Source organism: Achroia grisella, unplaced genomic scaffold, assembly GCF_030625045.1.
Source record: "Achroia grisella isolate CSIRO2021 unplaced genomic scaffold, CSIRO_AGI_Agris_v1 utg454, whole genome shotgun sequence".
Lineage (NCBI taxonomy): Eukaryota > Metazoa > Arthropoda > Insecta > Lepidoptera > Pyralidae > Achroia > Achroia grisella.
The window spans coordinates 619057-691145 of record NW_026712865.1 but is presented as its reverse complement, the minus strand read 5'-3'; the positions used below and the strand labels follow the sequence as shown (position 1 = coordinate 691145).

Here is a 72089-nt window from a genome sequence, read left to right as displayed (position 1 = left end):
CCCTATCGTCCAGTGTCGAGTTGGATGCATAAAGAGACCCAAGGAGATCGGCCTTCTCAGAAATTTACCTGAGCAGCTTTGGCAAGAGATCAAAAAAAAAAAAAAGCCCGTGATCCAGATGGAAGGCTGTTACCAATTCTGCTGATGTACTCCGACTTTGCTGTAGCTATAACTCTTTTGAAGGACCTGGTAGCGGAGTTATACTTCCTTTTATGGGCACTGGCATCTGGATCACTCGACTTCACAGCTGCAATCCAGGCACGGAAGCATTCCTGTTCCGGACAACAGGACTGAGATCTACCACCGACAGGTACCTGGGAATTTGGAATATACATCTCCATTCCCTGAAGTACTACATCGGTGACAGGTTCAGCTATTATATCAGGATCGTCCAGTGTGAAGCAAACTCGTCCATGAGTAAGATGCAAAAAAAAAAAAAAAGGTATATGGTCAACAACATCAGGAATTCGCGTAGGCGAGGATACCAGTTGCGTCAAACCATACGCCAAAGCAAAGCCATGAACAGATCTCCCCGCATAGTCGGTGGTACGTGAACCGAGCCATTCAGCGTGATGGGCGTTGAAGTCACCTAGAATCACGACCTCAGCGGAGGGAATCTGTTGGAGCAAAAAAAAAAAAAAATCTGTAGCAATTTGGACGTGTTGTCAATGAGTCGGTCAGTTTCGGTGTTACCGCTATGGGACCTGTATAAGCATGCATAGATGCGGGGGTGGTCATCGCAATCTACACGCAACCATAAAATGGACAGGTCAATACCTTCAAGTGTACCAAGACGGTGACAGCAAGTATTCTCTCTGACATAAGCGCACTGGTTACTGGTGCCACCCTGGGGTAAAAATCTCTTATATTCCGGTGCCATGGTATGTAAGAAAAGGGTGGGTAGGGGAATGCATACCTAGGGATGGACAGACAGCGACAGGGACTTTGTTTTATAATATGTGATTCAAATATTAGATTGCGTATTTTGTTAATCTCATAATTTATCTAGATAATTAAATATTTTGTGGTGTAAATATAATATCTGGTGAATATTCAAATATTATATATCTTTATCTAAATATATATAACTCAAAGGTGACTGACTGACATAGTGATCTATCAACGCACAGCCCAAACCACTGGACGGATCGTGCCAAATTTCATCCGCTAAGAAAGGATTTTGATAAATTCCACCCCTAAGTGGAAAAAATAGGGGATGAAAGTTTATATAAATCTTTTTAGATTTTCGACTGATTGAACTGAAATTAAAGATTGGAGCTACTATAATGAAGACGTTCGCTTAAATAGGACTTTGATAAATTCAACCCCCATGGGGATAAAATAAGGGATGATGCAGGCTGTAAATGTATTAGTTTGAACCTATCAGTACCTATTGGAACGAATAAATTAAGACGAACATAATAATTTTTAGTTCTTTAGGCTACTTTTAATTTAGAAAAATAAAGTTATATTCCACGCGGACGAAGTCGTGGGAGTAGCTAGTTTCTTCTATATAATCATCATAAATCGACATTACAACACCAACAAGATTTCTATAGACCTAAAGTAGTTACTCGAATTTGACGTGGGAATGCCAAGTTCTCTGACCAGCATGGTGCGCATATAGATGGGCGCAGGGGCGGGCCTTAGGGTACATGGTCACAGCCGTACTAAACTGTGGGTGACCGGACAGCTTGTTAGCTAGGTTAAATATAATATTTTCGGATGTCCCCCCGGGTTTTGTTCTCTTTTGACACTCGATTTACATCTGTGATCTGTACAGGTTATGTAGGGAATAGGATACGAGTATTACAATAATATTTATTTTATTGAGCTAGCATTCATAGTTTCCGAGATTTGTAGGTTTCTTTAGGTGACCCGTATTGATTGCTCTCGAGTGTATTTGTAACAATTAATTCACCATAAACTAAAGAAGAAACAAGTGAATAAAATTATGAGTTTTAAGACTTCAATTGAAATATGATGTCACATAATGTAAGACTACCCCTGGGTAGTGAGTGGAGATCCTGATCTCCACTCACAAATCGCATCACTTGACTTGACATGACTCGTACGGTCACGAAGTATACCGCAGTAAACGGATGTTGACAAATCTTCAGAGTGGAGAAGATAAGAAAAAAAGAAAAAGTAAAATAAGTATTTTAGATGTGTGTGATTTGTGGTGTTTTTGTTTCGGTAACAACAGTGTCGGACGTACCCTGGTAGATGAACTAATGTGTGGCTGAACACTTTTGTAGTAATCGAATAAAAGACCGACAGATTTACTGATTGTATTATTAATGTTACAAACGCAGGAAATACAAAATACTATTTCGAGTAGGTACGTAAACCTTACGTGGGTTAAATTGTAAGGATGTTGTAATTTAAGCCTGAGACATATAGTCTATATTCGTAGGTCTTCTTTTATCTGGATCACATTCAGCACAGCCGTCACATTGCTGAAGTGCATGTACTGCGGGGCGATATAATACTATGTTGTCGGTTGAGAGTAGTTGAGACGATCTATATTACAGATGATAGTAGACTGACAATATGTACATGGAAATATTGATCTTATATACTAAATGACAATAGGAAAATGTAAGGTGGGTGACACAGTTTAGACACGGCAGTGCTTACTACACAATGTTGAGTTCGTCTTACTAGACATTATTAAATGCAATTATTATATAGATGTATCTAGGTAACTGTGTCCCAGAGCATGCTGTTGCTCAGTGTGGTGCGGGCACGGTGGCCGCTGATTCACCGGGGCGGTGGCTTGCTGCTTCCACTGAAATCTATTGGTGTCATTGGCTACTAAAACTTCTAGTTTTATAACAGTTATTGGCGTGTGACTCTTGTCCTCTCACTGCTTCCGTGAATGTCCAGGATGGCGACTGTAACTCCTCGAGGATTACAAAGGGATACTCTTTATTGTTCGATACAAAGTCTGTTCTGTTCTGAATTTTATAAACTTCTTGTACGATAAAGAAAATGTGTCTAAATGTATAAATGGATGCGTCGTGAGATGTTACCTGTAAAGTGATGGAATGGCTGCGCTCGTCAATTATAAAGAAATAATTTGTCTGCCCTTAATTATTTTAACTGAAAAAAAAAAATGTAAGTCGAATTTCATACACTGAAAAAAAAAAAAAAAACGCCTAAACCGAGTCATCCCTCTGACTCGGTTTTAGGCTTTTTTTTTTTGTGTTGGAAGTAATACACACATATAGATTTTTTTATTTATTTCTGGTTTCTCTGTCTGTTTGTCTGTTTATACAGGCTAATCTCCGAAGTGGTTGGACTGATTTAAATGAAATTTTGAATGGAGGTAGCTTACATCACAGGTCAACTTTGAATTATGAAAAATTCAAGAGATCGTGGGATAGTTTAAAATTTATACTAAGTTATACAAGCTTAGTACACACCCTACTTAACTAAAGTGATTAGGACAAATAGTGATAACGAGCCGTTATATGTTAATTTCGGTCCACTATTCTCAGACATAATACATACATAGGTACATATTTCGATACATACTAAATTTACATACCTGTGAAAATTTCAACCGCACATTCTGGCTTTTCCAAGTCAAGTATAAAAAAAAAAAATTAGGTATGATTACTGTAATAATAAAAAATAAAATAAATACCTTTAAATTTAGTATTATTTAGTTTAAACATGACAACCAAAGGTTTTAGGGACTGAAACTGTATTCAAATAAAAAATCAATAGATGGCGCTATTTGTTAATTTAATGAACTTATAATGTTTTTTTAACACGCCGAACTCACCCTAAAGAAGACTTGGTTACATCTATGGGTGATGATTCTCTCTCTCTCAGTATGGTTTGCTAGCGCCAATAATAGAATAATGTGATCCATCCCCATTATAATATTCACATAATTACGAGTTCAAGGCAAAATAGGTCTTGCTGTGGCGTCGTCTGGGATAGCGGCCACTTTGTTACCTGGTGACAAAACTGCTCATATTATGTTCAAGATTCCCATAGATTTGGACATGAGTGTACACCCAGTGTGTACACTCATGTCCAACAAATAGTGATAAGGCGACGGTTGTACGCGATTGCTGTTTAATAATTAGTGCCGAGTGCACTGTGGCATCTCGAAAAATATTACAGGCGGTTCATAGAACCCTCAGAAATATTCACAGAACAGTAATCATGCGATTTTGTGGGGATATTACTGTAAATTTTTTTTTAAACAAACGTTGACAATAATATCATGATGAATAAAGGCCAATGAAATGTAAGCACTCTTAATAGACCTCAATCCTTTGTCATCACAGAGTGTGACAGGTTTGATGAGTCATCACACAGATGCACACCAACAGTGGACAAGAGGGCGCGGGCAGCAGGAAACACAAATGCACTTGAACTTTCTGATTTAGTGCTAAAATTTGGCGAAGGAACGCATTCGGAAGAAGTAGGGCAAATGTTTTATCTGATACTAAAATTATAAATGAAAAAATAACTCTATCTGTCTGTCTCGCTTTCGCGCCATAACTACTGAACCGATTTAAATGAAATTTTTACACCATGATAGTGTAGACCCTGAGAAAGGACATAGGCTACTTTTGAATGCGAAAAAAGGATATGGAAAGTTGTATAATAATAATATAATAATAATTAATAATAATAATCTCAGGACAATTCACACAGCGCCATCTAGACCCCATTTAAGCTAAAGCTTGTGTTGTAGCTACTAGATAACAAATACAAATACATATATATTTTTCGTAAATACATATATATTATACATACGATACAAACAGTCATACTCATGAATACAAATGTTTGTGCCGTGCGAGGAATCGAACCCGTGACTATCGGAAGTACGGCGGTGTGCTAGACCACTAGACCACCTAGGCTGTCAGGTAAATGGAAGTATAGTCATTTATAAAGTTAGTTAGTTAGAAGCTTAAAACTTATTTTTAGGCTGTTAATTAAATTTAAGAAAATATGACATTCAAAGTTTGTAAAAATGTTACGGTTTTAAGCGGCTTAAGTTAAATTAGGGATGAAAGTTGGCATGGAATTTCCTCATTTGAAGCTGGCACTATGACAGTTTTTTCCTTGATATTTTGGTTTAGATTATTAGATATTTTTCCTTTATTTAATCTAGGTCACTATTCCACGCGGACGAACTCGTAACTAAAGGGTAAAAGTGCCTGTTAATTAGTATAATATATAATGTGAGACGTGTGGGACGTGTGAGACGTGTGAGACGTGTGAGACGTGTGAGACGTGTGAGTGTGTGAGTGTGCGTGTCTGTATCAGTCGGTCTCGGCCGCATTCAATTACTTCCGCGCTATTAGCGGCCAGTCTAATTGTAAGCGCATCGGGCGACCGGTGGCCAGTGATTCCAATCTATTTTTCGATCAGTGTCGATGCAATTAACGTGCGAGAGTGGGATGATGCTCTTAAATGGTAGTAGCGGGCGCATATAGACGCGGGGCGACGACTCTCCTTGTAGGGGCTGATGCAGGTGCCAAGTGGCAGCGGTGCCGCGCGCTGTTATATAGCGCGCCGAGCGCCAGTCGCCGCCACTACCGCCGCACCCGCTGCCCACTACGCGCCGTGAGCATCCCTTCATACTGAACTAGCACCAATAGTAGAGGTGACGACGTGTTAAACATACGGCTTTGTGTTTCAGGTGTCGTCTGTATCGTATCGAGTGCCGTGTGCGAGTGCTGTGTGTAGTCAGTGACCATGTGCGACGACGATGCGGGTGCGCTTGTCGTGGACAACGGCTCCGGCATGTGCAAGGCCGGCTTCGCGGGCGACGACGCGCCCCGCGCCGTGTTCCCCTCCATCGTAGGCCGTCCCCGCCACCAAGGCGTCATGGTGGGCATGGGTCAGAAAGACTCTTATGTCGGAGACGAAGCACAAAGTAAGAGAGGTATCTTGACATTAAAGTACCCCATCGAGCATGGTATCATCACCAACTGGGACGATATGGAAAAAATTTGGCATCACACCTTCTACAATGAGCTTCGCGTCGCCCCTGAAGAACATCCCATATTACTGACAGAAGCGCCACTGAACCCCAAAGCGAACAGGGAAAAAATGACGCAAATAATGTTCGAAACTTTCAACTGCCCGGCCATGTACGTCGCGATTCAAGCGGTGCTCTCACTGTACGCCTCCGGTCGTACTACTGGTATTGTGTTGGATTCAGGAGATGGTGTTTCTCATACTGTGCCTATTTACGAAGGTTACGCGTTGCCTCATGCTATACTACGATTGGACTTGGCCGGCCGAGATCTTACCGATTATCTTATGAAAATTCTCACCGAGAGAGGATATTCGTTCACCACTACCGCAGAGAGAGAAATCGTCCGGGACATCAAGGAGAAGTTGTGTTACGTCGCCCTGGACTTCGAGCAGGAGATGCAGACTGCGGCCGCCTCCACCTCACTGGAGAAGTCGTACGAGCTGCCCGACGGTCAGGTGATCACAATCGGCAACGAAAGATTCAGATGTCCCGAAGCTCTATTCCAGCCTTCGTTCTTGGGCATGGAGTCGTGTGGCATTCACGAGACCGTCTACAACTCGATTATGAAGTGCGACGTGGACATCCGTAAGGATCTATATGCCAACACTGTCCTGTCGGGTGGCACCACCATGTACCCCGGTATCGCTGATAGGATGCAAAAGGAGATCACGGCCCTCGCGCCCTCCACCATTAAAATCAAAATTATTGCTCCTCCTGAGAGGAAGTACTCGGTATGGATCGGCGGGTCTATCCTGGCGTCGCTGTCCACTTTCCAGCAGATGTGGATTTCCAAACAGGAATATGACGAGTCGGGCCCTGGCATCGTGCACCGCAAGTGCTTCTAGACGTCGGTGACCAGGTCGGCACCGGCTCCAGCGTGGTCGGTCTCCAGCGTGGGAGCGGCCGCCGGCGCCCTAGCCAGCTCGCCTTATTTTCATTTTTATGCAAATTTTGTACTTTCATTTATCAAAATGTATTTATTTTATACTTTTTGTTAGAGACTGCGCGCTCTTGCGTTACCGTGTAAGTGAAGTACTTTAAGGTTATCTCGTGTAATTATAATTTTGTTATTCATTATGTCATTTTATTGTTACAATTGTTGACACATGGCAGCTCGCATATTACGGAATGCACTATTAGCTGTATGCATTTACAAATTAAAATGGCAGGAAACTGTTTCTTAATGCATAACTATGGTAACATATCAACCTACATATATCACAAGTACAAGTTGTTAGCTGTAATACCAGTACAAATCAGTACAACTCCCTTATTTACATACAAATATATAATTAGGAGTATAATGTGCCCAATGAGAGGCGGTACCGGGCATTATAAATCAGTGTTTGAAATAAGGAAATAAAACTTCAGTCCCTTTCAGAAAAACTCCAATGCTCGGTAGTGTTAGTTGAGTGGTTTTAATAAATATGATATTTAAATAATTAAACCGTACAGGTAGTTAGGTGGTGATGAAATGACAATAAATTCAATATTTGTAACAATATGATCAATCGTTCTTTATAATAATACTAGCTACTCGCCCTGGCTTCGCCCGGGTGTACATGTATTATACATATAAACCTACCTCTTGAATCACTCTATCTATTAAAACCGCATCAAAATCCGTTGCGTAGTTTTAAAGATTTTAGCATATAATGGTGATTTAATAGACCTGCATGCGGAATTAATATTAAAAAAAAATATATATATATATATATGGTTTCGTATGAATATTAAAACATTCACAATAGAACTTTTTGACGAGCTCATTTGGAACAGCTTCAATACTAAGTACCCAGGTGGTACATATAGGTGCTGTAGTGTGTGTGTGTCGGGTAACAGTAGCGGTGTCCGTACATGGCGAGGGTGGCGGGATCGATCGGCGAATATAAATAAACACAAGTGCCGATTGACCGATTGTGTTTAATTTAATGCCGATGCAAATGCCAACGTTGCTGTGCAGTACTGTGCACCTACTAACAACAATGTATCACTACCGGCATGCGGCAGCCGGCCTCACCTCACCTCACCTCACCTCACCTCACCTCGTACGTGCTGCGGCGCCGCATACCACATACACACGCTGCCACGCCGCACAGTGGGAACTTTGACTCATTTTCATCTCATAAATCTATAACTTCTGTATTAATAAAGATATGTACATGATTTTTTTTTCTGATAATCTTAAATATATATACTTTTAAATAATGTATGCTTTGTGAGTAAAAAAATATTTTTAATAGTTATAAATAATTTAGGAATACAAAAAATATAGAATTTGTAGACTTACATTTATGTCCTAAGAAGTTTATACAGAAATAAGTAAAAGTATCAGCGTAAAAAACCAAAATTCTTATAAAGGTAGCTTACAAGTCACTCAAGAGCTCCTTTTCTTCATCAAAAAGTACTAAATATTTTTAATTGGAAGGTTTTCTTAAACTTGTTATGTATGGGTCAGAGGTGTATAAAAATGCGTGTAGAACATCTTTGTTAGAGGCTACCCTCGAACATTGTCTTGCATGATGAAGCCTGAACTGTTATAAACAGTTCAGGCTTCATTCGTCTTTGTTCCGTGACTCTTGAGCATCTTCTGAAAGTTGCCCAAAAGGCAAGACAGAAAAGTAACGTATCACACGTTCACATTTCATTTCATAACATAAAACAGTTTTATTAATTCCTCATATATACTAGTAATTTCTGATGTACAATGATAATTTTGGAAAAATCTTGTGGCTGTATTGCCGTCATTAGTGTTGCCACTAACTTGCTTCGGTTTATCTATATTTAATCCAAGTTCTTCTCTGAACCTTCTTTGTACATAAGCCTTCTTTTGCTTTTTTAAATCTTTATTTTCTGTTGTTGTGGCAGACCATTTTTATTGATTTGTATATTGATTGTAAGATAAATGTAAAATAAGTTCCACGAATGCAAAGTTGAAAGGCCATACTCGTATTGATAGGAAGTTTCATCGACAGGTTTATTTTGTAGTTTTTCTAAATTGTTCATCTCTGTGGGTTTTGCACTGCAAATGGTACATACATTTGATTTCTGCTTTAACGTTAGTAATTTCTATACATTACAATAAAAATAAAATAAAATACAATTTTGGCGGATAGTACGATTCTTTAGCTTCACAAATCAACCTGTATGATGGAAACAATAAGTAATTCTTTGCTATCAAACAACTCCTCATATTTTCGTACTGTGCCTTGTACAGATCCAATTTTATGAAAATGCTAAGAGCTTAATGTTTTGAATATGCTGTTATATGTGCCGGTTCATTAAGATTGCTCAATTCATTCTAGTTTTCTGCCGGCAATGCTCGTAAAATATCAATGACGAAACCCTTAAACCCTGTACATATGAGTTCAGTATGAAGTCCACAGGTATCAAGCAAGCCTTGTTTGTCCGTTTCTTTGTCCGAACTGTCTTCGTACGTTTTAGAATATCTTCCTCTTTTCTCTATCGAAGTAGGAGGTTCAGGTTCGCATGTAGTTTTTTCTAGATTTACAGTGAAAATACCATCCTATCTATAGTGTTCACTTATTTGTTATTTATGTCTTCTTGTATGTAAGTTGTTATCGACGTAATATCGGCTCGTTAGCCATAGCTCCACGTCTTTACTCCGCGGCGCTTGCGCAGGGAATCCCTTCCCTCTTGCGCACGGCGGTTCGTGTACGCTCGGCTCGAGACGATAGATAATAAACTGCTAGTGTTTCCACATACACTACATCTCTCTCCTTTTTAAGTTTATTTTCTTTTCAAGCATGAATCAATCCACTCTATTAGGTATTTGTTCCTTGGAGGCATGTGTGCTACGTTACAAAGATGGTGGACTCATTTTGACACTATACTGCCACACATAAGCCGAATGCCTCTAGTGCGATTGGCCTTTCCATCGTAACCAGCAACGTGATTTTTCCTCCTCTTTTGAATATAAATTACATTTATATATTAACTCCAATTTACTCTGTGTTTCACATACTTCACCTTTCTTCTTTTATATTTGTTTTCATATAATCGTTATTCCACTTTGTTATTGTGTAATATTATGTAAGATTAGTATAAAGCACTTCTGAAAAAATGTTGTATGTTTATGACCAGAATATCTCTATCATAGTAGTCACTACTTTATATTTTGTAGGTTTAAGGTAAATACTTATATTTTTTTTTCCATTCTATCTGTCTCATGCAATGTGTTATTTACATGTAGTATTTTTCTTTATCATGTACATTTGAAAACTGATTATCTAAAACATAGTCTGGAATTTCTTCAAAACTATTTATTATTGTCATTCCATAAAATATTGATGGGTCCTGTGGTGGTATACCAGAATACTATTATTATATCAAGAGTTGCATCAACAATTGCAAACGACTTTCCACTATATTCTGTCTACACGTCTGATATCAGTCCATGTAGTATTAATTGGGTATAACTATAACCATTCTTCATCGTACCAAAATTATCTCTCTTATCACCTGCATTAATTCAGTGCTAAAATATTAGGAAAGGTTGTCAGACTAGTCTTTGAGCGTTCGACATATACCACATATATCACCACAGCGACTCTACGTACTCCAGCAATCGTCAATTACATTAGTTATAGAAATTATATTTTCGACCAGAATTAATTTGTGTCCTATGACTTTTGATTTATTATATTTTACTGAATCCGCTCCATTTCACTCCGATAATTAATATGCATTAAAACTGGCAATTTTTATTACTTATATTCAACCGCAATTTAATGCAACATTCTATCAATTTACCTTTAATGAATAGGACACCATTCATCAATACACAATACAATGCTTGATTACCCCGCCAAAGACAATTTAACACAAACTGGACGTTAATACGCAATTTAATGCTTAACGACCCAGCCAACGCAATTTAATGCAACCTGTCCGCCAATACGCAATTTAATGCTTGACGGCACAGTCCAACGCAATTTAATGCAATCTGTCCATCAGTTCGCAATTTAATGCCTGATGGCCCAGCCAACGCAATTTAATGCAACCTGTCCGCCAATACGCAATTTAATGCTTGACGGCACAGTCAAACGCAATTTAATGCAATCTGTCCATCAGTTCGCAATTTAATGCCTGATGGCCCAGCCAACGCAATTTAATGCAATCTGTCCATCAGTTCGCAATTTAATGCCTGATGGCCCAGCCAACGCAATTTAATGCAATCTGTCCATCAGTTCGCAATTTAATGCCTGATGGCCCAGCCAACGCAATTTAATGCAATCTGTCCATCAGTTCGCAATTTAATGCCTGATGGCCCAGCCAACGCAATTTAATGCAATCTGTCCATCAGTTCGCAATTTAATGCCTGATGGCCCAGCCAACGCAATTTAATGCAATCTGTCCATCAGTTCGCAATTTAATGCCTGATGGCCCAGCCAACGCAATTTAATGCAACCTGTCCGTCAATACGCAATTTAATGCTTGACGGCCCAGTCTACCTTACCTCTGTAGCTCCTTTTTTAGAATATCAATGCCATTGTCACCGTCATTATAACTCCATTGAACTTCTTAATTCATCCTCTTTAAGTATTGGTTATTAGTATTATGCTCATTGTTTTTCTTCCTTTGCTAATTTCTTTAAGGTCATCTGAGCCAATAGTCACTTTATAAGCAAATCATGAACTCCTGCAAAACACCAAATTTTATAATTATAGCATAATTAAACGCCACTCTTATCCATTTAATTTTCACAATATATACATTTATGACTACTAATATTAAACATATTTCAGATTTATTTACTCCACAAGAATGTCCAGTAAATAATTCTAATCTAAAGTATAGGAATACTAATAGTATCCTCAGAACTATTTATTTTTTCCAATAATGTATCGTTAGTAATTGTTACTATCATGCATCATGGTTTACATTATTATCTAGTAATAATAATAATAATAATTGTGCAGTCATAATATAACGCACGTCCTTCACAATAATATACCTCGTATATAACGACTTCCTTGATTTAAGTAATTCTTTGTAATCCCTTGAATTTTCCATAAGAATCGATGTAAAATATACCTTTACATTGCGACATTATTATTATTATTTTTTTAATTTGGAAAAACACCTCTTTCTAAGGAATTTTCTTAACCCAAAACCTTTATATAATGTTCCCACCAATGGTATGACTCTAACTCTACTTATCTCTTATCTCATAAAATGTGATTCATGTCAGGACATGTTTCGACGTACTTTTGTTCGTAGAACAATAATTGTTGTTCGATGGAAAGTAATGTAAAGTTTTGTAAACACTGCTGCTCGTCACTATTGTTAAAGATTCAAGTTGAAATGGCTTAGACAGGTTTTTTTACCTTTTTATAACGAAGTTTAGACCAACGTACCTTCAACATAATAAATCTCAGTTCAACTAATAACTTGATATACTACATATTTTTTTTTTTTGATTTGTTTTATCGAGGTTGCACTGTAGTACGTATGTAAAAGTTAAAACACGCTAATTTGTCTAAGCTACCCTGCAATGCGGCCAAAGTATTTAGAGAGCGACCAACACCAGTACTATGACGATAAACAAATACATGTATATATTTTACAACTACTACAATGAAGCAGGTATCTTTTCCTATTAGCTATCTCAAAACTCAAAACCACATTAATACACTTATTTCGCGTATCGCGACACTACACAACTCCAGCCGCAACTGGATTAACTGTCAATTAAAAATGACTCCCCATCGCTCCAACATCCCCGTCACATTCATATAAAACAGCTGTCAGCGCTGTCTGCATGTGGTCACTAAACAAATTCTAACTCCATTCCACAGCTACTAAATGCGGTACATTAATGCAATTATGGCTATTATTCCTATTATTTATTCAAGCTTCTTTAAATAAAGAATATTCATATGCTATTCCATGTTCCCGAAACTTCAAAGAATATAAAAACATTTTTTTTTTTTCCACTCTAATAACCCCTTCACTCATCCGCATAATGCATTAGGCGAGTAGGTACAATAATTCAGAACTTAATAGTAGTTCTATTTCATGTAACCATTATTGTGCAATTTCTAAGTTACTGGTATTTTTAAATTAGAGAGAATCTTAAATATGATTCCATAAAGACATACTCACCACCACTGTACTATACTATAGCTTATTATTAAAAGTTAATCACTGTCATTGCTGTAAAAATAATAGAATAATTCTATATACATAATTAGGTATCCTTTTTCTCGTTACAGTGTTACTGACTATAGAAACCACACACCGCATACAGAAACAGCACTCCTGTGCCTTACATCCGACCATAACTAGCGACACACTAGTCGGCATCTCAACCTCTTGACTACGTTGTTTTTTTGTTTTTCTTCAACAAATTCATTAGACACTAAATTCACCAAACCAAAAGATTGCCTTCTAGGTCGCAAGTGTAGATGCGCGCTTCATTTTAACACAAAGCACAAATTGTTAAAAATATGCCAGACAAGTAAATAGGCACCTTGCACTACACAACATGTATAGTAGACCCCAACATAATATAACAAACTAATAATTAATCTACATTTAAAACTTTCCTATGCAAAACAATTGCAATTCCCACCGGCATCCATTGGAATGCTCACTAATAATTATTATTTATAAATTATATAATCCAAAAGCCAAATCCAATCCAAATAAAAACATTTTAACCACACTACTTCGCGGCTCTGCTCGAATACCAGAATAAAATAGTCTGCAGGTATTCCGAACAACTCATCTGCATCGAAATGTATGGGACATTGTTACCCATACTTCAACACTTGCAATCAATTAAGGCAAATATAAATATTGTCCACCAAGCACTGCTCAAACCGTGTGTGTCACCCCACCTTAGATTTTACTATTGTTGTTTTGTATATAATACCCAACATCAGTACTACATATAATGCAGGTACAATTGCCAGCTCACCATCATTTGTAATAATATCGTATCACCCGACAACATCGTAATATTATCCCGTACAAAATGTAATATTAGATTATCATGTGATCATTACAGTTAGAAAGAGGAACTTTAGACCACTTCCATTTGCAGCAATACTCTAAAAGAAAATAGTGACATTTGAACACTAGTCACCACCTCTGTATAAATACAATAAGGCGGCCCTATTGCCAAAAGTAATTAAAGTGCATCGACACCTAGAAAAGATAAAGCAAAACAAACGTGTCGTCCGCACAGTGCTCTATTATACTTCATACCCACAGGTCTATTGCATCACGTAATATGATGTCCCACTAAACATCTCACCGTCACCGTCCCCTCATGAAACGAACATGCAGCGGCAACTACAATCATTACCGATTTTTTATTTCAACACGGAAATACGGAACGGGGAATGGGATTGTTAAAATAATCCCACTGCTAACAATGTATCACGCCAGAGGGACCTCCACGCGGCTCCCCCCAGAAACCATCGCGACAAATTAACACGAACCCACCACGACGGGCCAACCGATCCTATCCCCCCCGCTCATTCCACCATACTCCATCAGTGCCACGCCAGCGCAGGTAGTACACCATTATCATACATTAAAAATAATAAATCACGGATATACGTAAACATATTACTACAATGATTATTAATACGACTATTCCTACCAGCTAGAGACACTATAGGTATAGCAAGTACAATTTATAATTAGGTATCTACTTACTTGGCGCAAATCGATCGTAAACCGATGTTACCCAGCTATTGTTTTTTCTGTATAGGTCTATATAATTCGCTCCCCGTGCGGCCCCACCATAATCCTTCTAAATTTGTAATTACTCCGTACCCGTAGGTATATGTATATCTTATTAAATGATTTTGTACTTATCTTTATTTATATCCATTTTGCCTCGTCGCCACATATAGTGTTCACTTATTTGTTATTTATGTCTTCTTGTATGTAAGTTGTTATCGACGTAATATCGGCTCGTTAGCCATAGCTCCACGTCTTTACTCCGCGGCGCTTGCGCAGGGAATCCCTTCCCTCTTGCGCACGGCGGTTCGTGTACGCTCGGCTCGAGACGATAGATAATAAACTGCTAGTGTTTCCACATACACTACACTATCAATTGCTATTTTATTTAAAAACTGTTCTTTCTTTCGACCATATTTCGTATAGCGGTGACGAAAATGAGTTATGAAGGACTTCTGAATACTTGCGATAATTTTTGCTATATTCGCATCTGAAGATTCGGTAAAATTATTTCGTAGTTTGAGATAGAATCAACATAATTTGTATCACTTTAAATCAATAAGACACTTAAGTCGCGTCTGGTACACGAGAATTCACTCATTGGGGTGAGATGAGTAATTAACAATTATTTAGTAATAACAAATGCTTATGAAGAACTGTAATATTTCATATGCAAATACATACACTATTTTATACTTAATAATGGTCATATACGTGTGCAAAATTACTTGATAAAAAATATTTATCATTATGCGCTATAGAATAGGTTTGTATGGGAATGGGAACTATTTACTGTGTGAAATAATTGATAAAAGTAAGGCAAAAGATAAAATATATAGTAATAATTGAGCAAAAAGTATTTTTTTGAATATTCAGACAGAGATTCTTAAATAAAGAAAAAAATCTTAATATACGTACTCAGAAAAAACAAATCTCACCATGATATTATACTCGATTTAAATATTTTACGCAGTGAAACTGCAAAAAAAAATGTTATGCCATCAAATTACATTATATTTCCTAATAAATAAAACCAAATTTAGAACTTCGGCAAGCTTCGGCAACTGTCAAATCTCCAAGTGAAAGTCTGAGAAAAGAAAATAGTACATATAACGATATATGGATTTTTAGTTAAATAATATTCGACTAAACTAAATATATTTTTATTTTATAGTAAAGTACACATTCTAAGCATTCTAAAATGGTATCACACTATATGACTTGATATTATTTTGATACTATAAACTTATACCAAACAAATTTAAGTTACAAAATTATTTTTGCATTTTTTTCATTCCTTGACTTTAGAGGCTTTATTCTATGAAGTATGAATAGTCAGAGATTTGAATCATATTTATAATGATAGAGTAACTCTTTGGCTACAATTTGAGGTATTATACAAGCATATCCACGGAGTTTTAGAAAAAGTATTTATGAGATGGCTTTCTTAGGCGAGTTCCCACTGTGCGCCGCGCCGCGCTTACGAACATACAGCCTGACATCTCTTTATTGGTATTGGTTGCGGGCGTAGATACAGATGTTCCTAGTAATTAACTGGTACATTATTAAGACGACCACATTTGTCTAGCGGTTTAGCACGCCGCCATACTTCCGATGGTCGCGGGTTCGACTTCTCGCTGTGTACAGACATTTGTATTCATGAGTATAATTGTTTGTATCGGTGTGGCTGTTTAATGTCCTGAGTTATTATTATTATATTTTACTGTACTTGTTATATTCTGGTCATAATTACTTATTTTATCGCACTTGTGTTTGAGTGTATGCAATTATGTGTTGAAACAGAATGAAACTATAGTTTGGTCGAGCACGGAGGTAGTCTGAAAAAGTCAGCACGTGTAGGATGCAGATTAGGCAGTGAGACTGCAGGACAAGAAGCATTATGTCTAATGCTGTAATGTTATGCAACGTATGAGTGGTATCACGGATGTCACATGATAACGTGATGTCCGCTGTGCTGTTCATGTAGTCTGTATATAGTCAGTCGGCTACAGTGGTTTCAGCTACCATCAGGCGGGCCGTAGCATGTCGACTTGTTTGGCGTTCTACTTACAAAAACAAAATGTTGTGACTTAAATCATTCAGTCAGTCTAATAGGAGGTGAAAGAGTAATAAAACAACGTTGTCGTGGTATCAGTTTTATAATAATAATTTACAAAATTATGTACAATATATGTTTGTATGTGTTCCTCCTCGTGTGCTGCTCTCCTCCTCGGTGCACACACGACACAACACAACACAACACAACACATGCCCACTTACTACTACCCCCCACTTGTACCGTCTGGAGGGTCACACATGGAGTGGTGACGACATATAAAATACATTGTAACTATGTATATATTTACACCCGACCACACTTGACTTGGTTATAACTTATATGCCACACGCAGCGTGGGGAGGCCTCCAGCAAGGTGGACCGACGATCTGGTCAAGATCGCTGGAAGGCGATGGATGCGAGAAGCGCTGGACCGATCGTCGTGGAGGTCTTTGGGGGAGGCCTTTGTCCAGCAGTGGACAACATTTCACTTATAAGGACTGGGATACCTACAGTACACATCACTGAGATGGACTTACTAAAGTTGTTTGCGATGGCAGTGTTCTGTCATCAGGCAGTTTGCTTGCTACAGGGTACGAGGATACGACACCTGTTCATGGTATTTCCAAACCTATACCTTCAAGAAAAGTGCTTATGCCTTATTAAAGGCCGGCAACGCACTTGCAATTCCCTTTCCCCAGTTGTTGCGTGCTCGTGGGCGGCGGTAATCACTTACCATCAGGTGAGCCGCAAGCTCGCTTGTCACGCTATATATAACAAAATGTATACGTACGACCACCCACTGCACAACATGGCAGTCCACCGTCGCGCCCCCCACACTTACTTATTACTTATTGTGAGTTTCACTTTGTTGTGAGTTGTGGATTTGAAATATGTAAAATACAGTCTTACATTCACATTTAGTATTGAAAACTAACATCGCAACAGTTACAACAGTTCGGAGAGACCACTAATACTTACACACGTAACTATTTCCTTTATGACCCGGTGTCCGGATATATGTACTAACAATATCAATTAAGAGACGTGTGAAATCTGAATAAGCTATATTGATATTGAACAGAAATAAAATGTGAATGAATGTTTAAAGGTCACATTCAGGATTTGTGAGGTGTTCAATGAAGTTCACCTTCCATCGGGGAGTGGTTACAAATTTAATTACGAGTCACTATGTACTCGTACAAATAGTTATATTAATAAAATGTATCGTACAGAAAACAATGTATAATAAAGAATCATAGAGGGCAGTGACGATATGTAGTGGTGTACTCCGTCCAACGGAACTTATATATATACATATATAAGGAGTAAACAAACGGGCGTCACTGACCCGTCTGTGGATGACCAAACTCAGCACGAATCAAACACTGTAATGAGTGTACGTTATACTATATGTTGTTAAATGAATACTCATTCATTTAATACTCTCGAGAGTCGAATAAATGTGTCACCATTGTCATTGTTTATGTCATACTGTTGACGGTGAACTATTTATTTACTTTTTATGCGTGCTCTATTGGAACAGAGTATGGCGTCGTACACGAGTACATGAGTGGCAGCTAACGAGTAACATTTAAGTACACGGGGTGAGCTCGGTGACCGCTACACCTAATTCTTACTACGGCTACTAGTACCTACGTCCCGCGGCGGGGGTGGCGACGAGACACACTATCACACAAGTCGTTCGAACACACAACAATGTTTAATTTTTAACAAATTCAATAGAAAGTCATTAGCACTACTACACACAGCGAAGACGGTCAGGTCAGTACGCGGTTCATAAATTCGTTAAACTATCAGCACTAGTCGTGTGGCGCATCAGGTGTGGTTCCGGCTGTTGTAGGCGGGGGCGGCGGGGGGCGAGGCGGGGGGCGAGGCGGCGGCGCCCAGCAGCAGCGTGTGCGGCGGCGCGTCGTCGTCGCTGTCGGCGCACTCGAAGCGGATGTGGCGGCCGTCCCCGCGCCGCCCGCCCCCCCCGCCGCCGCCGCCGCGACCACCGCCTCCGCCTCCGCCTCCGCCTCCGCGTCCGCGTCCCGCCCGCCGCCCGCCGCCAGTCACACCTTGTCCTCGCCCGCGCCCGGCGCCGCCGACCGCACGAACTGCAACACGCGCATCTGTCACTCGGGCTCGTCGCGAGCCCCGCCCGCCGGCCTCCTCGCGGCGTACTCACCGAGACGGTCGTGTTGGTGGTGGAGTTGGCGCGCGGCCGGAACGTCAGCACCCGCCACCGCCGGCGCAGCTGCGCGAGCACCTCGCCGTTGCAGAAGCAGTACAGGACGGCGACGACGAGGCCCTGCAGCGACGTGGTGAGCGCGGACGCGAACTCGTACAGGAGCCACCAGCGGGCGGTATGCGCCGGCCGGAACGGCGTCAGCAGGTACTGCAGGCCCAGCAGCGGCGCCAGCAGGCACGTGGCCCGCAGCGCGTGCAGCGCCGTCGCGGAGGGCCGCGCCGCGCCGCCCGCGCCGCCGCCCACGCCGCCGCCGGCGCGCAGCTTGGTGCACAGCACGCGGACGATGTTGCACAGGAAGCCGAGGTTGAGCAGCACCGCGACGCACACGAGCACGGCCAGCTCGGGCCGCGGCGCGCCCTCGTCCATCCAGCAGAGGCGCTCGTCGGCGGCGAGGCGGCGCGCGGCGTGCACGGCCGCCGACGGCACCGGCAGCAGCCAGCCCGCCGCCAGCAGCGCGCGCACCAGCCGCCGCTCCGACACGAACGCGCTCACCAGCACCGTGTGCAGGTACAGCCCCTCGCACAGCATCCACGTGTAGTTGGTCAGCAGCGCGTACTGCAGCAGCGCGTTGAGCGCGCGGCACCAGGCCGGCGACGCGGCCAGCGTGTCGGGCGCGCGCACCACCAGCCCGTACCACGCCAGCCACATGGCGTTGTTCAGCGCGAACGACGCGAACAAGTTCATGTGCACGGTGATGCGCGCGCACCGCAGGCTCCTGCACACCACACCCGCACACATGAAACAAAATAGACATTTTATCATATTAGTTATAAAATGGAATTGATTTAATTTTGGAAACGTAAATCAAAATACTAAATATTGGTTGGAGTAATGTGTGAGAATTACACTTAAAAATCAGTTCCTAAGGTAAGTCAAGGTCACATGGGTACCAAAACCGATATGTGTATATTATTACAGCTAGTAATAGTCGATACAGCCCTTACTACAATTAATAAATTAATAAATATCAAAGAAACTTCATTCAACTGAACTCCTCGAGATATGTTAACCATTAAGTTTCTATACGCTTTATGCTTATAACCACAAATTCAGAATTATTAGTTTTGCTATATTGCTGGTTGTTATGCTCAGCGGGCCCGCGAAGAGTTATGCAGTAGTGAATGTAATGGAAGGTATCTTACTTGAAGTATGTGAGGATGCCCAGCGAGAGGAGCAGCGCCACCAGCGACACGCTGTAGCCGGCCTCGTACACGGCGATGATGTCGCTCACGTCCTGTCTCCACGTAACGTAAGTTAGTACGATTATAACACCACACCACTGACAACTGAACAAAACGACGCGACAGACAACTACGTTAGCAGACAAATACAGATAAGAAATTAACGGCTGCTGTCGTCAACCAACAGTATATTACATTTTCGTACATTATTCTACCTAAATTTGTTCGTGATCTGTAATCACAAACGCCGCGCGTACATCATTAATACGGCTTTGAACAAATTAAAAAAATTCACCAAAAATCAATCATTTATCAAAATCTGTTAGTTTCAAGCAATGAACATTGTTCTGGGAGCCGGATATGAACCCGCGACCAATTCATGGTCGTCACCTATACACGTGGCACAGACGGTGTCAGTGAGAACAAGTAATGTGTGTACGCACATCTTCGGGCTTGATGCAGGTGGTGTAATTGGACCAGGAGCGGTTGGTCTTCGGGTGCTTCCACCAGGTGCCGTCCTCGGTGCATTCTTTGTACGCGAACACTGTCAACCATCAAGTAATTCAATCATTACGTTTGGACGAGCCGCGTTATGTATGGTGGACATCGGCGCAGATGGCGTACTAACATTCAGGACTGAAGCCGATGACGAAGTCTGGGCAGTGGGCGTAGGCGGTGGTGTTGGCGGCGGTGTGGGGCCAGCACAGCCACGTGTCGAAGGTGCCCTCGCAGTAGGCGCCGGCGGGCGGCTCGCTGCCGTTGTTGAGGGCGGCGCACGCGGCCCCGTCCCGCGCGATCCGCTCCGGGTCCTCCATGGCGGCGCCCCGGCACCACTCGTGCGCTCCGCTTACACCGCCCTTCTCAGCACATCTTCCTACTCGTAGCCTGTAAATGAGATACAGAATAATGTTCATAACTTCATTTAAAACTAGAGTTTAGTGGTAAAAGGTTTAACATAGAATTTGGTCCTGTATGTACAAATGGAATACAGACATCACATCTTTGTAAAAATCCAAAGAATGAAGCAATGTAGAGGAAAGATGTTGTTCGTAGAGACGAAACACAACGTGACATATCTACATTCGCATTTTCCAATTAACAAAAAGTAATAATAAATAATGATCTTATATAGTCAATGATGATAGATACAAGAGTGATTATTGGTTGTTGACGATAATATTTTCGCAGCACTGTAGTGTACTGCTAAGTTACCAATAAATTACCTTAATGCGCAATACTACGTCCACTCTGCACAGCATGAACGAACTTAAAGGTTGTCCCATACCATATAAATGTGTTCACTCTCCTATATAGATTTATTATATAAATTTAAGATTTGGTAAAACTGACGAGAAACAAATAAAATACACAAATACATATACAACAAGTGGAAAAGCAATATAAAACGTCGTTGGTGGGCAGATAACTAGATAGTCCGTGATGCTCAGGCCAGGTACAGAAACACTACTTTAATAATATTTGCTTTGTATGTATGTTAATGCTCCAACTTCAATAGTCATGTTATAAGGACGTAACGTAAGGCTCTTTCATTATAGATGTTCATCGACGTAATAGACAAGGCAAATCCTATTTGGATTCGCATAATGGAGCGTTCTCAGATCGTCAGTGATCCCGTCGGTCAGGTCAACATACTGTTAAACACTAAGTTGTAGCGCGAACTCTTCATTATTTATTATTCATTGTGTTGGAGTATTATTGTCTGGAGAGAAACGAACAGAAATACACCTCGATAATATTATACATATATAGTATTGTAATCATCTATACATATAAATAAAATTGAAGTTTCTGTTTGTAATATATATTGAAATAATCGTTTATTACTACATGCATATTAATATAAATATGGTACATACACCAAAATAACATTTTTTACTATTTATGTCTGTCTGTCTGTATGTTCTGGCTAATCTCTGAAACTGCTAGACCGATTTTGACAGGACTTTTTTTGGCAGGTAGCTGTAATAAGGAGTAATTCAGGCTACTTTTATTTTAGAGAAATAAAATAAAATTCCACGTGGACGAAATCGCGGCTGCAGCTAGTGTAGTATAAAATTGTCATAGAATTTTGAATGAAATAAAATATATAGAGTATTGTATATTTAATTTAATTTCCAAGACATAAAATAGCGGCACGCGATCAAATTAAAAAAGAATCGTTTGAGGATAAGTAATAGGATGGGAGCGTGCAGGAGGAGGTGTGTACGAGCGGTGTACCAGGCGCGCCGTGCGTCGCGTCGCGTCGCTGGTGGCTCGGTGCGGCGGCGGCGGCGGCGGCCGCAGCGCCCGGGGCCTCGAGTTCATTTCCCTAATGCGGCTCGCTTATTAAATCTCTCGCTGTTCATTATTCGCCTTAAATGTAAATATTTAATCCCGCAGTTGGTGCTCCCATTCGACGGATAGCGATGTTATAATTTATTGTTTTATATCACCCTGTATATAACTATCAGATTATCAGATTGTGTACTGACTACTGAGGCAGCTGGCCGACTTTATTATATTATATATACAACTAACAGACCCGGCCACGGCATAAAATAATACTGCGATTATAAATTGAGATGTAAGCTATCCGATCTTTCAAGTCAGATTAAATTCCACACAATGTGCAAATCAAATATGCAATCGGTTCAGTAGTTTAGGAGTCCATCGCGGACAAACAACGTGACACGTAATTTTTATAAACATATACAGTATCCGCGTCCTCACGACCGGTGCTAGTTGACCATTGACCGGAATAAATATTCTAAATCCTTAGAACGATTTGATCACAACCGGTTTACAGAGATAGACTTCGTGAGTACCCTGCGTAAGTAGCCCCGTCTCACCTATTTCTAGTACCTTCTAGTAGGTCCCTTTAGATTATTTGACTGCTCCGTTATTTTATAAAGTTGGTAACTAACAAAATAATTCACTAGAAAATGAGATAGTGATATAAAATTTACATGCAGAAGATGCCGAAAGTGGCCTATATGATGTTTTTATTTGAATACTGATTGTAAGAAATACAACATCCTCCGGGGAAGCTCACCGCCTGCTACTTATCACGCTACGAACAAACCTAAACCAAACAAACACCGGACATTTACATAGCTAACAAGCAACAAGTACAGTTGACATCGGCCGACTGCTACGAAACAAATAACGAGTGCCGTGCGCCGCGCCGGAGTGGCCGAGGATTCAGTGGCGGCCGCTATATAGTAATAAATATAGATTATTTTTAATTAATGAGTTGAATACGTACAATACATACATACAATTGTGACAAGTAAAGGTGTCCCCTCCAGGAGAACTCTTCGACTGCAACAAATCGGGATCGGTGCGTGTGGTTTAAATCAAATCGAATCAAAACATATTTATTCATGTAGGTCTATTACAGACTCTTATGATATGTCAAATATACCGTCAGTACGGAATGATATGGAGTCAAGTCAATTACAAAAATATAAAGTTATTTTTAAACTCAATTAACGAGAATATACATTAGTGATCACCGGCAAATGCAATTGTATTTTTGAAGGACATTTTCAAAAGGAATTATTATGAATGCCCAAATAATTTGTTAATTGTTGTTTGTTCTAGGTTTCAGTTACTGAAAGTAATGAGTCACTGGTATGGTAGCTACGTCGTATGTTTATGACGTACGTACTGAGCGGCCGGTGTCGGCGCCGGCGCCGCTGCTATGGCGACGTAGTGGATACTGCGGTAGTACTGAACTAATAAATAAATGTGTTTGACGGCCACGACGCCGCACATATGGCGCGCACATCACTCTGTTATTACATTATTATGTTTATATCACAGTGATCACAGCAGATAACATAAAGTTCATATTGAATGGACTCAGGACAGGCCGTATATGAACACAATTATCTACCTCACATATACCCAGGTAATGCTGCGGATGTTTACACGCTTCGGTATATTACTACTATGTACATACAATTCTCGTGTCACAATGACTCTGAAACGGCTGGGCCGATTTTTATGAAATATGTGTCATTAAAAAATACATACAACCCTAAATTTTCACCCTTCTACCATCAACTCCTATATTTTTTTAGCGATTTTAATTTAGCCGGCTAGCTACTACTATAAATAACAACAGAAAAATATCCTACTAGTTAACAATTCCCTTCAGTAAATTCTGTTTAATTTATTCAATGTACATATTATTTTACCAAAATTGGCTTCTATATCTAATTTATCGTGAAATTGTGACATCTTTTCTCGTGAGATAATTAGATTATTGTTAATTTTTCGCGTTGGCTGCCGCCCCCGCCGCCCCCGCCCCCCGCCGCTGTACAGGTGACTGATAATACAATTAGTGCGTTCATTAAGAAGCTCTGCTCTTAAAAGTGTCGCCGCCATACATCTACTTCGTACGAATTCATCTACTAACGAAATTCATCACTGTCCGCTCGAATATAATTACATTATAAGCATTCTCTTTGTTGTGACAGCGCAACAATACAATGTCTCAATTGTCTGAAATACCACGAGCAGAAGCAGAAGCAGAAGCAGAAACAATACACCAGATATACAAGAGAAACAAATAAAATTGATGGGCGGGCGGCTTCAGGACAGAGAGTAGTAATACCGCGTGCGAGCGCTCGCAGCGTGACAATGTCCGTCACGTCGTCAACTATGTCATAAACTCGTCACGGCGCGGCGCGGCGCGGCGCGGCGGCGGACCGTTACTTTTATGAGCTACGCGTATATATGACGGGTCATTGGAGCAACCGGGGAGGGACGCGGGACTGTAGGGTCGCAGGGTCGCGTGTAGTACCTCTTAACTCTTGTACGTCCACAATAAATGTTCCAATATTGTTTTGAGGTTGACCCGCGCGGATGGGGTCGTTTTTCTTACCAATTTCAGCCGCCAGTTTACTTTGGTGGGGTAATGACAACGCGTAAGTGGTATCACCAGCGTCACGTGATCACAACGATGTCCGCAGTGCTGTTAATGTATATAAGCGACATCACTTAGTGACTCGTCAGCATTTTTGCAAATTAAAATCAAAATAGCGGCCAGTATAATGATCAAGTTTGTTAACAAATCTTGGAGCACCACGATTTGTACTCTTTTTATAACTGAACTAGGTACGTTTTAATAAACCAACTCGTATATGGCTTTATGGAAATTATTTTATACTTTTGCAATGCTGGCTGTGTACTATGTACGGTAGACAGTTCAGAATGGAGATATTAAAATGACTGAGGGTTAAATAAATAATTTGAAGTTTGCGTTACTCGCTAACAAAATACTGCAAGTTATGTATTAATGTTGCATTAAGGGTAAAGTGTTTGATGCAAGTCTACATGGAAAAACTAATTTAATAATATTTAAAATAGATAAAGTGAAAATTATAATAAATAAATCATATTGGAGTTCTGTTAGCTTATGCTTCAAGTTGATAATAAGTGTCACTGTGTAAGTACATGACGTGGTACTTTTTTGTTATATAGTTGAGGCACGAGTTATATAGTGGTGGCAGCTGCAGTGTAGCGGGCATATGATTATGAGTATATAGTGAGTATGAGTAGTACGGGGAGTGAGTGAGTATGAAGTATGAACACAACACAACAATGACAACGACAACTGTGGCGGCCGAGCATGTCGCCCGCCACAGTTATCCTTTGAGCTCGCAACAAAGAGAGCGAACACTTTAAATATTTCCCTAAAAATGTTCAAAGTAAACTCATTACTGTCGCAGCCACCTCGTGACCCCGCCGCGGGGAAGACGATGGGAGGGGGGGGGGGGGGGGGGGCGAGCAGTACTGACGGCCGTCCAGGTGAGTGAACCAATTACATTGGTAATTAATTCGTCGATATTCATTATGAGCAGGAAGTGAGTGTGCCCCCGGTGACGTCACGTCCGCGCCGCGCCGGACCAGGCCGCCGACGTTGCGCAGCCAATGAGTACATACCTAATGTGAGCAGACGTCCCGTTTTGAATGGGACAGTCCCTTTTTATAAATACGAGTCCCGGTGTCCCCGAAATGAACTCTGGGACGCAAAATCGTCTCGTTTTCGGTAACCGTGGAAATTTTAAGTAGACGAGCCGGCTGTTGGTGGTTGGCAATTAAGGTGAGTATAAAAAAAACGTCACATGTATGACTAAGCAAAATATTTAATTATATTTATCAGGTATATTTTTAATTCTTAACTTTTAAGCTATTTTTTTGAATATATAATCCCATCAAAAACATAAGTGTGAAATGATAGCCGAGTTTAATATTATGATATATGCCTTGATTGTTAACTTCTACGACAAAAGAGGTGAGATCTAAATGGGTGCCAAGTTCAATGGTCTGTCCTGAAATGTATTTATAACAATATATAATATCATTTCTTCTTATAACTTAGGATAATATACTATAGCCTAAGTTCTAACTTGGCCAGTTCTGGTCAGTTCTTTAAACGCGAGCGCCGTCTCAATGTTGTTAACATTGAGACGGCGCTCGCGCTTATGAGGGCGGCTGCCATTCGCTCGGACAGGTTCGCGTCAACGTTTTATCGCACCGCTCCCACACGGCGCCCTATACCGAAATGCCTATTATTTAATAATTATTTATAAAAATAATGATCTTACACTATCGATGTGCGCTAAACATTGAAACAATAATTAATACCAAATCTCAGTTAATAACATAATAAATACGAAATTCGACTATACTCCTAGTTATAAGTACGAGTATATTTTAGACAGAATCTAAATTATAGCAACTAGTGTTTACCGCTCAATGCAATATTTGAAGTTTGCTAGTTATCGACACTGATGTGAAGGGGTTAACGTAAATTGGTAAAGATCGACGTTTTCATACAATATTACTTTCCGTCCAGTACAAGATGAGCTATTTTTGCCAGGGATCAATGTTCATTGCTGGCTATCGACGTTTTCATAGAATTTTAGTATTCGTCCAATATAAGTTGAAATAGAATCAATTAAAGTGAAAAATTATAATAAAATGATAACAATTTACCAATTTTCATTTTTTCCTTTATGTTCACCTAATTACCTATCTGCATGCCAAATTTGAACTTCCTAGGTCATCTGGAAGTGGGTTATAATTTTGATCTATAGTTGATCAGTGATAAAAATGACGATATTTGGACGTTAAAATCTAAATAACCGTTTAAGATATATTTATGAAATTTGGAACACATATTTATCTCACAAGTCTCAATATATGAACCAAATTTGACAGGTTTATGTGAAAGAGTTTTTGAGTTATGAGGGGGTCAAAAGTGGCTCCAAATGGTTCGTGTAAATATACACACGGTGCTACTCGCCAGTTGTCTTACTTGAAACTCGGCTTGACACGCTACCGCGTGTCTAGATTAAAATGAAAAAGAGTTTTTTGCATTGATCGCTATCTGATAATTTACTTAAATAAATTGATGTACAACTTCGGTACATCAGTTTATATAAGTAAATTATCAGATTCACCAACCCCTATTTTTTAATAATGATATTAATTTATATAGCAAAACAATGTTTGCCGGGTCAGCTAGTATAATATATAAAAGGTATAGTATATACTTGCCTGGCGTGTAGTTACTGGTGTGTGTGTAGGTACACTGACGCCGCTCTACTCGTTTATTTGCTTTGGACGTCTGAAACAAAACAGTGGCAACATTATTACATGTTGATAGGCGAACATATAAATCACAATTCATAAACAGCGCGCTATTAAAACTTAAGCCGTATATCAGCGCGGGCGGCGCGGCGGGCGGCCCCAACAAGTGTGACGTCACGCGGCGGGCTCTCCTTCATCTCAGATCACACAGTGTGCTGAAGGGATTTTATGCCGTTCATAATACTACACGCGCTTACGGGAAATATAAATCATAAGTTGCGGCGTGTGCGGCACTTTGATCATATACTCAGGTAAATGAAACGAGTGCACTGCGTGTACACTTCACCCTGGGGCTGGTGGGCTAATTATCTTCTTCTTCGATCGCAGCGACTGTCGTCTGTAACGTTGTGAACATGACGTCATCTGTCAGTAATGAGATTCCACGCTGTCAACTAGCATCGCAACGTAAACAGAACAAGAAATATCTACTACATATGTGGTATTTTAAATGATTTTATATTGCATGACAACTTTAACAGAATAGATCTCTTATAGTGTTTCGTGATGAGCCCACGGGTGTGATGTGATGATACCGTCATTAATATTGAGAGAGTAGTCAATAAAGTTTTAGATAAATAAATTAGTATTATAGAACGTTATGATGGGTTTTTATATAATAAACAAATAAATAAATAATCTCAGGACAATTCACACAGTACCATCTAGTCCTAAGTTAAGCTAGCTAAAGCTTGTGTTATGGGTACTAGACAACTGATACAAATACATAGATAACACCCAAACCGATACAAACAATCACACTCATGAATACATATGTTTGTGCCGCGGCCGTGCGAGGAATCGAACCCGCGACCATCGGAAGTAAGGCGGTGTGCTAAACCGCTAGACCACCGAGGCTGCCATATGTACAATAATAGAGAGCTTTCTTATATCTTTATAATTTTAATTATTAGAAAATATACAATGCAGAGCTTACACAGACTCGTGGTGTGACGCGCCATTGACCAAAGCAGAGAGGGAGGCACAGAGCACACAAACATAATGCTATAATTCTACCACAGATAACACTTTTACATGACAGTTCGTAACAAAGAATAATTGGAAATAATAACTTGTAACATACAAACGAACAATTGTCAACAATTAAGTCGTATTAAGAATGTTTTAATTAAAATAACAGAGTATGATAACTATTGCAGATATCCCATACATTACTAAGTGGCTGTGGGTGGTGCTGCCTCATTAAAAGATTTTGACTTTAGCTTTGATTTTTACACGGACCAATTTTTCTAAGGTTGACAATGGAATAGTGCATCCTGCGCTAACGGTTTACGCTGGCGGGGCACCAGTAAAGGATGATAAGATGAGCATGAGGTCAGGTCAGTTAGCCCATCGTGACAAATTCACCAGGAATTTATCACGACAGTTTCCAGGGGGAACCGCGTGGAGGTCAACCTGACATGGTACATTGCTAGCAATGGGGTCATGAGTCCGCATCAACAATTCCCTTCCCCCTACATGGACCAGTTACCTACATGAATCCCTGAACAGTCAGTCAACACAAATGGTGAGAATACATTTTATTAAAATGAACACGGGTGCGTGGGCGGCCGTGACCACCTGAACGGTAACAAAACGTAAGGAGTTTTGTGTGTAATGTGTATACACCGCGGCAAACATACGTAAACACCAAACTGCAAACAGTAGCTGTATGTATGTAGTAGCCACAACGCACAACAACACGTGCACGGGGTAAATATTCTCACTGTACACAATAATAGTTAATAATTTTTTTATCGGACTACTCTAATACTGTTGGCCTTTACAGCTTCACCAGACGATAGGGGGCGAGTGCAGATGGCACTCCAAACCAGAGGAAGGACTTATGGAGCGGCTGAAGGACAACTAATTAATAAATATTTCAAAATTTAATTTAATTGTGTCGTATTTATTCGCTTCATTTTTATTAATTACATAGAATTTATATAATATTTATTACCTACTTATTAATATTTGTATCCAGGAAACGCTCATTTGTAAATGGCGAGCTGTTGTATGGTGGATGACATCTGCCTCTCACTCTACTACATCATGACCATAACCGTTCAGACAGGAGCGTGCCGAATGAGAAGAAATATCAAATTATTGTATAACATATTTTAACAAATAAATTAAAAATGAAATACAAATACATTAGTATTAGGAATATACCAATAAACATAAAAAATATTTTGGTAAGTAATTATATGTCTTTATTAATTTTAAGAATTGTTACGATTACTTTGTAATCCCCCATTACTGACATGTTTAAAAACAGAAACCCTCAAAAAATGTAGATTAAAAAAATTTGCATGTACTGGGTTCCAAACTGGTGACCTAAGTGGCGGAGCCCCGGCGCGTTCACCAAGCGACTGATGGCGGCCGCGCCGCGCCGTGTCCGGGGTACGATCATCTCCGAAGCAGGCGAGTCGCCACCGAGTCGGTGCCGGCGCGGCGGAGCGGCGGAGCGACGGAGCGACGCTAACGGAAATTGACTTGCTTCCTTACACTTTTTCAAACAAAACACTTTTTAAAACATTTCCTTAGATTTTATATACAAATAGGATTGTAGAAGAATGGGTTATAAATGCAATTAATTAATATTTAAACCGGAAATCAAGTGGAAAATATTAAATAATAAATAGAGCATCATCGCACAACATTCGAGTCTGAATTACTAATTTAATGACCCAATGATGAGTGATGAGTTTAAGACAAAAGGTGATTGCATTGAGTAATGCGTGTACAATTATAGATCTACTGTAGTGACGTGGGTACGACTGGATGTGCACACAATACGAAACTATGGTAATGTGTGTCTGTTTATTTAAAGGGTTTATTGTGTAATATACATTAACTAGCTACTCGCCCCGACTTCGCACGGATGTACATGTATTATATATACAAACCTTCTTCTAGAATCACTCTATCTATTAAAAAAACCGCTTCAAAATCCGTCGCGTAGTTTTAAAGATTTAAGCATACATAGGGAAAATATAATAATCAGATATTAATCACTATTACATAGTATAAAACAAAGTCGCTGTCGCTGTCCGTCCCTATGTATGCTTAGATCTTTAAAACTACGCAACGGATTTTGAAGCGGTTTTTTTAATAGATAGAGTGATTATCTATTAAAAAACCGCTTCAAATGATGATAGAATATCTATTAATATTCTAGAAGAAGATTTATATATATATAATACATGTACACCCGGGCCAAGCCGGGACGAGTAGAGTGGTAATATTGGGATGTTTGTTACGCTTTCACACAGAAACTACTGAACCTATCATTATGAATTTTGTACACAATGTTCTTGAAGGTATTAGAACTTACATAGGATATTTTTTATTAAAAAAAAACAAATATTTTTTTAATGGATTCAATGCGAGCGAATTCGCGGGTAAAATGTAGTAAATTATAAATAACCATCAGCTGCTGTACACATCAGACTCTGATTACACAACCAATGAATAACACCTACATACGTGCGGTTACTAATATGGTGAGTAGTAATAGTAATGAAGCATTTTTATGATCAACTAGCTTTAGCTCGCGGCTTCGCTAGCTTTAATTAGGGGTGAAATTCGTCAAAATCCTTTCTTAGGAGATGCCTACATCATAGTAGCTTTATGCATGCAAAGTCTCAGCCCGATCGGTTTAAAATTGACAAAGTTTCATACAAACTATCATACCCTATTTTATCCCCTTGGGGGTAGAATTAATCAAAATCCTTTCTTAGCGGATGCCTACGTCATAACATCTACCTGCATGCCAAATTTCAGCCCGATCCGTCCAGTGGTTTGGGCTGTGCGTTGATAGATCACCATGTCACTCACCTTTGAGTTATATATACTTAGATTGAAAATATATCAAATTATTCTCCTGTTCTCCTACCAGCCTGTGTTCCCGAGATTTCGTCCGCGTATCACTCATTAACCAGAATATAAAACCTATTTCCTGCTTAACTCTATACAGACCAAATAATTTATAGGAAACTTCATGTTTTGTTAAGGCCTGGAAGCATAGTAGACAAGTAAAACTGAATTTTCGAATTTAAAATATGTTATTACGTTAGGGCTACCAACCGTCCTGTTTTCCCGGCACACATCCCAGTTTTTCAAGTGTCCTACGAAGTCCTGAATAGTTATTTGTCAGCGTCCTGGGTTTTTAAAATACTCGAGCCTCTTAATTACTGATTGTCAACAGTATAATTGTATCAAATAATTTTTATTAATAACCTGATTATATTAATTACTTGAATTTTACTACATTTTAATATAACTATTGCAACACTATCACTGCGTTCTGTTTATAAACTGGATACTCCTGGTTTTCTGAACTTTCGTTTAGTTTTTTTTTTAATTTGGTCTTGGCAACCCTATATTACATGCGATACTGCTACGACCGCGAATACAGTTATGATAGTGTTAGTAGAGGCTTTATTATTTTTATTACCTACAAATAGTACACAAGAAAACTAATAAATAAGGAGAAACTTGTAATGAGTGGTGTTTATTCCATCACCATCCATCACCTCGACCGCCCACTTACTTCATAGTGAGGTTTATCGATCAAATATAAAATTGTTTGTAATTGTCTAGTAATGAACACGTTCCAACACGCCGCTAGTTGCATGACTGATGACTGATGACTGACGTGACCTTCATTTGCATTACATATTCTTTAATTTATATCACGAGGCGCCAAAATCGATATGACTATAGCCTCGGTTGCTACTCGCGTTCTAAGTGTTAGCAATCTTCCTATTAAAATGGTAATTACCACTCGATATTCGAGCTCCTGGAGGTGTCCTTAGACTAAAACATATATGCGTTAGGCAGTACTTACCCTCCAGTTCAATCTAGTTTTCAAGCAGTGATGCTGTAAAGCGCAGACAGGGCCAACAACATTAGAATAGTTCTAAAAAAAGGATCACAACGTGTATGTTGCTTTGTAAATTCCTAAATCGAAAAAATATGAATGATTGATACTCAATGAATGTGTGGAACTAGGAGAGATATTCAAATGCAACATACTGTGTTCACATCTAGATGTTAATTTATCTATATTTGTAGTAATTACAATTAGGCAAAAACTATCATGTGGATAGCTTAATATTTGTAATACAGTATGATGTGCGTCACTGACTCGTGTCTACACCTGGATCGTCGTAATAATATCTAGTTAAGTCTCGCTGACTAACAATTAGGACGAGACGCGATTCTCATCATACACTGTTTACATGCAGCCAGTCGACCGGATCATGTGCGCTATATGTACACTACACTAAGGAGCAACCATATTTGCTGCTGCAACTGTGAACGGGATAATGATGCCACTAGGTATACGTCGGTCGTCCCGGTGATGATCTTTAATAAAATATTACTGAAGCGGAGCTGTCTAACGTGTCTGATGAGTGAGAGGTGCTGAGGGTTTTAATAACGAAAATACGGACATAAAAATTATCGACTAATACGACAGCAATACATAATAGAATGTAACAAAGAAGAATATGTCAAATAATATTATTATAAAATTTTAAAATAGTATAATAACATATCAAGGAGTTCGCTACAATTACCTTGTATAAATCTAAAAATAACACACGCATATAAATAACAATATATGTATAATATACAGCTAAACTACACATAATAATATAACTATTAGTATTAACAAATGTATATATAAACTAAACAAACAAAACACTTCCAAAACATCCAACATTCTCTGTCAAAGCGAGCGGAACCCGAAAGCGCAAACGCAGATGCTAAAAGACTTACAAAAATATGTTCAAGAAAAAAAATATTAGACCGTAAGTTAGAAAATAGTCAAGGTGATCAAGTTCCAAAACTTTTAAACTTCTAAGATGGTTAAGAAAGTTGTGTTGTGAAGCAATTTAAACTGGGTGGAAACGACTGATTTTTTTTTCCATGTTTGCGAGGGTGGTGCTGCTCAATCCACAGTAATCCACACACTCGGATATCACTAAGCTTCATAATACAACTTTCTTACCCATCTTAGAAGTTTTAGACCGGGAGGAAATTATTGACGAAAAAAACCTCTAGCTTGCTATATATACTACATATACTACTACTCTACTAGATATATTAATTGAGTATAAGTTCAATTCATATTTATGATCTAAGAGCGAATCAGACATAAAGTAATCAGCCAAATATTCATAAAGCCACATACTGAAACTGAAGTCAACTACAAGATCCGACAGCTTGTCATATATAAAATCAAGTCAAATTTATTTGTCATAAACATAGGTTTACATTGGTTGTTATTGTAATATAATGTCCCATTATGATTTGCCTCATTAGGCATGCATGCAACATTTATAAATATATACAGATTATTTTATTATGAAAACAATTGTCATCAGAGTAATTACAAATACATATTATTTTATTTATTTATTAAAAGAAAACCAAGGCTGACTATACTTAAATAGAATCAATATAAACGTCATACTAAACCACTGACAGGCTTTCACAAATAACGACATACGTACATACAACGTATAAAGGAACAACACAATGACATTATATATTACATTATTATTAATTTAAAAACTCATTTTCCCTAAAAGAGTTTTTAAAAACATTTGTCGAGTGATCAAATATTTAATTTGTATATCAATCGTAGTAGTAACCAATTATTTAATACATATGCATGTTGTATGATCGGATTTGTTGGTGAAGACGATTTCTGGCCTAATTTGTAAACAGAAACATAAAATAATGTTTCTCTAGGTTGCTATCGTACAGACCCGTTCAGATGTACCATCGCAATTCTCTCGATAGATGAACGCTAATACTGAATACACAATGACGTTAGTGGAGATGAGGTTAACACGATAACAAGTTATAATTTATAGGTTAAAGGCGACCGTATTGTTAGATGCAGTCTAAACATACAGATGGATGCATGTTTTGCGTATTGTGTATTGTATGGTAAGTCACTGAATATGTTGACGGCCTCGATGGTTTAGCGGTTTACCACACTGCCTTACGATGTCGCGGGTTCGATTCCTCGCACGGCTGCGGCACAAACATACGTATTCATGAGTGTGATTGTTTGTATCGGTTTGGGTGTTATCTATGTATAATATGTTTGTATTTACGAAAACAAATTATATCTATGTATATATATCAGTTATCTAGTACCCATAACACAAGCTCTAGCTAGCTTAACTCGGGTCTAGATGGCGCTGTGTGAATTGTCCTGAGATTGTTATTATTATTATGTATGAGTGTGCAGCGGTGACCTACTTCTGCCGATAATCTCAAAGGACTCAATTACGGAATGGAATAAAATCTGTAGAGGCGAGATGTACGCAGCTGCTCCTTACAACTTGTTGTTGCATCTGATGGCAATTCAATATGTATCGAGTGTAATTGGAATCGCAACCAGAGGGGAAGGTTCATCCGGAGTGCGAGGTGGCAGACGGACGCACATGTGTCGTGAATTGTGCTGACAATCAATGAATACACTAGTCATGACACACGGCGGGCTTCGTAAAAAATATCTGTGTCTAATAATAGCTAGTGTGATGTTACAATTTCTGTAACACACAGGAGCATATTGAGAAGTGTTTACTTACAACAAACAGACTAAAACAATTCACACAACTTTTTAATACTGGTATCAGTAAACGTTATTTTTGGAATACTTCAGTATTATAACAAACATTACACAAGTAATTATATTCGCTTGAGAATTGTTTCTTGGAAATAAAATATGCCACAGGGTATAAATATGTTAATATTAATAAAGAAATTATACATTTACACTATACACTAGCTGTACACGCGACTTCGTCCGCGTGGAATTTAACTTTATTTTTCTAGAATAAAGGTAGCCTAAGTTACTCCTTATTACATCAGCCACCTGCCAAAGCCATTTCAGAGATTATCCGGAACAAACAGACAGACAAAAATTGTAAAAAATGTTATTTTGGTGTATGTAATGTATTTATATTCATATGCACGTAGTAAAAAACTTTTATTTCAATATTACAAACAGACACTCCAATTTTATTCATATGTATCGATATATATTCTATTGGCCGTTGTAGTATGTGACCACGGACCGAGTAAGTGTAGTTTATTACAATTAGTTCCAAGTAAAAATGGTGAGTGATTATTGGATTTGTCCCCAAACGGCACATTAGAGCAACTCGAGCAGCGACGCACCACCTCCGCCGCAAATTAGATTTACACGGACACGGCGCGGCGCGGCGGCGGCGCGGCGTCGTTTGTATCACTCACGGGCTGCGAGTCAGTCAGCTGAATTATTGTTTTGCGCATCAAATATACTGTGGGTGTTTTATTTAGCAAAATAGTCAGAAAATCAACGCAATATTAGGAGCGCTTGCTGTTAATAATATTATATTTATTTTAAGTCCGTCCGTCGAGCAGGTGTGAGGTTATAAAGTAGTTTGTAACATATTTTACTTGATTACAACTGTACTGTGTGGCTGCAGCATGGTGACAGTTGACGGGTGACAGTTACTAATATTACATTTAACAATTGCTACATTCAAGTTAATACAGTTAATAACGATCTGATGAGCCTGTGGTAGGCCATGCCGCTCTCGTATCGGTTTATGCAGCTACGAAAAGAACTGTTCACGGACCATCGCCATAAATCGTGTATAAGAGACGCGTAGGCCATTGTAATATATTACGGATGTGGTACAGCTGTAATACTAAGTCATAATTTGTAGATCGCGGTGTTGCGGGTAAATGATACGATGTTGTTGGTAGAGACTAGTTGGTAGAGTTTAGTTTTAATTATTTATGACATTTATATTAAATTATCATTTACACAATTTGACCCACTCAAGACATCCTGTGTCACGCTGTACTGGGTTGACTGGATGAGATCTCTTTTAGAGATAACTCCTCTTTTATTAATTAGTTAGTTCTAATTAATATATCTAAAAAATGTATTTAAGTGCATTAAAGAATATATATTTATAATCGACTGATAATATGTATATAGAAATATTGATGTTATATACTAAATGACAATAGGAAAATATAAGGTGGGGTGACACAGTTTAGACACGGTAGTGCTTAGTACACAATATTGAGTTTGTCTTACTAGACATTATTAAATGCAATTATTATATTGATATATCTAGGTAACTGTGTCCCATATCCTAATTCTCTCTCCTTTCCTTTAATACGTTAAAACTATACGCAAACACAATGCTCAATATGGTGATAAAAATATTCCTAAACATGGTTAAATTTCGTTATAGTTTACTAAACATAGTACGGTTGCGAAAAGCGAGTACGGAAAAAAATTCATGACCTTCCGTGGCCCACCTACTTACTATGTTGAAGTTAGATGGGACCCTGAGGGTCGTCCAACGTAATTATTTTTATTGTTGTACAAGACTAGGCAAAGTTTACTTTTATTATAATTTTTTTTTATTGTGCAATCACTAATTTGAAGCTTATGTTTACTACACTATACCATGTGCGCTGTAGCATGGTGCGGGTGACAGTTTCATTAGCGTTTCGTTTCACTCTTAAAAGTTATGGGATACAGTTACCTAGGAATAATAATTGCATTTAATAATGTCTAGTAAGACAAATCCAATATTGTGTACTAAGCACTGCCGTGTCTAAACTGTGTCACCCCACCTTACATTTTCCTATTGTCATTTAGTATATAACATCAATATTTCAATGTACATATTGTCAGTCTACTATCATCTGTAATATAGATCGTCTCAATCGCCAACATGGTACCATTACCCGCAACAAGAATTCTTGTATGTAGAAGTAAAGATATTGCAAAAAAATACATTGTAAGTACATGAAACGTGAATATAAATGCAATTGATTTAATAGTGAGAAATATGGTACAATTAGTTGGGAGCCGGTCCTCTGCGGCTAACGGCGTGGAAGGGATTATAGCTGCGGCGGCTTAAACGAGGCTGGAGGGAAACGTGGTGCGAGGACGGGCGGCGGGACTAGCTGCAGGGCGGCCGTTTACATAATAACAACGGCAAACGAGCTGAGGTCGCAGCTACCGCGAGGTTAGGGTTCGGTGGCACGCACCCGTTTATATTGTCAACTGTCTGTTGTTCAGACCGCACAACTCACTACAAACTCACCCCTATACATCACTTCAGGGATAGAGGGGTGTCAAGACAGCACTACTTTACTTATACCACGTGCGTTGTAGCATTGTGCGGGTGACAGTTTCGTTTCACTCTTAAAAGTTGCCGCGATTTACAAATTATCACTTAATATTTCAGCTGCACCACATAATTAATGAAATTGACCAAATAAAGGAAATATATTTAGATTATAACCCAAAAAAGTTTTATTGTTTCACTTAAACAATGACGATAGTTTTATACAACCTTTCATCTCCGCTTTTAATTCCTTACAACCCTTTTTTCGTACTATAAAGTAGTCTATGTCCTGTCTTAATTGCTTAGAACCAGAACCCCAAAGACCCCGGTTTTTCGTTGTTTTACGCCAAAAAATGTGAAAGGCCTCTTAATAACTGTATTAACTTAAATATAGCAATTGTCACCCACACCATATCACAGCGCACACAGTATAACATTTTGTCAACTGAAACAGGCCACGTCAGGCGCATGAAGTTGATTTATATTGTATACGCACTTAAGAAGCGAACAATTATATTTGTTTGCATTAGTTACACAACTCGATGTTATTCCGTTAATCGATTGGTTCAGCGAAGACTTTGAGAGTATCTAAATTAATTTGCTTTGCAAACATTCAATACCAAAACAAAGTTTCAAACAATAATTTTGCATGGATAGAAAGAAAAAACAAAATGAAGAATAATATTTTGCAGAATTATTAGAAAACGCTGGAGGCGCGTGTCTGTTTAGGATGGCCTGTTTAGCAAACTTTCCGAAGTGGCGACAGATACATACAGTGCACCATACATATGTCACACACAGTCGCAGTATTAGGTATGTATTGCAGCTTCAGTTTGATCTTAAAAATATTTCAAACGTATTTGTTTTTCATACAGTAGTCACAGTTACAAACATTTTTGTAATATAGTCTAAGTTGTCAAATATTTTTAGTAAAGTTCACTATTAAGGATTATAAAATGGCTATATCGCGAGGCATTCGCAAGATAACAGCAGATTTATATCAGATCACAGTGATAGTTTAAAACACACCGTTACCTATATAGACATTTAAAAACTAAATATTAGGATTCAAATTAATTTTATTAACATTATTAAATTGCAGAGAAATAACATTATTTACTAATATTCTTTGGAAGAATGATAGTCATACAGTTACCGTGCCATATACACTACATACACTGGTTCACCATGATATTAGTTTTTTTTGAAGATATTCCCGAGTTGTTTTTACTTTGAGCAACATTGAACATGCTACAAAGTTTGTGTGCATTTTTGTCGCTGTCACAAAAGCGTTATTTTATATATAATAATTATCTATAACGTAATTTGTATCTTGTGTCATGTATATGTCATTTCACATGACAAAGATCAATTTATGTGACGATAAATCAGATTACTTGATGACAATATATATGCAAAATTAAGTTATTATCACTCCTATATAATTATGATACAACGCGTTCAATATAATATATATGAACATTATTTCGGTCTTTACTATCTTAGAAGGACACTCAAATGTTGCGTCTCAGTTTAACATTATTCGACACGACTGATTTAATCTTATTGTATATTTATATTTGACCCTAATAAATTAGTGCTGGTTGGTAGTTTGTATTCACACGTTTCCACTTGTAAATGTGACTTTACAAGGATTATTAAAAAGAGCAACACACAAGTTACTTGCTCGTTCTTCTTGTGCTGAGACAGCTTTCCGAACGAGCGGTAGATAAAAATAATATTATGACTATTCAAAAGTGGTTAAATTAAGTTTATTTGAATAAAGGGTTTTCTATTGTATTCTATTCGTCCACTCGTGTTGACTCCATATCTCTGTCAATGATTGCGTGTAGTCATTCACAGGAGTGCTCCTGCTCACTGTGTGATGTGGTCCTCGTATTAAGAGCAGTAATTACTCGCTATTCATTTGCTAGTTCATGATTTGATTTAGTGTGATTCATCTCAATGTGATCAATATGAACATTAAACGAACACAGAAACCTACTAAATGACAGCCATTTAATTTTCTTAATGTTTGTTGATAGTAAATAGAATAGAAGTAATCTTTAATGAAATAAATTATTACATTTATCCAGTCTTCTTATACTTTATTCTATAAGGAGAATGGATCAATTATATAACTTGCTTCCTTGCTCATTCTTCTTGTGATGAGTCTGCATTCCGAAAGAGAGGTGGAAATCAAAAATGTGACTATTCAAGAGAATAAATTAAGTTTATTTGAATAAAAGATTTTCTATTGTATTCTATGTACAGACGACGCCTCTATATTGTGTTCAATTCTGATTCGGTGAGTTGACATTTGACAGATAGACTGAACGTCTAACGAATGGATTCGGAAATAAAAACAAAAAATAACGAAAATGTACCAGTATACGTTTGTAAAATAAACGCTTGCTAAAGGGCAGGTACTCGTCATCGAGTGAGTGCGTTCTGTTTTGATCTCAACTCTGACGAGTCACAATTTCAGTTAGCCGGCAGTTAGTTACTTCACTCTCTCTCCCGGCCTTATCCAATCTTAATTGGGGTATTCTCTCCTATCATCCGTCTCCAGATATCAATCAGGATCGTCAGTGGGTCTAAATTCTCACGCGTTAGGTCTTTTTTAACGGCGGCTATCCATGTAAATGGAGGTCTTCCACGCTTTTGTTTCGGATGGACGTTTAGTATCTTTTGGGTCATATGGTCTGGTCTTCTAATGACGTAACCGTACCAACGTAATCTGGACTCAGTCAATTTAAATGAAATTAATTTATTTGCGTATTATACAGTTAGATATTCGGTAATTTGTGCAAGTAATAATATTATTGGCAACTGTTTAATTGCCCCAATTACCGGGCATGCAAACTTTGAGTATACTAAAATTAAATAATCTATAATATTATAATTTAAAATTAATGTCATATGCAGTATTATAATTATATATTAATAGTAATAATTATATAATTAATATAAAAAATATGTCAACAATCATCAGATAAATATTATTCTGTGATGTCATAAAAACACTTGTCCAGTAACCAGTAATGTGATCGATTTTTTAATATATTTATGGGCATTTTCCTCAAGTCCGGGGATAGTCCTCAAGTATAACATTTTTTTGTGGCATAAATGATACGTTTCTTTTTTATCATGGATAAGTCTTACTTTGAATGTTTCTCGTAAGTAATGGTTTGGCACCTTGTCTACAAGCGTAACCATCTGAGCATCCGCATTTTGGTCACATGTAGGTTATCCTTTAATAAATAACTGCAGCTCTCATAGCTCTCCTACTCTCCTAAAGAAACGCTTTCTGTGCGTAGTTGTAATAATAGTGTTTCTCTAACACAATTTTAGTTTAATAAAAATCGTTTCAAGTACGATACAATGGTCTCACGTTGTAAGTTGAGTATAGTTCGGTCGGACCGAATAAGAAGTGTCGTCTGAATCAAATGAAGTTCGCAGTATATCAAGTACAAACTTTGGGGTGAAACTAGGGTTGCCTACATTTTTTAACAAAAATAAGTAAAATTTTGTTTTAATAGGAAAAAAATAAGTATTAGGAATAAAAAAAAAATACAATTTTTTTTTAATGTTTTTTCTTCTTTAAAAACGTATTTTTGTGTGCTTTTAACACTAGAGCTGTGACATTTTGTGTGATTTTTTGTTATCTTTAAATGTTAGAAAGCTTGTTTGAATTAAATCAACATATAAATTTAAATAAATAAACAATTAGTTTTTAAACTTCAATTATAAACAAAACCAGCGGATCATTTTTTTACAATTTCGTCGATAGTAAGTTGTACAAAAATGATTAGTGAGTTGTGACAAACAATTGACATCTAACATTTCGTTCAGTAATTATAAATCGTTAAGTAACCATAATGAGTATTTTGTTTTACGCATCACAGTAAATGTTGAAAATAAAGTATTTTTGCATAATTTATTTGTATGTAAAGTATAATTACCAAAAATAAAGTAGGATACGTTATTATAAATGTAAGCTTCAACTAATTATGATGACGACTTAGGCTTTGAAGCCGGCTACCGGAGGAGAAACCCCAAGTAGCGCCCGTGACTCGTGACAAGGGTGTAAGTTTAAAAGGCCCTGTAGCGAACTCCTTGATAGGTTTTTGTACTATTTTTAAATTTTATAATAATATTCTTTGACATATTATTTATTGTTCACTTTCTATTATATATCGCTGTCATACTAGTCGCATTTTATTTAATCTCCGTATTTTCCTCATTAAAACCCTCAGCACCTCTCACTCATCGTATGTAAAAGTATAATTACCAAAAATAAAGTAGGATACGTTATTATAAAGTGTGGTTGGCAGCCCTAGGTGAAAGTGTGGGTTTGTAATGTAGTAGTATCGGGAACTAGTTCTGTACGTACTATATGTGTCATGTGTTGGAGTGGGGACTGCTAGCTCCACCGCCCCTGACACTGACCAAACACATGGGACATTCAAAGTATCCCTACTAATATCAAACTACTCGCGACTTCGTCCGCATGGAATTTTATTTTATTTTTCTAAACTATAAGTAGCCTCAGTTACTCCTTTTTACATCAGCTACTTGCCAATAAAAGTCCCATCGAAACCGGTCCAGCCATTTCAGAAATTAGCGGGAACAAACAGACAGACAGACAAAAATAGTAAAAATGTTATTGTGGTGTATGTACCGTATTTATATTCATATGCATGTAGTAAAAGACGATTATTTCAATATTACAAACAGACACTCCAATTTTATTTATATGTATAGATGTGAAACTAAGGATGCTTGTTACACTGCACCGATCATCATGAAATTTTATACACATGTTCTTGGAAGTATTAGAATAAACATACATTTATGAGAATATCATGTATACACGGAAGAATTTAGACAGTTTTAGAAAACTTAAAGACTGTACAAATAGAAACTTACGCAATAAAAATAAGCTAATTTTACCTAAATGCCGCCTGCACAAAGTCAGTAATTCATTCTATGGTAATTGCGTAAGATTTTATAATAAACTGCCAGAATCTGCACTAAATCTGACAGAGAGGCAATTCAAATCTTATATTAAACAATTTTTATGTAAGAAAGCCTATTACAGGATAGACGAATTCATAGACGACAACATATCAAGTAAATAATTAGTTTATTAGCATACAACGTGAAAATTTGTTTATCTCATTGCTTTCTTGATTCAATTATTTTAGAAATATGAAAGCGTAGCGGGTTTTGTATTAATTGCCGCATGCATTCTTATGTGAAATGTGAATACTATAAACATCAGATGGCAATTGTGAGTAGCTATGACGTGGTCTGGTGTTTTGAGTAGTCATGCTCACTAAAATGTCCAGACTTGTGGCGGCGTGGTGGGTCGGGTCATTGGGCTCCCTAAAATATGGTCGAGCGCAGTGGTGGCTGGCTCATCCGTCATACTCGTGAACGGGTGCTGCTTGTAGGGACTGGTCTGCTCTAATCACTATGACTGATTTCCTCTTATTAATTGTTTAACCAGTTGGTTATGTATTCAATATTTTTTTCTTTTTGAGCATTTAATTGAATTAGTGCTAATCGGTGGTTTGTATTCACACACTTAAACTTAAATTGTAAGTAAGAATAAATTATTTAAAAGAGCAACACACAAGTTTCTTGCTTGTTCTTCTTGTGATGAGACAGCATTCCGAATGAGCGGTAGATTAAAAAAAAAATGTTATGACTATTCAAAAGTGCTTCAATATAAGTTTATTTGAATAAATGATTTTCTATTCTATTCTATTCATAAAATACTTTTTATTAACAAAAAATATTTATTTATATAAAAAATAAAGTTTCAATTTTTTCTACTTCCGCGCCAGTAATGAAGTTATAAATCAGTACATTCATTATATTTATTAATTTATATTGTAACTAGCTACTCGCCCCGGATTCGCACGGGTGTACATGTATTATATATATAAACCTTCCTCTTGAATCACTCTACTATATCTATTTAAAAAAAAAAGCTTTAAAATCCGTTGCGTAGTTTTAAAGATTTAAGTATACATAGGGACGGACAGACAGCGACAGTGACTTTATTTTATACTACATATGTAATGATGTTTCTCCGATCCTTATTTAATGTATTCAATGTGAGCGACGCCGCGGGTAAAAGCTAGTACTAAGCTAGTGTAAAGGCGAAATTGAAATCGTACTGCATCATCAAAGTAGGAGTGCGATCGTTTGCGACAATGTTCTGCTCGAAATACTCGTGTCACGTGACGTTTAGCTGAAATTTAATCAAGTCCACATTAGAGGAGTGCGGCGGGCCGGAAGCTGAGCATGGAGGACGATTGGAATGTCTCGCATTGGACAAGTTCATGCAGCCACGAATATTGAAATACGACTGGCTGTTAATGTTACATTCATTAGGCATTTCGTTGTACGGTTACAGTTTAAGATATACATATAAATACAATTGGAGTGTCTGTTTGTAATATTGAAATAACCATTATTTACTACATACATATGAATATAAACACGGTACATACACCAAAATAATATTTTTTACAATTTTTGTCTGTCTGTCTGTCCTGTCCCACTTGTTATACTGTAATTATTTATGTAAAAAGAACATCAATTCAAAAGAACAACACACAAGTTTCTTTCTCATTCTTCTTGTGATGAATCTGCATTCCGAATGAGTGGTAGAATCAAAATGTGACTATTCAAAAGTGCTTGTAATGAGTTTATTTGAATAAACATTATTTCTGTTTCTATTTCTAGCATACTGACAAATATATATCCACCTTAGTGCGGGGAGTGGCGAGGTTGTGTTGTAGGTTGTATGTTCATTCCATGGGATGGTCTTGCAATTCCATTGTACATTCTGACCGGGGCCCATTTAATGGCGCCCCACTATAGCGATCATGGCGGTCCTTATCCTTCATAGACCTTTATTAACATTTTTACCCTTTCTTCTTTATTGGCTGCCGCTCTTTAGGTTTGCTTTGTTTAACTATATCATTATCTAATGGTAGCTACTTTTTTATAACTATTACCACAGATAATATAATATTACATATTATTACTAATTTTGTGTTTATTCACTTTTTCAAATTCAAATTCAAAATATCTCTATTCATGTAGGTCTATTACAGACTCTTATGATATGACAAGTCTACCGTCAGTTCGGAATGATTTCGAGATGAGAAGAACTGACAAGAAACTCAGCTCGTATTCTTTTCAAATAAATGTTGTACATGTTTACAATAATACAGATTCATTTTTAAATTCAAACTTGGGAGAATAGAGTGACCACCAGCATATGATATTGCAAAAGTCTAATCAGTGTTGGTAACCCAAACAGACCAGTCCCCACAAGCAGCACCCGTTCACGAGTATGACGGATGAGCCAGCCCACCACGCCGCCACAAGTTTAAACTTTATAGCGAGCATGACTGTTTCAGGTTACTCCACTACGTCATTTATATTATTTACAACATAAACTGTACCAATCACAGTTTTCACCCATTACAATATTTAAATTACAATATGTCATTACTAAATTTACAATAAGTTTCTTGAATGTTTATTACATTATCTATGTCAATGGGAAAGTTAGGTATATACCTCATAACAAAAGTTAAAACTGTAACTGTCCACGCATTGTAGTCATTCAAGTAGTCATTTATTTTATACTTAGTTGTTCCCGCGACTTCGTCCGCGTGGAATTTAACTTTATTTTTCTAAAATAAAAGTACCCTAAAGAACTAAAAATTATTTTGTTCGTCTTAATTTATTCGTTCCATTAGGTATCTACTGATAGGTTCAAAATAATACATTTACATCCTGCATCACCTTATTTTATCCCCGTGGGGGTTGAATTTATCAAAATCCTTTCTTAGGGGATGCCTACGTCATAACATCTACTTGCATGCCAAATTTCATCTCGATCCGTCCAGTGGTTTGGGCTGTGCGTTGATAGATCACTATGTCAGTCAGTCACCTTTGAGTTATATGTATTTAGATAAGCTTTAGCGCAAAATGTATTTATGACATGTATCTTAAGTTTGTGTAATATGTATTTCTATCACACATTGTACAAACAGGAACCCAGTATACTCTCCAGTTTCACAGCATCCAGTTGCAATCAAATCAGTAATCCTAACATGGCAGCTTGTGCAGACGTAATCACGCTCACCACTTTGTGAGACCTCTCTCTCCTGATAACACGAGTGTAAATACAGACAATAGTTTGCGTGGAAAGTGACAGTAACTTCATACCTTACTAATATTAAAGTAATAAGAATGTATGGATGTTTGTTGTGCTTTCACGCAAAAACTACTGAATCGATCATCATGAAATTGTACACATGTTCTTGGAGGTATAAGAATGTACATAGGATACTGTTTAATAATAATAATAAAAAATATATATATAAAAAACAAAAAAATAATTTATCATCATTTTGCTACTTCAGCGCCATCTAACAGCCAGTAATGCAAGCGAAGCCGTGGGTAAAAACTAGTAATATAATAAACGCGAAAGTTTATAAGCATGGCTGTATGTTAGTCTTTGACGCAAGAACTATTGAACGGATTTTGATGAAACTTTACAGAATGACACATAGGCTATGTTTTATATTGATATCTAACGCGGGTGAAACCGCGGGCGCAGCTAGTTTCATATGTATTGTACACGTGTATACATATATTATGATAATGTACCTATCGCTACATACAGACATATCTGTAGCGTGTCACGTGTATGTACTAATATTGTGTTACTGGGACTCGTATCTTAATAAGAGTGTGTGAGAAATAAAGCGAGAAACGTAAAACGTTGTTAATCCAGTAGATACGGTTGCCGCACCGCCGCACCGCCGCGCCGACAGCCGCACCACTGTGACATAACAACATACAGATTTAGAGGACGGCCGCGTCTTCACGAGTTTTAAACGACTCAACTCAAAATAATAAATTGTGGGAAAGTTTTATTTAATACTAGCTATTCCCGCGCCTTCGTCCGCGTAGAAATTAACGTTATTTAAAAAAAAAAGAATTTTTTTAAATTAAAAGTAGCCTAAGTTACTCCTTATTATATCAGCTACCTGCCAAAAAAAGTCCCGTCAAAATCCGTCCACCCATTTCAGAAATTAGCCGGAACAAACAGACAGACAGACAGACAAAAATTGTAAAACATGTTATTTTGGTGTGTGTACCGTATTTATATTCATAAGCATGTAGTAAAAAACGATTATTTCATTATTACAAACAGACACTCCAATTTTATTTATATGTATAAATGTATAGATTAGAACACTTCTATGCAATGAATTGTATGGATTTGGGACTATTATTTTAAGCTTAAAACATACAGTAAAAATGCATTCGTAATATTATTAATCAGCACCACGAAGACTCATTAAAAATATTTATCACAGACAAAAAAATAACTCAAAATTCATTGCTTTTTACACGAAAAATTATAATAAGTTTATTGTTCTGCTATCTTTTACTCCCGCCTTCGCTCGCATGGTTTTTTTTAATAAAAATTATCCTATTTTCATTCTAATACCTCCAAGAATATGTCCACATAATTTCATGATGATCGGTTCAGTAGTTTTTTCGTGAAAGCGTAGCAAACATCCATACTTACACATTTACAATGGTCGTAAGTATTATATGAGAATTTGCAGTACGTTTTATGAAATAAATATACAGTTAAGTAAATTATAATCTATATAGACATAGTGCGTATATAATATACAATTATCAAAGAGCTTCGCAGTTCATTGGCGTATACAGGAAATGTTAAAGAAAAGTCGAATAAAATTATCGGTTTAACAAATATTCATAAAGTGAGTGAGGACACTGAACACTGAACACCCGTCCCTTATCGTTTGTGGCGTGTGACAGTGATTGTATTTGGGCAATATTTGCCGGTGGTAGTCCCGGACCGGCCGCGGCGTGCCGGCGGCCGGTCCGGTCCGGCGGTCAACAAAGAAACCGGAACTGCCCACCTCCGCGCGCAGCGTTCAGCTACGCAACACATTGTGTAACACTGTTCACTCTGTGTACGTGTGTATGTACACATAAACATCACAATAAAAATATCCAAAGAGTATAAAGAAAACTATAAAAATATATCGCACACACGGTTAGTGGCGTATGTTTTTTTATTGCCCGGGTGGGTCCGCGTCGGGTACGCTGGGCGGCTGAATGGCGCTACATCTCACTCTACTGTATTAGTAAACACATACAGATAATAAATATTTGCCTGTAATATCGACATGCCCAATATTTGAATCATTTCTATTAATATTCCTATATACAAATACCAAGCAGATAGGTAGCAGTGTGATAGCAGCAGAAATCCACTGAGAGTGATCACGACATTTTCCAAAATAACACAATTAACAAAAGTATGGTACAGAACAGTTGTTCAGACATTTATATAGATATCTTAAACATCAGACCGTTCATTTGAATTCGAGTAATTCTACCTCAATAAAAATAATGAAATCATTATACATAGTATAAAACAAAGTCACTGTCGGTGTCTGTCCGTCCCTATGTATGCTTAAATCTTTAAAAGTATACGCAACGGATTTTGAAGCCTTTTTTTAAATGAGAGATTGATTAAAGAGGAAGGATTATATGTATAATACATACACCCGTGCGAAGCCGAGACGTAGAGCTAGTTTTAATATATAATACTCAACGTAATAGGTAAAAAGCAGATAGTTAGCAGCATGACGCTGGCAGAAATCCACTGAGAGTTTATGAAATTCTCCAAAATAATACAGTTATTCGTTAAAGATATTTATATACATATCTTAAACTTCAGATCCTTCAATTGTATTCGAGAAATTCCAAATCAATAAATTAGTGCAGCTTAATTCTGGTGAACATCCCCATTTTTAGGGTTGTGAACTAAAAAAACTTACTGTTCTGTGAGAGCACCATGGCGGCTACAGCCAGTAGTATTTAAAGAGGTGTACATACTATTAACACAGTAAGTGTGAGTGTTAAATTTACTGAAACCTAATAATTAGTACATCTCACACCACACTGCTGAATTACGTGTGTGCGAGCGAGATATGTATGTATTTCTCAGCACACGCTCGTCGCTTCACTTATGATTTATTCTGACAGCGGGTTAAAAGGCTCATCTTGAAGCATGACAACATACATACCGCTATTAAACAACGGGGGGTTTGCATTTGGTATTTTTAGAAGCAATTTCTGCGTTAGCTTGTGACGACTGAATTTGAAAGGCTGCCTAGTAACTTTTTGAACAACAGAATAGAATAAAAAATAATTTATTTAAATAAATTTTATTTAAGCACTTTTGAATAGTCCACAATTTTTTTTAAATCTACCGCTTATTCGGAAAGCTGTCTCATGACCAGAAGAATAAGCAAGAAACTTGTGTGTTGCTCTTTTAAACAATCCTTGTAAGTTCACATTTTACAAGTCGAAACGTGTGAATACAAGTACCAATCAGCACTAATTTATTTAGGCTCAAATATGAAAACACAATAAGATTAAATCAGTCGTAGTGATAAGGGCAGACCAGTCTCTACAAACAGCACTCGTTCACGAGTATGACGGATGGGGCAGCCATCATTGCTCTCGACTATGTTTTAGGGAGCCCAATGACCCGGCCCACCACGCCGCCACATGTCTGGATATTTTAGTGAGCATGACTACTCCTTTCACTCGACCTCGTCATAGCTACTTAAATTTATTATATGGTAGTAAAGCTTAGTGGTAGTATTAAAGCCGCTACGCTATCATATATCAAGAAAGCAGTATGAACAATAAATTATAACGTTGTCCGCTAAAAAAACTTATACTTGCTATATATTGCTGTCATCTATAAATTCATCTAGCCTATAATAGGCTTTTTTACATAACATTTGTTTAATATAAAATTTGAATTGCCTCTCTGTCAGATTTAGCGTAGATTCTGGCAGTTTATTATAGAATCGTACGCAATTACCATAGAATGAGTTGCTAACTTTGTGTAGACGGCACTTAGGTATATAAAAAATCCAACAGTAATATTGCAATTAAAGTCTGCGGGATATTGCAATTAAAGTCACAATCCTTATCGATGCAATGGAAACCTAGCAAGTGACAACAGCAACTGCGCTACCACTCTGTGCGGTGATACTGTTCCTTGGTAATATCAAAAATGTATTGGTACTCTTACTCTACGTATGTTTCTATCAAATCATCAAAACCGTGGTATTATCATCATTACATAGTATAAAACAAAGTCGCTGTCGCTGCCTGTCCGTCCCTATGTATGCCTAAATCTTTAAAACTACGCAACAGATTTTGAAACGTGTTTTTTAATAGATAGAGCGATTCTAAAAGAAGATTTACATATATAATACATGTACACCCGAGCAAAGTAGAGTAGCTAGTTATTATTATATAATCTTTTCCATTGAATAAAATATTTTTAAGCTGAAACGTGAAGTAACATTCCTAAAAAAGGAATAAACAGTACCGAGAAATTGAAGATAATCTTTACCTTCTCTCTCTCTGTTGCTATGGAAATAGTATGTATTTAAAGATCACCCACAGATTTCTTATTCATTACTCACAGCCGAAAATATGAATCATTGTGCTGTAAACCAAATTTTAAATACAAAATCAAGACTTTTGAAAACACTTTTGAACAAAGATTGTCGCAAACAGACTATTTTTGCAGACGTAACGTTCACTCACAATACACAGTCAGTACTGTGTAAAAACAATACACTACGTACATATATTTCAACATTAAACGATTTGATATACGATCAAAAATGAAAACAAAACTCAAAGATCTAGAAATTCGGAATAGTCTAATCTAAGTGTAAACAGGTCTTCGAATAGGTGTGGTGTACACGAGTATGTATATATTTGTCGCTGCCCGTGTTGTGTTCATTGCTTGTTAGGTCCGCGTTACTGTACAAAGAGACGAGAGTAAATATTTATAAGGCAATTTTTTTGATGTAGAATGGTTTATTTCGTGAATACACGGCTCCTTCAGTGATCTACGAGGAGCGCGCTGCTCGCGGCAGACAACTAAAAAGTAACAACGCGCTGTTACGTATTTATTAACAGTAGTGGAGGCAGCTACAATGGCCGTACATCGGAACGATTGCACTAATTGCAGCCTCAGAGATGAAAATGTAAAGGCAGGAACAATCGAGCTGCAGGTGAGTGATCAAATACGTCTACAGTTCACAGTGAATGAACAATTCATATTGAGCTGCAGTGTCGTGTGAATTATATGTACATATGATTAGAGACAATTGTAAAGCTTATTATAATAAATATACATTTAGACATTTTAAAGCTGTTATTTTTTTATTATATTCCAACATTCTGATATCACTACATTTGGAATGCAGTTTAGAAAATTGAAATTAAATAGGAAATATAAAAAATGCAACAACAAATATAAATTATACAAATTTTTAATAATAAAAAAAATACTTAGACATTTGCAAACAATTTCTTTCTAGGTTCCAATTTTTCTTCTCGATAGTAATTCAACTATTGCTTTTACTATATTTTTTTACAGATAGATTCGACAAAAATATTCGATACCCACTGCACAAATATTAAGTGAAACGAAAATGGATTAAATGATATGTTATAATTGATGCAGAGGGCGCGGCGGCGCGGCGGTTGTAGTCATTTATGTACAAGAAGCAGTGAGTGGTAGTATATTTGCGACGTCATCAATCACAACGGCTGTCAAATGAACGTGGGCGGTCCCAGGGCAGCCCGGGGGATGCACGCCGCACCACAACACCTCATCACTATCCATATTGCCACAGTCGATGATGAACGTCAAAAAATACATGTATATTTCATTTTATTCAGTTCAGTGATACAAAATCTAATTCTCAATTTTTCCTATATTATGCTAAAAGAAGTACTAAATCTGATTACAAATGAGTGGAGAGGAGAACCGGAACGATGGCGGGGGTGGGGAGGACTGTCGCGGGTGAACCAAACGGGCCGCGACGTGTGACAGACGAGCGGAACGATCTGAGCGTACGTACGTATGTATGTATGTATGTACGGTGGAGCCATGGAACTAATCTTAGTCAAAACGTCAGCCTCTCATCATTAATAACAAGAGTAAGTAATGTTCACTTTTACGAATATATACGAACATGTGATAAATCGAAAGAATTTATTTGCGACAACGAACACGAATAGAAAAATCAATCAGAGAAATATACAGTGCGTATAATATGTAAAAGATATAAAAGAAAACAAAATGTTACTATCGTAAAAAACAATATAAACGGTAAGTTACGTTTGACGCAAAAAGTTTATCCCGCGCAGAAGTTTTCACAAGACGCTGCCACTAATGATAATATTTAGACATGAGATTTAGAATCTGCGAGTGTGAATGTTGACTCAATGTAGCGTACAGCCATCATGAATATTCAAATATATTATTAACGTAGCATGTAATTCTAAATACATAGATCTAAATCATCAATGTAAAGGAAACACACTCGTAACTCAACAATGGAATGATAAGTAACCGTGTCTACATATTGTATATTGGAAGATTGGAAGACTAACAACAGTTGGTACCCTCATAAGTACCAACCCTATGTTATACATAACCAAGTAAGTAACAACTATTTTGGCAAAAAAAACGTATAAACTAGTTTGGATACGAAAAAATAAAGTATTAGGAAAGTAGTAAAAATAAAAATATTTTTCAAAATCTGTTTTTATTGCTTTAAAAACGTATTTTTGTAGCTCTAGGACAAATGTCACAACTCACAATTGACATCTAACATTTCGTTCAGTGAATTTGTATTTGTGAATGAGTATTTTGTTTTACGCATCGTAGTAAAGGTTGAAAATAAAGTAATTTTGCATACTTTATATAAAAGTATAAATTATAATTATCAAAAATAAAGTTATTATAAAGTATGGTTGGCAGTATTACACACACACAATATTACAGTGTACTTATTTATTTTCAGACAAGAGAAAATATAGCTTTGCGGTCGAATTCCTGAGCGATCGATGTTTAGAGGTAACAGAACAAACATCGCCACCGTCGGACGGGCGCGGGGGACGGGGGGCGGGGGGCGGGGGACGGAGGGGGCGTAGCGACCTGTTGCTGTGAGGCACTCGGCCCTCAGTGATCCCGTTCTATAGCGTCACGTTGCCTCAGGAGTGGGCCCGGTCCGCGCCCCGGATGGGACCCGCGCTGTTTGCTCTCGTCATGTGCGACGACGTCAGATTGCCAATTGAAAACGCTTCAACGGAAATTCTCGACTGAACAGAACATTTTCTTATTTTCGATTTGTTTATTTATTGGAGATACGATATTCCTATATCTATTGGTTGCGTCAAATGAAATATAATAAAACAAGCTACTCGGCCCGGCTTCGCACCTAAACCATCCTCTTAAATCACTCTATTAAAAAAACAGCTTCAAAATTCGTTGCGTAGTTTTACAGATTTAAGCATACATAGAGACAGACAGCGACAGCGACTTCATTATTTTGGTAGTAACTTACCTTACAATTTCACGGAACGAAAATGCAAGACGAGAGCTAAGGACACTCCAAACCCTCAGTCTTTATCCCATTATATGGAAACGAAGCATGGAGAATATGTTATAGAAAATGTCAATACATAATTTATACAAATTCAAATATTATTAATTCGATATCAGTAAATAGAATAGTATAGAAAAATTATTGAAACAAACTTAATTTAAGCACTTTTAAATAGTCACAGTTATCCTTTTTTTTATCTACCGCTCATTCGGAAAGCTGTCTCATCACAAGAAGAACGAGGAAGAAACTTGTGTGTTGCTCTTTTAAATAATCCTTGTAAGTTCACATTTACAAGTCGAAACGTGTGAATACAAACTACCAACCAGCAGTAATTTATTTGGGTCAAATATAAATGTACAATAAGATTAAATCAGTCGTAGTGATTAGAGCGGAACAGTCCCTACAAGCAGCACTCGTTCACGAGTATGACGGATGAGCCACCCAGCATTGCTCTCGACTATATTTTAGAGAGCCCAATGACCCGGCCCACCACGCCGCCACATGTCTGTACATTTTAGTGAGCATGACTAGTCATTCCACTCGACCTCGTCACAGCTACTTAAAATTACTATATGGTAGTTATAATATTCACAGTTCGCAATAGTCGCTAGTTACGTAAATTACGAGAATATACCTAGCAATCAAATAGTGTAACTAACAGCTGTAACAGTTTAGTAGTTAGTTACGTACGTACCTACACAGAGGATAGTGTCAAGTTAACCTCGCAAACTATGGATTGTGCCAGGTTTTAAAGCTAGTGGAGCTAACATGTATTATTGGTACTATAAAAACTACTCACACAGAAGTTACTATTTTATACACTCTTTCAAATTAATATACAAATACACATCTATACATATAAATCAAATTGGAGTGTCTGTTTGTAATACTGAAATTACGGTTTATTACTACATGCATATGAATATAAATACCGTACATACACCAAAATAACATTTTTTACAATTTTTATCTGTCTGTCTCACAACTACATTCTCTGTCAATGAGGTGAACCGCTCCATGTTGTAATTTTCCAACTCTATATGTCTGTTTGTTCCGGCTAATCTCTGAAATGGCAGGACCAATTCTGGCGAGACTTTTTTGGCAGGTAGCTGATGTAATAAGGAGTAACTTAGGTTACATTTATTTAAAAAAAAATCTTTTATTGTAGATAATAAAATTAAATTCCATACGGACCCAGTCGCGGGTACAGATTTTAATATTGCAAATACTTTCACAGTAGGTATGTTTGTTACGCTTTCACACGAAAACTACTGAACCGATCATCATGAAATTTTGTACACATGTTCTTGCAGGTATTATAACATACATAGGATACTTTTTATTTAAAAAAAATGCATTCAATTCGAAGCCGCGGGTAAAAGCTAGTCTCAAATATAAGACCAAATAAAACTGCGAAATATAACAAATATGCGAGTAGATGGGGATGATTGGCTGTTGTGAGTCACTTTTGTCTGCTCACTTGTTCTACGGCGATGAGTGACAAACACGGGGCACAAAGCTAACGCGTCTGTCTTGTTCCGGAGGATCCCTTTGATGCCGCCGCCGCGCCGCGCCGCCCCGTCTGTAAACAAACAGCCGCTACTCAAACGAACTGTATCCACGTACTTTAGTACACGTCAGTAATGTGCAAGAGGATCCCGAGCGAGCAATTTGTTTATACGATAATATTGTAAAATTTTAAGCGTAGAAGAACTAATATGAACTAAGTTTAGAATTTATAAGAGAACAGTGGTATCTTAAGCGTCGGCAACGCGCACGTGACACCTCTGGTTTCAGCCGCTCCATAAGTCCTTCCTCTGGATTGGAGTGCCATCTGCACTCGCCCCCTATCGTCCGGTGAAGCTGTAAAGGCCAGCTGCGGACAGCATTAGAGTAGTCCGAAAAAAAAGGCGTCCATAGGTTACGCTAACTGTTTACCGTTAGTAGTAATTGAATTAAAAAAGAATCATAAACATCGCTCTCAAAATTAGTATTCTTCAAATATTGTAAATTACTCAGTGTGAAGTATAGTCGAATTATATATTATTCTACTAGCTATTCCAGCGACTTCGACCGGGAGGAATTTAACTTTATTTTTCTAAAATTAAAGAATTTAAATTAAAAGTAGCCTAAATTACTCCTTATTACATCAACTACCTGTCAAAAAAATCCCGTCAAAATGGGTCCAGTTATTTCAGAAATTAGTCGAAACAAACAGACAGACTGACAAATATTACAAACAGACACTACAATTTTATTTATATGTATAGATATAGTCGAATTGGGTAATAGAGGGTTATTTTGGTTGTTAATTAGGTCTAAAATTCTTAGACAAACAGCGATGTAACTCGCGATATGAAATGGTGGCACAGTCTTCACAGGGCCGCCGCTTCAATATTTGTTGGTTATATTTTATGAAGAGCGGTATTAAATTACAAACGTTTATAATATTAAATAGTACAATTACTCATAAAGATAATAATAGAACTGTTTTGTTTTTAATGTAAAAAAACTTAGTGCTAATTGTATTAGTTATCTGTGGTTATAGATAGTTTTAATCTTAGCTGTAGATTGCGTTGCATAATTTTTGTCTGCGTATAATGTACTTTCTTTTCAATATATGTATAAACCAAAATACTTACTTTTCATGGATGTAACATTTTATTATTTTATTCATATTAATTGCGGATTTGCCATCTTCTTATTACGTTATCACGTTCGTTATATATTACTGTAATAATTAAAGAGGGTTTGAATAGAAGGAGAATTGAAAGGAAACCTGAATACCAATATTCGAATATCTAGGTATATATCGTAATATCTAGGTATATATCGTAATAATTCACAGATATAATTAAGGATGCTCGATATTGGAAAATATCGGTGTCGACATCGAATTAAAAGTATCGATATATGATGAATATCGACTGATAAACATCGATGTTATCAAGTGTATGTCTGTATATGTATCTGATATCATGCCATTTTGCGTTTCAAATGACGATTTTTAAAGTATCAGATAACTGATCCTATTTTTCTATAACTGTATTGTAAGTGGCCTATGTCCAGCAGTGGACGTGTTCCGGGCTGCGATGATGATGATGATGATATTATAAGTTAATAATAATATTAATATTATTATTATTATTAAGTTAAGTATAATCAAATACTTGCCAAAACTTAAGAACATCTATGATTTTGGACAAATCGATTGACAATTGACAATATTGACAATATTCCCTAAGTAAAATACGGGCCATCTATGCATATAAATAAAATTGGAGTGTCTGTTTGTAATATTGAAATAACCGTTTTTTATTACATGCATGTGGATATAAATACGGTACATGCACCAAAATATCTTTTTTTCAATTTTTGTCTGCCTGTTTGTTCCGGCTAATCTCTGAAATGACTGAACCGATTTTGATGGGACTCTTATAGCAGGCAGGTAGCTGATGTAAGTTAAATTCCACGCGGACGTAGTCGTGTGTACAGTTAGTTACAAATAAAAATAAACTAATTCATTGGTATCAACACCAGTGGCAAAGTAATTCTTAAATAAGTGCATTAGTTCATTCACATTCGGTGTAACCTTTATTGTTAGTAGAAAAGTAAACAAACAAGAACTAACTGGCTGCAACACAGTCGGTCGCTTGGTTGGTTGCTCTGTTGCCGGGTGGTGCGTGGGCACGAGTCTAGTATATTATTATGTTGATTTGAAGGCGCGAGATCCGGCAGATGTTTGCAATCACGCCAATAATAACACTCATCAGGGAAATGATCCCTCCTCTATACATCACCATCTGTACGATTGCGCAGCTGTTTTCTCACCTATATAAACCTTTAATCCTTGCTTCTTACTAAAATTATAAATGCGAAATATCTTTATTTGTCTGCCCGGCAAAACTACTGGCTTTCAAGCCGAAACTACTGAACCGATTTAAATAAAATTTGATACACAGAGAGTCTAGACCTTGAGAAAGGACATAGGCTACTTTTTAATCCCAAAAAAAGGATTGTAAGGGGTTGAAAGGGGAGATATAGAATATAAAGGTTGTATGTACCTGTCGGCCCGCCTAAAGTACTGAATCGATTTAAATGAAATATGATACACAGAGAGTGTAGACCCTGAGAAAGGATATAGGCTACTTTTTAATATTAAAAAAGGATTGTTATGAGATATAAAGGTTTGTAAGGAAGTATTGTCATTCTTGAAGCTAGAAGATTGAGACTTATTCTTTGCGCTGTTGATTGAATTTAAATAAATAAATACGACCAAAGTTTGTAAAATGAAATAGGGGATAAAGTTTGTATGGAAATTTGTCACTTTTCAAGCTAGAACGATGAAACTTTTTTATTTGGTGTTTTTGGGTTAGTTTGTTAAATATTTTTACATTATTTGTTTATTTTATTCTTCAATACTTAAATAAGCTCATATAAATACTTTACGCATTTTATATAAATATTTTAAAAGGATTATAAAAGAATTTATACGTATGTAGTACCTATATTTGTAAAATTATTAGCCTAAATAATACAAATGCTATCCAAGATCACCATACCACGCGGACCAAGCCCCGGCACTGCTAGTATGTTATATATGTTATAATCGAACACGAGTGGTGTACAGAATCCAATGGACATGGAGCTTCTGTGCATTGTTTTCCGACACAACATTCATATAATGTCACGTGCCAAACAAAATGGTGGCAGGTAATTTCCCGCGTCTGAATAAATACTCATACCATTTTAAAATTAAACTTGTATGACTATAGAATAGAATAGAATAGAAAATCATTTATTCAAATAAACTTAATTTAAGCACTTTTGAATAGTCATAACAATTTTTTTCTATCTACCGCTCGTTCGGAATGCTGTCTCATCACAAGAAGAACAAGCAAGAAACTTGTGTGTTGCTCTTTTAAATAATCCTTGTAAGTTCACATTTACAAGTCGATACGTGTGAATACAAACTACCAACCAGCAGTAATTTATTTGGATCAAATATAAATATACAATACAATATAATGTATGTCAAATGTTGTACACTAGTTAATAACCTCGGCTTCGCACGGGTATACATGTATTGTACATATAAACGTTCCTCTTGAATCACTCTATTTATTTGCTAATAACTGCATTAAAATCAGTTGCGTAGTTTAAAAGATCTAAACGAACAGACGGCGGAAATGACTTTATTTTACACTATGTAATGATATACAAGTATAATTTCCGAGAGGATAGTCAGCGGCAGCGTCAACTGTCGACGTCGGGAACACGAAGAAAAAGTGTGAATATATACATATACATACCAACATATTGATCACTTATAGATACATAAATGAAAATTGTTTTATGAAATATTATAAGCCTGTGTTCGCGCTGGTCTTTGCCTCGTACTGGGAATCTATAGCCATGCATTTAAAAAAAAAGGCGGGTCACTTGTTCGCATTGCCGCCATTTTTGCAAGGTCGTATCAAATAAATTTTTTTTTTATTTATCCATATAGGAAAGGCAAAGAGTTTGAGCCCATACAGCCGTTGTCTTTGGTATAATTTCTGTATTAATTCAATATTAAAATACTTCTGTTATAATTTGCAAATAAAATACAGCAAATCAAGAAAAGACTGTATGTGTATCATAACTAGTTCATGAAAAGCAGTGCAGTGTGGTAAATCTGCCGAAAGTTCCCGGGAACGAAGATTGTGCAAGTTTGGCGACAAGGTCAGTGTGCATTTTTGATTTCCAGTGCCTATTATTGGATATTAAAGTTAAAAATATATTACTCGAACACCTCGTATGTTAGGTCCGGTAACCGATTCCGGTCTACGTTCACATAACGAGCGGAGAATCTTCAAAAGGAACCCGTTCAATAAAAATTCTATTGTATTTCAATGCTGGCTGGTCTCGCGGAGCACTTTCGCGTTCTTTTCATATATGTACTTGTACGAACTCATATTTGTTCACACATATATATGTGTTTGCCGATATATATATATATATATATAAAGCTGAAGAGTTCGTTTGTTTGACCGCACTAATCTCAGGAACTATTGATTAGAATTCAACAAATATATTTTTATTGTATAGTCCATTTGTCGAGGAAGGTTTTAAGCTATATAATATTACACTAGGACCAATATAAATAGAAATAATCTTTATTCAAATAAACTCATTACAAGCACTTTTGAATAGTCATATTTTGATTCTACCACTCATTCGGAATGCAGATTCATCACAAGAAGAATGAGCAAGAAACTTGTGTGTTGCTCTTTTGAATAGATGTTTTTTTTATATAAATAATTACAGTATAACAAGTAAGAGGCATGTAATAATCAACATAGAAATCGCTTGGCACTCATTATTAGTGTAATCAGATAATATTGTCAGTGCTATGGATTTTAAGTTTTTCTATAAAAACATTATTGTCGTTAACGAATTCTTCAATTTTATAGTAAGCTTTTTTACAAAGGAACTGTTTTATATGACATTTAAATCTTTTTTCATGCAGATTTATAATAGACTCTGGTATTTTGTTGTAGGAGCGAAGCATCAGTGAAACATGTTGCAAAAGCGGGGAAAATTATTCATGTTCTTCCTTCCGAGGGCTTCCGTTGAGTGTGTGGTTCAAGTTACCCAAAAATTATGTATGTAAGAATTATTCCTCTTTAAATGATCTAAAAAAATGTCCGCGACATACATGTACACGCGTGCGAAGCCGGGGCGAGTTTCTAGTTTGTTATAAGAAGAATAGTGTGAATATCCACTTTGTATGATCATGTATAGTAACAAATCGGGCGCTTATAACTAGCTACATATATATAATATTTGACGACCTTGGTTGTATAGCAGTTTAACACATTGGCTCACCTTCAAATGGTCGTTAGTTCGATAACCGCGCGTAACAAATGTTTACATGTATTCATTAGCATGACTGTTTGTATTAGTCTGGATATATATTAATATGTTACCAAGAATAAGAGCATGCGTTGTTTATTGTTTCATAAATAAGTAACATAATTTAATGGAAGCACTTGATATTATCTAATGGGGGAAATGGGATTGTTATGTGGACTCATGACCCCATTACTAGCAATGTATGTCAGGTTGACCTCCACGCGGTTCCCCCTGGAAACCATCGTCATAAATTCCTGATGAATTTGTCACGATGGTTGCACGAATGGTGCACCCGCCTGCACTAACGGTCTACGCTGGGTACCCAGAGGGTGATAAGATGAGCATGAGGTCAGGTCAGTTAGCCCATCGTGACAAATTCACCAAGAATTTGTCGTGATTGTTTCCAGGAGGAACCGCGTGGAGGTCAACCTGACATGGTACATTGCTGGCTATAAGATCCGCAGACCACATTACTAACAAGCCCTTTCCCTCTGTTTAAACAGGGCCAAGAAGCCACAATGGTTTCAATACGCACTCACACATTAAGGACTAGATGGCGTTGTATAAATTGTACATGGAGACGTATTTACGAAACTTAATAAAGCTATGAAAAGTTCCACGTGTTCTCATGTCGACCTTGCGTAAATGAGCCATCATTGTACCCATTTATATTATATTATATACTAGCTGACCCGCCCAACTTCGTCTGCGTTTTATTTCACCACCGTTTGCAATATTTGTCATTGCAGCTCCGCTCCTATTGGTCGTAGCGTAATGTTATATAGCTCATAGCCTTCCTCGACAAATTTATTATCCAACAAAAAAATAATTTTGCAATTCGAACCAATAGTTCCTGAGATTAGCGCGTTCAAACAAACTATAATACAAATATATATTATATAAGTTACCCACCCCGGATTCGCACGGGTATGTAACATGTATTATACATATAAACCTTCCTATTAAATCTCTCTATCTATGAAAAAAAAACCGCTTCAAAATCCGTTGCGTAGTTTTAAAGGTTTAAGCATACATAGGGACGGACAGCGACAGCGACTTTGTTTTATACTATGTAAAGCTGAAGACTTCATATGTTAGTATAGATATGTAAGAAAAGATCCAATAGATCAGTGGTATCAGGTGAACTGAAAGCATTCAAACGAGGTCGGATTACTGTCTACAATTTATTGTTTTAGATATATGATACAACAACAACTAGTTGTTCACCCCGGCTTCGTTTTCCCTATAAACATTCACCTATCGAGAGATTTTCGGTATCTATATTTGTTAAACGTTTATCTCATAAAACACACAACTGGAGTTAGCATTCCAAACTCTAAGCTACTGACTGTGTTTATCGTTTTATAACTACAGGCCAGTAATACCCACAGATATATAAATACAGAGTAATAAAACACATGTATCCGTCAGGCGGGAGTTGTCCTTCAGCCGCTCCATAAGTCCTTCCTTTGGTTTGGAGTGCCATCTGCACTCGCCCCCTATCGTCCGGTGAAGCTGTAAAGGCCAGCTGCGGCCAACAGCATTAGAGTAGTCCGAAAAAAAAATTAATAACTCTTTCGTTGAATAAATCACGGCATTCAGTCGACGAGCGCAGAGCGTGCCGGTTGTGTTTTGGTTACTGAAGTGAATTGTATTAGGAATGGGTTTATCCCGGTCTTAGTTGGGCCTGGGGGGAAGCTGCAAGTGGTGAAAGTGAGTGTTAATGCATTCTAAAAGGGCCTTTTAAACCTACACCCGTGTCACAAGTCACGGGCGCTACTTGGGGTTCTCTTCCTGGACCATCAATGGCCGGCATCAGGGCCTAAGTCGTCATCATAATTAGTGGATCTTTCAGTACCCGTAAGGATGCAGCGTTGGATTATGTTGCTCATATCATTGGGTTGGTATGGTTGGTACAGACTTCGGTAGATATGGCATAGTCAGGGTTGCCAACCATACTTTATAATAACGTTTTCTATTTTATTTTTGGTAATTATACTTTATACATGGGTGGAAAGGGAGAGGACGCCCTAAAAAAAGGTGTTGGATTGTGTGAGAGATGATATGAATAAAAGGGAGTAAGCTCAAATTTGACGGCCGATTCAGATCGGTGGAACAGAATGACATACTGCGCCGACCACAAATAATGGGATAGAGGCAAGGCAATGACGATACCTTTTACTGCAAATAAAGTATGCAAAAATACTTTATTTTCAAATTCTTGTAAAACAAAATACTCCAATATGGGTAGTTAACTATTTATAATTACTTAACTAAATGCTAGATGTCAATTGTGAGTTGTGACATTTGTCACAGCTCTACTGTTAAAAGCACACAGCAATACGTTTTTAAAGCAATAAAAACACATAGTGTGAAAAAAGAAACTTATTTTTCCTATAACTTTAATTTTTTCCTATCTAAACCAGTTTATAAGTTTTTTTGACAAAAAATTTTTACCTTAGGCATAGAGTACGTCAAACAGACGCCGTGGAGGCGCGCTAATTGTATCGTTTGCTCTAATACATACCACTTCCGAAGTTGCGGCTAATATCCACCCGTGTGTACACACACGTATTGGCTTGTTACAGTAGGTATGATACACAAAGCGAAGGAGGTACCATGTACCATATATCTATACGTAATTACGTTGGCGATTATTAGATTTCCATTAAATTTCAATCAGAATTTCATTTGATAGTATTGTAGCGCGGGGGTATCCTCATCACTGTATCGTTATATATGTATGTTGTGATGAGGTGTCGCTACATAATATATTATTTATTGTAGTATGTAGGTAGTGAGTACACCTGTAAAATGATTGTACTATTTATTAGGCATTATTAAGTTTATTGGTAGTGTGTTACATGGTTTAATAATAACGCGTCCAGTCGACGCGGGGTCGGGACGTAGACTGATTTTACACTTAACTTAAATCTATGTTAGTGGAGACGTACACTAGTGGAAGGGTCTCAAGTGTCGACAGAAATATTACAAGTGTAGGCACAGTATCGTGTTTAATTATTACATTGGTAGAGTCGATGGAGAGAATATTTGTTAAGTTATTTATGTATATAATACGTGTAATTAATATGTATTTTCATTTATATATCATAGCATATAAATAATAGAACTACTCTTATATATCATCATCATTACATAGTATAAAACAAAGTCGCTGTCGCTGTCCGTCCGTCCCTATGTACGCTTAAATCTTTAGAACTACGCAACGGATTTTGAAGCGGTTTTTTAGTAGATAGCGTGATTCAAGAGGAAGGTTTATATATATATAATACATGTACACCCGGGCGAAGCCGGGGCGAGTAGCTAGCTAGTATACTAATATGTAAAAAATACAAGAATCACAATATCTGCACGATTATAATCATATAGTTGAACACTTAAAATGCTTTTAAATATTTGATCAAATTTAGAATCTGTGAATCGAGTGTATTTAGACCTACCTTTTTTTTGGGACTACTCTAATGCTGTCCGCAGCTGGCCTTTACAGCTTCACCGGACGATAGGGGACGATTGCAGATGGCACTCCAAACCAAAGGAAGGACTTATGGAGCGGCTGAAGGCCAACTCCCGCCTGAGGGATACGTTAGAACTACCAAATGCATGCATGGCTTTGTATTTTTAAGATTTACACAAATATAGTAATGTGTAAAAATATATATTTAATTTTATAAATTAATTAACTCACCATCGCATGCAGCAGAGTTATGCAATTAAATCTTGGCTGTGCTGCGCGCTGTTATTCTTTATAACGCTTCAAAGTTTAGTTTGCAACATTTATAAATGAAATCGTAGAAATTTCAATTATAAAATATATACGGTGCAATTCTACGGTATTTTGATTCAAATTCAATCAGTTGTTTTTACTTTAGATTTTGTCTGAATACTCATGATGAATAAAAATGTTAAATCCCCTTTTAAGAAATATTCACAACAAGCTATCACCCCGGCATCGCACGGGTGTACATGTATTATACATATAAACCTTCCTCTTGAATCACTCTATCTATTAAAAAAACCGCTTCAAAATCCGTTCCGTAGATTTAAAGATTCAAGCACATAGCATATAGGGACGGACAGACAGCGACAGCGACTTTATTTTATACTATGTAATGATGTTACCGCGGTATATAAGTATGGAGTAACAATTACGTCAACAAGAGTCGACTCTGTCAGATGGAGTTGCAACTTTGAACTGATATTTTCCATTTTTTATTACATTTTCATGTTGAATGATGTTCCACGCGGCCGTTTCACGTGTATGTAAATATTAGCAGTGTCGTATTTAATTAATACTTGTTGAAACATCTCGCTGATAACTCGTGTCAGGGAGATGTTTCTCTTTCAATTCAATTATGTTTCAGTAATTATGACAATTATTCACGTCGCTCGTACCAACGTGACATCTCTCACATGGAACCACTTAAATCAAATACCAATCCAGGACAGGTAGGGCTGCCAACCAAACTTCATGTTAGGGTTCACATCAATATCGTAGGAAAATCCGATATTTTAAAAAGATATTAGAAGGTAGTTTGTTATTAGTACTAATATTGTAAACAGCGCCATCTGGTATTTATGGACCGAACTAAGTTGTTTATGATACGATAACCGTTACCCCCGCTTCTCTCCTTACTACACTGACTTCGGTCTATAAATACGGAGGTCGGTAGTTGAATAATCCTACAACATCGCGCATTCAACCGGGCGCCTCCGCGCGCCCGGGCGCTCCACACCGCGCCCCCGGGCGCCCCTCCGATCGATCCCCCGTCCAATTCAAACGGGGATCGAAATTACGACGGCTTGAACCGAGGTTCGAATCCCTAGCGGTGCCCTCAGCCTAAAGTCGTAAACGTCAGGCAGGATTTGTCCTTCAGCCGCTCCATAAGTCCTTCCTTTGGTTTGGAGTGCAGGGCAAAGGAATCTGATCTGCACTCGTCCCCTATCGTCCGGTGAAGCTGTAAAGGCCAGCTGCGGCCAACATCATTAGAGTAATCCGAAAAAAAAATTGAATAATCCTCTTTCGTTGGGTGAGCCGCGGCATTCAGTCGACGAGCGCAGAGCATGCCGGTTGTGTTTTGGATATTAAAGGGAATTGTTTTAGAAATGGGTTTATCCCGGTCTTAGTTGGGCCTGGGGGGAAGCTGCAAGTGGTGAAGGTGAGTGTTAATGCATTCTAAAAGGGCCTTTTAAACCTACACCCGTGTCACAAGTCACGGGCGCTACTTGGGGTTTCCCTTGCGGTAGCCGGCTTCAAAGCTTAAGTCGTCATCATAAGTAGTTGAAGCTTACATTTATAATAACGTATCCTACTTTATTTTTGGTAATTCTAGTTTTACATACAAATAAATTATGCAAAAATACTTTATTTTCAACATTTACTGTGATGCGTAAAACAAAATACTCATTATGGTTACTTAACGATTTATAATTACTGAACGAAATGTTAGATGTCAATTGTGAGTTGTGACATTTGTCACAGCTCTAGTTTTAAAAGCACACAAATTTTTTTTTAAGCAATAAAAAGGAAAAAAATCCTTTTTTTTCTTAATACTTTATTTATTCCTATCTGTTATATATGTGGGTAGATTAAGTTATTGAGGGATGACTGCGTCCACTCTTTATTGGAATATTAAATCAGTGTGTAACCAACCTCGCTGTTTGCTTGTCGCGTACCTACTTCTCTAGAAACACAATACTATCCAAACGACTTTATACGTTTTTTTATCAAAAATAGTTGGCAACCCTCAGCACAGGTAATAGAGATACTGTGAGTACACATTTAAATACAATTATGAGCGAATTACTTTGAGTGCTATATTTAATGTAAAGTTTAATAATACAACTGTTACTAGCAATAAACAAGAAATTGGCAATAATTCTTGAATTGTGAATAAACATATACCATACCATGTGCAAAGTGTCACACAGTTTCATTAACGTTTCGTTTCACTCATAAAAGTTGCCATTTACAAATTATGAGTTAGTATTTCAGCTGTACCACATTCATAATATATTAAATCATTAATAACTGTATTAACTTGAATGTAGTAATTGTTAAATGTAAAATTAGTAACTGTCACCCGTCAACTGTCACCATGCTGCAGCGCACACAGTATAGTTGTAAGTGATTTATATGCGGTTGATGTGGGAGCGAGAGGTATTTATATTTATTTATTTATTTCAGGCTACTATTGGCCCATATTATAAGTACCTTACAGACTAACATATATATGAATATTATAGTTAATAGAAAATGAAATATAAATTGTCTGTGTGATCACGGTACTGATGATGATAATCTGCCACGGTAGCGCCGATACACCACATCTTTCGGCCAGTAGTGAGACCTGCGAAATCTCTCTCTCTCTCTATTGAAAAAATATGAGCTGAGTTTCTTGTCAGTTCTTCTCATCTCGAAATCATTCCGAACTGACATAAGAGTCTGTAATAGACCTACGTGAATAAAGATATTTTGGTTTTGATTTTTTTTTATTTTTAAAATCTTTTAAAAGATCTTGGCCTATTTGGAACTGCTGTAGGTTCTATACTAGTGTATCTAAGGCTGCACTAGCAGGCTCCTACCAGATTTGTCTAGGCAGGGAGAGAAACACGAGCGGTGAAGGCGAGTGTTGACGTTGCCAAAGTAGTCCCTAAAACCTACACCCGGGTCACAAGTCCCGGGAACTGCTCGGAGTTTCCCTCTCTGCCACAAGATGGATCCGACACACGCATCGTGAAACCTTGTTACTCTGGGGGAAAAGGGATTGTTACTAATGTGATCTGATGATCTTATTGCTAGCAATGTACCATGTCAGGTTGACCTCCACGGGGTTCCCCTCGGTAACCATCGTGATAAATTCTTGGTGAATTTGTGTTCATCTTATCATCCTGCACTGGTGCCCCACCAGCGTAAACCAATAGCGCAGGCGGGTGCACATTTCCATTATCATCCATAAGAAAAAACCTTGTCATGCTAAGAATTTCGACTCATGGATCATTCCATAGTATAAAACAAAGTCGCTGTCTCTGTCTGTCCGTCCCTATGTATGCTTAAATCTTTAAACTTACGCAACGAATTTTGAAGCGCTTTTTTTAATAGATAGAGTGATTCAAGAGGAAGGTTTATATGTATAATACATGTACACCCGGGCGATACCGGGGCGAGTAGATAGTATTAATATAAATATAAATCTAATATCAACAGCATATATAAGGGAAGTTTTCATATTGCAGGCAGTTTCTAATGACAATAAAGTGCGGACGTATAACTGTACACAGAAGGCGGAAGTCGCTGTAGCTGCGAGGTAGTGCCACAGCGGAAGCGTGCTCTGCAAACTCACTGTTTTATCGTTGAGAATTTGTTTTTAATTCAGAAGAGATACGCGAGCTAGAACACAGCTGCACGTTACGGTACATGTTTTCTCCTTACATCGATCCAATTCAAACGGGGATCGATATTACGACGGCCTGGACCGAGGTTCGAACTCCTAGCAGTGCGCTCAGAGTAAAGTCGTATCCGTCAGGTGGCCTTCAGCCGCTCCATAAGTCCTTCCTCTGGTTTGGAGTGTCATCTGCACTCGCCCCCTATCGTCCGGTGAAGCTGTAAAGGCCAGCTGCAGATAACAGTATTAGTGTAGTCCGAAAAAAGGTACATGTTTATGACTGTAACTCCACGATAAGGTGGGTGTATCGGTTCATTAGCAAATTAGTTTTTTTTTATTAATGTGGCTGTCTGTAATAAAGGGGATTTATGTTTCAATAACAGTTTCATTAACCCCACCAACATATATATAGTTATAGTATTATATAGCTACTAGCTGTGCCCGCGACTTCGTCCGCATGTTATAGTCACCTTGACCAAAAAAAATTGTATTCACTAATGTAACAAAAAAATAGCAAGAAAAAAGTTTCATTGTTCTAGCTTCAAAAATAACGATTATGCATACAAATTTTTATCCCCTATTTTATTTTACCCGCTTAAGGGTAAGATTTCTACAATTTGTGAATGTCGTATTTATTCATATTTAAACAACTGCCTAAAAAATCAGTTTCAACCTTCTAGCTTTAGATATGACAATACTTCCACACAAACTATCATCTCCCCTTTCAACCCTTACAACCCTTTTCTGGCATAAAAAAGTAGCCTATGTCCTTTCTCAGGGTCTAAACTATACGTGTACCAAAATTCATGTAAATCGGTTTAGTGGTTTTGGCGTGACATCGAGACAGACAGACAGAGTTACTTTCGCATTTATAATGTTAGTAAGGAGTAAGGATATATACATATTTACACTGATCACATTTTATGTTCATTTGAACTAGCATTTTAAATATATTTATTTTACAAGTGATGGAGATATTCAGTGCATATATATATGTATATAGTAACAAATATATTTTAATATGGTTTTCATTACAGTTGCACGTTACTCATAACTGTTAGTTAGCACCAGGAATAGAAATAGAAATAATCTTTATTCAAATAAACTCGGCGGAACTCACTCTCATCTTAGATCGAGTGTTGGAGAGCTTTTATGCCGTTCATAATACTACACGCGCTTACGGGAAATATAAATCATAAGTTGCGGCATTGTGTGCGGCACTTTGATCATATACTCAGGTAAATGAAACGAGCGTACTGCGTGTACACTTCACCCTGGGGCTGGTGGGCTAATTATCTTCTTCTTCGATCGCAGCGACTGTCGTATGTAACGTTGTGAACATGACGTCATCTGTCAGTAATGCGATTCTACGCTGTCAACTAGCATCGCAACGTAAACGGAACAAGAAGTAGAAATAGAGATAGAAATAATCGTTATTCAAATAAACTCATTACAAGCACTTTTGAATAGTCATATTTTGATTCTACCACTCATTCGGAATGCAGATTCATCACAAGAAGAATGAGCAAGAAACTTGTTCTTTGCTGTTTTTAATAGATGTTTTTTATATAAATAATTACAGTATAACAAGTAAGAGGCATGCGATAATTAACATAGAAATCGCTACGCACTCATTATTAGTGTAATCAGATAATATTGTCAGTGCTATTGATTTAAAGTTTTACTTATTTTAAATGCTGAATTAGACGTTTTCTTCGAAATTCAATGTGCCTAATAATAACTAGCTATCGAAAATGTTAAATAAGTTTCGACTTATTTAACATTTTGTAGTATCCGATGTATGTAAGAAACAAAATGACATCAAAAGATACACGGACTAACGGCCTCATGATTTTTATATCTGAACATGTAATAAAATCCTAAATATAAACTAAAACAGCTATAACGTAATTAAATCTAAAATTAACATAAAATATAATGTGCAAGAACTAAATTAAATAAACAATCCGGTGAATCGACGTTGTGAGATTGTCTGGTGTTTGGATCCCTATCACAAACGACTGATTATTAGTACTAAAGAAAAAACAAGAATATTTCTTGCTAGTTCTAACTATTTAAATTATTATCCGGGTCTTAACACGAATAATTTTATGGTAAATAAAGGTATTTACCTCTCTCGACGGTAGATGAAAAAACTGCTGTCACCTATCTACATTGACATCGCTGTTGGTGACCACGGCTAGTGCAACCTAGTTGAAACCTTTATTTGTCATAAAATTATCCGTGTTAAGACCCGGTTAATAATTTCAATAGTTCTAACAAATTTTATACCAGGATATACATAAGTAAAGATCAAGTAATATAACGTATTGTAAGTAGCGATGTATTGCATAGAGATAACTACATAGCTATACGGCAACTGCATTCACTGAAATCCTTACTCCTTACTAATATTATAAATGCGAAATTAACTCTATGTGTCTGTCTGTCTCGTTTTCACGACAAAACTACTGAACCGATTTAAATGAAATTTGCTACAACGATAGTCTAGACCATGAGAAAGGATATAGGCTACTTTTTAATGCGAATAAAGGGTTGTAAGGGGTTGAAAGAGGAGACGAAGGGCTCTATGGAAGTATCGTCATTTTTAAAACTAGACTCTTGGAAACATATATTTTAGGCTGTTCATTAAATGTAAATAAATATGACTAAGTTTGTAAAATTGTTGTTAGGGGGTAAAAATAGGGGATGAAAGATTTGTATAGAAAATCGTCATTTTTGAAAGTATAACGAGGAATCTTTTTTCTTTGCTTTTTTTGGGTTAGATTATTAAATATTTTTTCTATATTTGGTCAAGATCATAACACACGGACGAAGTCGCGGGCACAGCTAGTTTCTCACATATCCCGATATTAAAAATGAAATAAGCGAGCTCAATCAGGGGCTGCTGTGTTCGACAGCGTGTAGGGCTCTTCAGAGCCGCGGCCCGGGCGGCCCTGTGACAGCGGGTGTGAGCGCATGTAGTCCTCACAGCTGACGCTGCCTGACACATTGGCGGAGGCTCTTGCGAACAATTTTCACCTGGTCCCGACGGAGCACTCCAATCAATTTACGGACCCGCGATCGAAGGGCCCCATCGTAAAACCGTAATGGAGTCCCGCCAATTATTTCCAATAATAACGCGCACCTCAACGAAATAGCGCGCGCACATAAAACGTCGGCGATACAGCGCTGTTTGATAATTGAATTACTCGACTGAAGTAAATTGTTTACGAACGATAAAATGTATTTATTAGTTTTGTAGGACATTATTTTGGTTTCTGTGTTTATGCCTAAGTTATTGAAGTCGCTGGCGGAAAACCCAAAAAAAAAACAATATTAGAAGTACAACTATATTTAATTATTACTATAATACGTGTCTTCGGATCGACGTGTGATCCGTAAGTGAAGTTATATAAAATCAAACATAAAGGAAATGGGTACTTTTGCTGCGAGAATTGAAATGCTGACTCGACGAAGGTCTTTCTCGGTAGCGCACCTTCTTGCGTCATGCTAGGTGGTTCGATCCGATCGCCGTTGAGGATGTGTCGTAATACTTGATAGGTATCTACCATAACACCTGCCACATACTGTCATATCAATCATGTAGTTTACGTTAGTATTACAATGAGGGAGAAAGTTCTCTGCCTTTTTCGTCAACAGAATAATATAATAATCTAAGAACATCACATCGGTGTAAGAGATCTAGACCTGGAAATAGAATTATGCCCACAGCTACCTTTCACCATCGCAGCGCTCGCCATCGACAGGGAATTCAACCCCACACGCAGGAACCTATGTAGTCCCGAACAGTGCGGTTTTAGAGGAGCTTCCTCCCGCGTACACTTACATTGTGGAATGAACTACCTGCCGAGGTTTTCTCACGAGACTACAGCATGGGGTTTTTCAAGAAGTGTATATTAAGGTTTCTCAAGAGTCGGCAACACGCGCGTGATACCCCTGGTGTTTTAGGCATCCATGGGCTACTGTAATGTTTACCATCAGATAATAATAAAGATAATCTATAGACAATTCACACAGCGCCATCTAGACCCAAGTTAAGCTAGCTAAAGCTTGTGTTATGCGTACTAGATAACTGATACAAATACATAGATATTTTTTTTTCGTAAATACATAAATATTATA

The 72089-nt window shown here is 37.5% G+C and overlaps 2 protein-coding genes across 3 annotated transcripts; one reads left to right on the top strand and one right to left on the bottom strand.

Annotated features, from left to right (window-relative positions):
* The first annotated feature begins 5626 nt into the window (after positions 1–5626).
* LOC131845144 (actin, muscle-type A2) lies at positions 5627–6891 on the top strand. Its single transcript, XM_059194179.1, has one exon. It carries the CDS (start codon positions 5731–5733, stop codon positions 6859–6861), a length of 1131 nt encoding a protein of 376 aa, XP_059050162.1. The 5' UTR covers positions 5627–5730; the 3' UTR covers positions 6862–6891.
* An 11930-nt stretch (positions 6892–18821) lies between these two features.
* Positions 18822–55211, bottom strand: LOC131845145 (calcitonin gene-related peptide type 1 receptor). 2 transcript variants are annotated; one of them, XM_059194181.1, is made up of 7 exons: positions 55124–55211; positions 27798–27867; positions 20854–21110; positions 20669–20769; positions 20187–20278; positions 18982–19759; positions 18822–18910 (listed from the first exon to the last, which is right to left on the bottom strand). In XM_059194181.1, exons 3-7 carry the CDS (start codon positions 21038–21040, stop codon positions 18866–18868), a joined length of 1203 nt encoding a protein of 400 aa, XP_059050164.1. In that variant the 5' UTR covers positions 21041–21110; positions 27798–27867; positions 55124–55211; the 3' UTR covers positions 18822–18865. The 2 variants fall into 2 exon arrangements, with proteins under 2 accessions (XP_059050164.1, XP_059050163.1); XM_059194180.1 differs by having other exon boundaries at positions 18837–18925.
* Between the last annotated feature and the right edge of the window lie 16878 nt (positions 55212–72089).

Excerpts from the sequence above, each read along its gene's own strand:
- LOC131845145 (XM_059194180.1), bottom strand. The coding sequence starts at position 21,040 with ATGGAGGACCCGGAGCGGATCGCGCGGGACGGGGCCGCGTGCGCCGCC. Across the intron at positions 20,770-20,853 it reads CATCGGCTTCAGTCCTGAAT|TGTTCGCGTACAAAGAATGC; the intron begins GTTAGTACGCCA and ends GATGGTTGACAG. Across the intron at positions 18,926-18,981 it reads CCACCAACACGACCGTCTCG|ATGCGCGTGTTGCAGTTCGT; the intron begins GTGAGTACGCCG and ends CCCGAGTGACAG.
- LOC131845144 (XM_059194179.1), top strand. The coding sequence starts at position 5,731 with ATGTGCGACGACGATGCGGGTGCGCTTGTCGTGGACAACGGCTCCGGC.